At 40.8% G+C, this 72,089-nt stretch overlaps 4 protein-coding genes and 1 long non-coding RNA gene across 5 annotated transcripts in view; 4 read left to right on the top strand and 1 right to left on the bottom strand.

The window, feature by feature from the left end:
* Window positions 1-3,633, bottom strand: part of LOC128467651 (vomeronasal type-2 receptor 26-like) — a 7,676-nt gene extending 4,043 nt beyond the window's left edge. The window contains exons 1-2 of the mRNA XM_053449328.1: window positions 3,617-3,633; window positions 2,915-3,206 (exon numbers count right to left, since the gene is read on the bottom strand). Coding sequence (XP_053305303.1) covers window positions 2,915-3,206; window positions 3,617-3,633 — 309 coding nt within the window. The remainder of the gene's footprint in view (window positions 1-2,914; window positions 3,207-3,616) is intronic.
* Window positions 3,634-13,160: 9,527 nt separating this feature from the next.
* On the top strand, window positions 13,161-24,666 carry LOC128467642 (vomeronasal type-2 receptor 26-like). The gene is made up of 7 exons (XM_053449321.1): window positions 13,161-13,188; window positions 14,449-14,533; window positions 15,191-15,482; window positions 18,100-18,930; window positions 20,305-20,523; window positions 22,079-22,202; window positions 23,762-24,666. Exons 1-7 carry the CDS (start codon window positions 13,161-13,163, stop codon window positions 24,664-24,666), a joined length of 2,484 nt encoding a protein of 827 aa, XP_053305296.1.
* Window positions 24,667-30,849: 6,183 nt separating this feature from the next.
* On the top strand, window positions 30,850-31,209 carry LOC128477249 (uncharacterized). The gene is made up of 2 exons (XR_008348235.1): window positions 30,850-30,986; window positions 31,022-31,209. It is a non-coding gene; the product is annotated as an uncharacterized LOC128477249 (long non-coding RNA).
* An 8,273-nt stretch (window positions 31,210-39,482) lies between these two features.
* Window positions 39,483-51,780, top strand: LOC128467632 (vomeronasal type-2 receptor 26-like). Its single transcript, XM_053449311.1, has 6 exons — window positions 39,483-39,683; window positions 40,780-41,019; window positions 41,714-41,899; window positions 44,300-44,404; window positions 45,801-45,924; window positions 50,855-51,780. The coding sequence occupies exons 1-6, from the start codon at window positions 39,483-39,485 to the stop codon at window positions 51,778-51,780; spliced, it is 1,782 nt and encodes a 593-aa protein (XP_053305286.1).
* Window positions 51,781-58,054: 6,274 nt separating this feature from the next.
* Window positions 58,055-71,594, top strand: LOC128467622 (vomeronasal type-2 receptor 26-like). Its single transcript, XM_053449300.1, has 4 exons — window positions 58,055-58,098; window positions 64,866-65,157; window positions 68,840-68,963; window positions 70,690-71,594. Exons 1-4 carry the CDS (start codon window positions 58,055-58,057, stop codon window positions 71,592-71,594), a joined length of 1,365 nt encoding a protein of 454 aa, XP_053305275.1.
* Window positions 71,595-72,089: the final 495 nt, after the last annotated feature.

The following is a 72,089-nucleotide window of genomic DNA, read 5'->3' as shown; positions in this document are numbered from 1 at the left end:
ATAACATTACCCAAAAACACAGGGATCTTTTGCATATGTTTTTATCCTGCTGCTCCCAGGCTGCCTGTGTTATATTGTGATTTATATCTTATGGTTTGAATAGAAAAAGAGTGATTCTGGTCATTGTCCATTCCTCATCACAACTGAAATCCTCATTATCTCTCATCCTTCCCACAAATTATACAAAACTTCGCTATTCATAATAAACATCCAACACTGGCAGGTTTCTCAAGCAAGAAGGGCTGAGTTGGCCCTGTATAATGTATAATTCAGTGGGTGAGGACACTTAGGCAGGTCCAGCCAAGCTCTTCCTGCACTGAGGATGGTCCTTTATAATGTATAGTAGGGTCAAGGAGCTGAAACACAACTCTACTGCAATCTCTCCAGAAAGCTCTCCTTTTAGTGGAGAGACCTCAGAGCACCGAGAATCCGGAAAACATGACAGCTGCTAAATTTTGCTTATCCTAATTCTGTTCTTGATGGTTGTAAATACTCAAGGCTGCTGTGCTACAGTACTTCCAAAAAGAGTTTTTGGGGGGTTTTTTTGCAACGGCTGGTTAACTATGCATTACCAAATCCTCTTCACAATATCTCAAACCCCTTACCAGCATTTTTTCTTATATTGGTACCAAAAATGCCTGAAAAAAAATATTCTACTAAACATTTTATTTCTTTAAGTATAGAAAATAAAGTATTAGAATCTTCATCACAAAACTAGTAATAATCTGCATATATGATTTTATTTGGTAATAACAAAAATCTGTATTTATAGAAAAATCTTATTCTTTGCTTACCTTAAAGTTAGGTATATGAGATATTTCAGCACGTTTACCTATTTTCTTTGAAAAGTCTTGTTGGTATCTATCTAGAGCCACAGCCATGGCATAGACTGAGATGTACACGTGGTGTGTGGTCCGAAACCTAAAAGTGTCATACAACGCGTAGCCAAGTTTAGCGATACGGTCTGTCCTGGTGCAGTTCATAAATGATGCTTTATGGATTACTTTCATTAACTCATTCCAAAAGGGGTCTGAAGTTAAACAATTGAAATAATATAAATAGATGTCTTCCAGTAAAAGGTCATTGGGTCGAGTTAACATACTGACATTCTCTAATAAAGTCCGAAGATTTGGGATGGCCTTAATAGGATGTGTAAACATCAAACCACCATCAAATGGAGTCGTCATACCGTCTCCAAGAAAAAGAATGTTCCAACTCGCTGGGATAATGAAGGTCTTTTTGTGTATGTCACCACTGTCTTTACTAAACAAATACAAAGATGCCAATGAAACTGCCCCAGTGAGTACAATAACCTGCGAGGTTGAGTGGTTAATAATAAGCTTGTTTCTTTCTATCACTTGACTTATTTTATCATCAGTTTTTGAAGGTATCTTTAGTGTGAACTCAAAGCATATACCATGGTGTTCGCCCATGCTTGTCAGTTCCCGAGTCTGTCTCTCTCCAGCATCATCATCTGAAGCAAGGATACCAACCCAGTTCCACCCAAAATGTTTCAGAAGCTTTATAATGGCATCAAACTGGATCCGGTCATTTGGAATGGTTTGGAAAAAAGATGGGTACAATTTTTTGTTTGATAGAAGAAGATCTGTGGCTCCATAGCTGATCTAACCAAACAAAAACAGACAATTTTAATCACTAAATTAAGTTATGATAACAGTATTAGGGGTATTGCCAGCAGAGGAACCTCTCACACTGGTGCAACCATTCACACTCAGAGTGATCCTCACTGACCCCGATGTTAATGTAGAGCACAGCCCAGGTTAGATACAGGATGGGACAGATGAGATCCAGGGCCATCTCCTTACCAGATGTGGGCAACCATTAAACATTCTAGTTGAAGATGGGCAAAGGGAAAGTAGATTTAAAAAAGGGAGAGGAGCATGTAAAGAAATAAGAAAACCCCAGGCCACAAAGCGGGTCATGAACAAGCTATCAGCTCTGTTTTTCTTGGCTTCGGTTTTCTTTCTGAAACACGAAGCCAAGCAACGCCTCATTAAAGATAATTAAACAGCCCATCCTTTACAATCAGAAATGTGGCCGCAGAAGCAGAGACACGCAAGTTTATCTCCTGATATTGTAAGGGTTCCATGTGTGTGCACGTATATGAAAATGTCATATCATGTCATGGCCATTGTTACAGGGTCACCGTACCCAAGGCCGGGTCCCCCTGTTTGAGGGCTGAGGAATCACCAGTCAGTCCCTCATACGGAGCTCCTAGTATCCATGGATCAGTCAGACCACAATTTGTGCCGTAAAACAAGAACTTTATTTACAAACACATACAATTCTATCAGCTCAGGGAGTACACAGGCAATGGATAAAGTGAGGGGATTACAGGATACAATGGTTTTCCCCACCTGTGTTATCCCCCCTGTAGTGAGGCTGTCGTCAGGGCAAACAGGGCTGTGCTGGCTGATTAAGAGCTCCAGCCGGGTTACATGATTGTCCCTTTGAAGGGCTGGAGCTGCAGCCACATTCAGTCCGGCTATAACTTAAAAACATCCTATAAAATATTACCGGGCGATGGGATCAGAAATAGGACACAGACGCACTCCATGACCTGGCTAAACAGAACATGAATCCCCAGCAAAGACCTCCAAAACACCCTCACACAACGAAACACTTTGTGCAAACTGAGCCAGAGTTCTACGGAAATGTCTGTCTCTGCCCGGGGACAGGAGGTCTGGGGCAACTCCAGTAAGCCATTAGCTAAAAGCTTTATTAAATGTTAAAATGACTGCCTACCAAACAATTCTCATCCTGTAGCCAACTATCCTGGGAGAACAGTGAATCAATTATACTCCTTGTTCAGGTTATGATAGATGAAGTTATGGTTGATGCTGATGCCACGAAAGAAAAAGGGGATGTTGGCTCCTGTAGAGGTGTCTCCTACCTGTGGGTAATCGTACAGGCTCAGTATGGTGGCGATTTGTATGGATGTTTTTGAAGACAGATCTCCAATAACCCCAGCCAGTTGGCCGTGACCTCTACAGGAGTAATTGGGGACGGTCCTAGAGGGTCCGGATAATATCTGTAACACATTGTCTATGGCTTTATTCACATCTCCGCAGGAATCGAGTGCATGGTATCCCAGAGTCACATTGGGTAAAATATACGGATTACCGTTTATCTCATCGATGGCAAAAATAAAAGCCAAGAGATGCCTGTAGTACTGAGTAAATGGCCTGTGGGGAGGAAGTGAAGGATAAAAGATTGATAAATAAAACAGTATCTTAAAAAATAGTTTTTAAGTAAATATATATATATATAATGTAATCTATTTGAGTAGGAAAATGTATGTGAATAAGAACCAGTTACTCTGGCTAGAAGGCTTCAATGCTAAGACTGACTAATGTCGGGGAGGTCATCTTACTGGTTTTTAATGAAATAGTATAGGATAGTTGGTTGAAAAAAGACTTCAATCCATCAAGTTCAACCTTTCACACATACCTAGTTCTAGTGATGATCCAAAAGAAGGCAAAAAAAAACCCTACTTCGGACAATTTCCAATTATGCCACAACAGGGCCTTCTTGATTCTATAGCGGCAATCAGATTACTCCCTGGATCAACTTGCTGATACGACTGTCCTTTTACCAGTTGTAGTCCCTCATGTTATGCTGAACCAGAAAAGCATCCGGACCTTTCTTAAAACTATCCACAGAGTTACATAATACAACATCCTAAAGCAGAGAATTCCTAATTCTTACTGTTCTTATTGTGAAGAACCCTTTCCTCTGCTGATGCTGAAATCTCCTTTCCTTGAGTCTCAGCCGATGACCCCGTGTCTTTTGTAGAGATCTCTTGGTGAATAGATCACTAGAGAGCTGTTTATACAGACCCTGTATATATTTGTGCAGTGTGATCAGATCCCCTCTTAGACGTCTCTTTTCAAGTGAAAACAAGTTCCGTTTTTCTAGTCTTTCTTCATAACTAAAATTCTTCTTTCCTCTAATTAACTTTGTAATAAATATTTTATTTAATTCAAAATCTTCCATTGTGAGAAGAACAAAAAAAAAATTTCAGGAAAACATCACATTTACATATGTTACACATTGCATCTTCTTCTAAAACGTAAATGACGTGGACAGGAGGATCATGGAATGTTAAATAAAGCCCCTGATTTATGTTCAGGTTACCAACCCTCTGCTTGGTCTTCTGCAATGTTTCAGCTCCAGATATTAGAGATTTATCAGATACTCAGGTAGCCGACAATCTGTTTTTGATACAACTATAAGCAGGTTTCATACTGGGAAGGAGAGATTAGTACTTAATTCATAATCCCCAAACCTGAACCCTGTATAAAACACCTGTATAACTTCAATGGCAAAACCAGTCTTACATACATAACATATACATACATACAGATGGTCTTAGACAGTACATACATGATAAAATTAAGAGGAAATATTATAAACATCTTACGCCTCACAGAAAACAGCCGAGCCACGCATTCCTTGAATTAACCTCTCCTTCAAAATAAGCTTTACTGTGAATATCCCACCAATGATGATGTCTCCATCCTGGACATACTTGGGTTGAAATATAGCATTTTTAGAGATTAGATGGCAGCCTGGTCTCTGTCTTTGAAAATCTCCTCGTGCCAACAGAAAACACAGACAGGACATCAGTGTATTCAGAGCAGATCTGCCACCCATCAGAAAGCTCTGGTTCTTCACCGTGAAATAATCTTCTGCCAGGGAAGCTCGGCCCGAGTCTGTGTGATGTGTGAGGGTTCGTAGTCAGACCTGTTCATGTATTTTGCAAATGGATCTGATTTACCGAGCTGTAGATTTTTATATAATCTGGAAGGAGTCTGAAAACGCAAGGGACGTGTTTAAAAGAGCATCACGTACTGGGAATAGTATAATACCTTGTGTCTTTTTTTTTTTTTTGAGGTATCAAGCTCCATGGAATCCAGTAGTTAAAAAAAAATGTTTAGTTGGAGCTGAAAATAATGTGCTGTTTATTTCAATACAAAGTACGTGCTGTGTGTGACATTGTGACACTAGTATTATATCGCCTGTGCTTAGTTAAAGTGAAATCAACAGGTTCTCATGACCTTGGAGGAGAGAGATTCAGATGACCAGGACCACCTTACACTATGAATTTTGGTTGCTATATGGTATCCCAGAGTTCTTTGGTATATCCACCAAGCTTGGGACAGGTATCCATTTTACCAATATGTATAAGGCCTATAATTTTCTCATCGACATCATTACACGGCAGTAAACGTGTACATGTGTTCTCTAACCGCCACTACATAAAGAATAAGAGTTTGATCCACCATGTGAAAGTGGCTGTTCTCCTTCGCTTGGTTTCACCTTCCTTAAACGATTTCCTTCTGTTTCTCACACATGAAGGTCCAACTCAACTAATGCCTTCTTAGATGTTGAGAGCTTGATCTGAAGAACGGAATGTCTTTACTTTTATTGCACTGCAAGAGCTCTGTGTGTAGTAGGCTTGTAAAAAAACTCCTTGTAGGAAGGCCACACAGCATTTGCAATCACCAAAAAGCTTACGCACAATTAGCATAAACCCATTCACAATAATTTCCCAAAAGAGCATGCACAGTGACATGGAAGAGCTCTATAAAACTTAAAACACTGCTAGCGGGCTCCATGGTCCCTGCATTTGCGTGGCCACTGAAGAAACTTAGCCCTCTGTCCCTGAAACTGCCTATGACAGCTGGGACACGACAGCAGTCACAGAGTTAATTTATTTATTTATTTATTTATTTTTTTTAGTTAAGCCTCAATAAAAAGCCATGTGATCATTGACATGCCCAGACTTCCTGGACGTCGTCAGCAGCAGCTGTGCCCCCGCTAGTGTCATGGTTGTGGTGACGCAAGGGCAGTTGTTACCCTTGATATACCAGGTACATCACTGTTCCTATAAGGGCACTTTCCATTACATACCTGGTAAATCACAGGTCACAAAGGGGCTGCGGTTTGTCATTAGAAGAAAGTCTTGTTCTGTCATCTTTCTTGACCACATTCTCCTCTGAATCAGTTCCATGAACCAGGTCTCTTCAACAACATGGCCTCCGGGCAACCCTAGTCCAATTGGAGGAACAAGGGAAAGGCTGTCCCCATGGTGCTCACAGTTGCTCTGTCTTTTTGCGAAAGTACTCTGAGCTTCTCTTTCTCCGCAAATCTGTCTGCCCTTATAAAACGCCTGTTGCCATAGCACTAAATGTAAAAGGTATACAACCAGCACCACACACGGACATAAGAAGGACCGCCAACATCTCTCTCAGCACAATACATTGTCAAACTTATATGTACACTGTTGGATGCTAAGCTGGAAAAAATGGCCACATCTATTGATAATACTCAAAAAACTCACCTCCCAACATCACTGAATGACAGAGCTGGAAACAAAAGCTTCCGAAGTAGAAGATAACATCCTTAATACTACAATTCACACCTATGAAGAAACCATTATAGCTCTGCAGGATCGCTTGGAAGATTTAAAAAATTAGAGTCGCCAAAACAATTTGCAGATAATTGGCCTCCCAGAATCTGTAAAGACTTCTTCTCTTTTTGAGTTATTTTCTTATTTGCTTCTGCGGGCACTCAACATTCCACTCCCAAACAATAGCTTAGCATACCTGGGAACTTCTGGGGTCTGGCTACCTGGAGCCTTCTCTTGCAGGACGCGGCCAGGATTGCCCACTGATGTCATAGGGCGGTCCCGCGATGTCGGTGGGTGTTCCCACTGACATCAGTGGGATATCCCGCCATCGGTGGGAGTTCCTGCTGACAGCAGTAGGAAACACCCCCATTTAAAGAGAAAATGGGCAGGGAGCGGGGCGTGTCAAGACGCTGCTCCTGTGACCCGGAGGATTCGAGTCTTGACCCGGAGCACCGGTGCTTCACCCGGCAATCTCTGAGTCAAAACCAGAGAGTTCCCAGGTATGTAGATTAGTCATTGAAGGAGTTCACTGTGTTGGTTGCTGTCACAAGACTTGACTTGGGTGGCATCTGGAGGCTGCTTTTCCCATTATAGAAGGTGGACCCCTGGATTGCGTGACATGCTTCCAGCAGGCCACAGTGAACACTAATCGCAGTGCAATATTTGGTTCCTTTGCTTGGATTTATGTTTAAGTCACCCTGTACCTGATTAGGGATACAGGGTGGCAACAGTGAGAAAGCCAGAGTGCTCTAGATCCCAGTTAACCCCCTTTCCTCCTGCCTGTCTGACCAATACTTTTGATTCTGATGGCAGGATTGTGTAAGTTGGTCTGGTTTTATGTTAAACTAATTTGCATATGATCTGCATATTGTGTTTTACATATGGCGTGATGCATGCTGGTCTTAACTCACTGTCAGCCTATTGAAAGGCTCTTGGAGGCTGGCTCAATAAACACGGATCCTGTTTTATCTCATTAGGAGTTTTTTCTTGGTGTTGTTTCTCGGTCTTTTAGCTAAAATCAAGTGTTCTAGTGACAGAAGTTCTTAGACCGGAAATCCCATTGCAGGCAGAGTATGGCTCTCGGCCTCCGGGCATCGGCCCCTTAAGTGGAGTTCTAAGGCAGGTGCTGCTATTGGGGGTCCATCAGAGCCTTGCAATGAGAGCAAGAGGGGAACAGGATGTTGGAGAACTTTCGATACCACAGTCTAGATGGTTATTGATGAGAAGAGGAGACCAGAGATCAGGCTTCAGGAGATCCAGTTATCGATTTTGGAAGGAGATCTTGGGATTTCTTGGGAACAGTTTTTTGTATTCAGCCTTTTTTAAGAGAGGCCCTTCTTGTTTTTCTTATTGTAATAAGCAGAATGGGGGTGTTGGGGTGTTATTTCTTGGGCTTTTGTTTCAAATAATAAAGGTGGAAATTGAATTGGGGGAGCAATGGTGTTTTATTTTTTTGTATGGGGGTGTGTAGAAGGAAGAGAGTAGAATTATTTCAGACTTAAGTTTTTTTTTGCTTGGGAGAGAACAAGTCTTTTTTAGTGGGGGATTTCAATTGCATACTTTGGGTTACAGATAGAGTAGGTAAGAGGGGTTTGGGGTCTTTGTTAGATGTGTCTAGTAGGGAATTGTTGGGGTGGTGGAGGATATGGGTTTAACGGATTCAATTGTATTTCAAAAAGATAAGGCAGACTTTTTTTTAGTTTTTTTTAGTGAGAGTGGGCAGGTAAAATCACGTATTGATTTTTTTGTTTCTTTCGGCTGGGATTGTGGGCGAGGATTTGAATGGTGTAAGGATGGTTTTCACAGACCATGTGTGTGTTGTATGTAGAGTGCAAGTGAAGTTGAAGATTCAGATAGGCAGGGGGTTATGGAAATTGAATGTTAAATTGTTGGATGATGTAAGTGTCCAAAATCGTTTTAGGGAGTTGTATGGTAAGTGGAGAGATCGGAAGGATGGGTTTGGGTCTGTGTTTGAGTGGTGGGAATGGGTGAAGAAGGAGAGTTGGGTGAGAGCGAGTGTGAAGCGGGCTAATTGGAGGGTTTGGCAAGGTAGAGTGGATTATTTGAAGACTTTGCGGGGTGAGGGGTGGATGTGGGAGAGGATTTGGCAGAAGCTATAGATCGGATGAATAAGTGTGTGTAGGATAGGGGTCGACAAATCATGTTTCAAGCCGGTTTGGATGTGTTAGGTAAGGATGAAAAGTGTACTAGGTTTTTGAGAGAGCTTTTGGGGGTAGGAAGCTGATGGATTGTGTGATGGAGCTTTGGTTGAAGGGAGTGAATTGTTGCGAGTGGTTGCGTAATTTTATGATGGTTTGTATGCGGAAGATAGGAGGGATTTGATGATGGAAGACAGTATTCTGGATGAGTTAGAAGTTTAGGTGGGAAGGGAGGATCAAGATTGGTTGGTAAAGGAGGTATTTGAGAAGAAGGTTGAGTTCAAGCAAAAATAAGTCACCGGGTAGTGATGGTTTGTCGAGTGAATTTTATTGTACGATTTGGGATTTATTGGGGGGTGATTTTTTGGAAGTTTGTAGGGAGGTTTAGAGGAAAAAATGAGATATCACGGTCTATGAAGGATGGCGTGATAGTGTTATTGTTTAAGAAAGGGGAGTAGAAGGGTTTGAAGAACTGGAGACCAATTACGTTATTGAATGTTGATTATAAAATCATTGCGAAAGTTTTGGCTAATCGGTTAAGGGAGGTTGTTGGGTGTTTGGTGGGAGGGGAGCAAGTTTGTGCTGTACCAGTCCGACAAATTGGAGAAAGTTGGTGTTATTGCGAGATTTTTTGGTTGTATGTGTTTTTTTGGTTTATTTTAGGGATTTGAAATTTAGAGGGAAAAATGGATGCAGAAGGTGTGTGGAAGGCTAAAAAGTGGAAGGAATGGTGTAAGCGCGGGGAAGGGTCTTTTTTTAGTTGATATCGTATGTATGTAGTAAGTATTAGTCTCCTTTTTTGCATTATTTGAATTATTTTGCCATGAGGATGTTTTGACAAGCCGTTCTGGTGTGATAATGTGAGGAATGTGCACTATAGTTGTGAGTGTGTTTACATGAATAGCACGGAGGGCCTCGCTACAAGAGCACTCTTCACCGCTGCACCCTCTTGGGCTTTAGTGTGAATTTTTTTTTTCTTTTTATTCAGCCATATGGAAATGGCTGGACGCCTTTTTATTTCTATTTAATCATTTAGTGCACGTGTGCCTATCAACTTCTTACTGATTCACGTTTTGTTTTTAACACGGCAAGGATATGGCATTGTTTTGATGCCTTGTGGCTCCCTAAGTAGAAATCTTGGGCTTCAAACAAAAATAAAAAAAATAAAAAAATTGCGTCTCGGCCTTTTGGCTAAGGTGAAGGGAGTACCTAAGGGAGAGGGAAAGCTAGGTCCTCTGGCCTTAGGGCTGGGAAAGTATGAAGCCCCGAGGATGCGTTAGGTCCCCAGTCTTTGGTCCAGGACTGGGTGCTGTGCATAGGGTGAATGTGTGAGGTTAAGCGCACTTCACTTTTTACATGTCACGTGCTGTTAAGCGCCTTTTGCACCCCTCCATGCACTTTTTATTTTTGCATGCACTAGCCCCAGCCTTTTTTTTCTTTTATCACACCAGCCGTAAGGCTGGGGCTTCCTTGGGAAGCACTTTGTATATAGAGGAGCAGAGTGGCAGCATATCTGGGGGAGCAGAGTGACATATCTGGGGGCAAAGGGGCATATCTATAAGTAAGGTGCATTAAAATGGCTATTGGTTTTCTGTTTGTAGGTAACATATTTTGACTAACTGCATAATAGATACCAAAAATGTTAAAATACAGTGTGTTAGTTAGAATACTGTTTTACTATTTATTTTTTCTAAAAATCTAAATTTTTCTTTACAAAAGCACCTAGCTTTTAGGGTGCGGCCTATAATCAGGTGCGGCCTATAATCGAGCCAATAGAGCAGGGGCGTCCAACATGCGGCCCGCGGGCCAAATGCGGCCCGCGAGACCTCGAGGTGCGGCCCGCGTAAGATCGGCAGCCAGGGCAACCGATCTTACGTGAGCCGCACCTCAAGCCCTGCTACTTACTTGTGGGAGGGTCTTCTGGACTGCACAGAGGAAGGGGAGTTCACGTGACATCCTACTTCCTCTGTGCTTTAGCAGAGAAGGCAGAGGGAGGCCGCGCCCCCTGCTGAAGTCTGTAAGCGGCATCGAGGAGCTGCAGTGCAAGTAAGGGGGTGGGGAGGGAGTTTGAATGAGTGTGTGTGATTGAGGGAATGAATCTGTGAATGAATGATTATATGAATAAATGAGTGTGTGTGTGTGTGTGATAGCATGGATGTGTAAGTGCTGGAACCTAGGCATGATGGGACTGTGATTGCTGTTAGCAATCACACTGCTATCATGCCAAGTCAGCCAGTACATGCTAAAAACCTGGCCAGCTGCCCCCCTTGTGTATTGATGCTGCCAGCAGTATGGGGTCTGCACTTACAGCCACCCTGTACCAGCATGTACTGGCTGACTTGGCATGATAGGAGTGTGATTGCTAACAGCAATCACAGTCCCATAATGCCTAGGTTCCAGCATTTACTGGATGGATGTGTAAGTGCTTGGAACCTAGGCATGATGGGACTGTGATTGCAGTTAGCAATCATACTCCTATCATGCCAAGTCAGCCAGTACATGCTGAAACCTGGCTAACTGCCCCCCTTGTGTATTGATGCTGCCAGCAGTATGGGGTCTGCACATCACTTACAGCCACCCTGTACTAGCATGTACTGGCTGACTTGGCATGATAGGAGTGTGATTGCTAACAGCAATCACAGCGAGCACAGTCCCATCATGCCTAGGTACCAGCATTTACTGGTTGTCTGGGTTGCCAGCATTTACTGGTTGCCAAGTCATATTGCTAATTTTGTCCAGTTGTGTGTAACCTACTTTTATTAAAAATGTGAGTTTTTATTATTATTTTTAAAGGTGGGGCCATTTTCGGTTTTGGCTAAGTGAACCCTGAATGTTTTGGTCCAGAATTTTCATTTTATTTCATCCCTAGAATAAATCTAGGGAATCCTGAATTTGTAGTCGCAAAACTTTCTAGGCCCAGAAATCAGTGAGAGGAAGAGTAAAGGTTTTGTGTCATTTACTTTATTTTAATCTGCATCTTATTAAAGGCCATATTTTTTGTCACAGTGAAAAATGAGTGCGGCCCGCGCACGTATACAATTCTGATGAAGTGGCCCACTGCAGAAAAAACTTGGACACCCCTGCAATAGAGTATCTATGTGAGGTATGTCTGTAATCAGGTGATGTTGCGGTACATAAACTGTTTATCAGGGCCACCTACTGTGTAGAAGAAATTCTAAGCAAAATTGAAAAATATGTTTTTTTTTTATTTTAGTAAACTAGCCCTAAGAATTATTTTTTACTTCTTTCTTTGGTTATAAATGAAAGCCCTATTTTTTTATTTAAAAAAAGGGATGTATAATTTAGGAGGGGAGTCAAAACATGGAAAAGAGAAATTTTGATTAACCCAACAAATGGCAAAGATTAAAATTAAAAAAACAAAACATATGATAGGTAGGATGCTACAAAAATAATACATAATACAGCTTTGACACGATCGCGGTACTGAAGCAGTTAATCTTTACATGGCGGCTCTACAGCGCCAACATGAAGCGTACAGTCACATGAGAGCTGCAATAAAAGCAAAGCTCTTCCCTTCATGCAGGGCACTTTTTATTTGTGTCACTGAAGCTGATTATAACAGCTGAGACGCAACTCTATAGAGCAATCGCGCTGCTCAACATTATATAATCATTTATATTATAGAAATACACGCTCCAGGGGTCCACTTTGCCCACCACATATCACATATGACTGCAGGGCATGGCGTGTATGAGTGTAATGGCCACCTACAAGCTCCTGTCAGACAGCTCACCTTCTAAGCAAATATAGAGCACCCCCTCAGTAACAGCCAGCATGCGCAGGGCACAGCACTCACTTTGCGCAGGGTATTTCCCAAAAATTGCCTCTCTAAATGGGAGGCACTCAACTACAATCAGGGCTGGCCTTGGGCCTAGTCCTCAGCTCTGCTACCCTGGAGCTCCTTCCTGCTTCCCTCTCATATCCTGTCCTCCAGTCACTAACATCCTCTCTCAAAACCCAGGGAAAGGTACACTGTCACCTGATTGGTGAAGCCGATCACATGACCTGCCTGCAGGGGTGGGTGGGAGGAATAGCCAGCATCTCCATTTTGAGTCCTGGCAGGAGTTGGGCAACAAATGAGCAGCAGCAATAAATGTAATTGAGAAAGTGTAGGGGACTCCATACAGTATGTATTATTTCAGGAGAATACTATATAGGAGGTGCAACCACGGCAACAGCTATTTGCCACTAGTGGGATGCATTGTTTCCTAAAATGTTTGAACTTTTCAGGTTTAGAAATATATACTGAATATAAATATCTAAATGTGAATATCTCCATTTCCTCGGTGTTATATAAGGCCAACAACTGTGTAAGTTATAATATCAGCAAAGCACTAAAGGTTACAGAATGTAAGAGGGGACTCTCTGGGCTCTTGTTACATTTTGTCTACCAGCTGAAGACCACACATTTGTGGCTGAGAGGAGAGAGTGGTGGCTGAGAGGAGAGAGTGGTGGCTGAGATGAGAGAGTGGTGGCTGAGATGAGAGAGTGGTGGCTGAGAGGAGAGAGTGGTGCCCACGCTTCCATGTGTATGTATATTCAGCATGAATCACTTGGAGGAAGAAGAGAGAGGTAAGTATATATCAAAAGAGGCAAAAAGTATGAGCTAGGGGCCATAATCTAAAAACTAGAGGGTCTGAGGCTTAGATGGAAAGTTTTACTTTACTGAGTCATACTTGGTAGGTAAGTAGAACAGCCACACAGGTGAAGTGGTAAAAGTAAATAGCGTGAGGGAATGAAAGCATACATGGGATCCGTACATGGCTATCCGAAGCACAACACAAGACAAAGATTTGAGGCTAGGTTTCCAAATTCAATCTTTCCATGTTTTTCTTTATAGAAAAAATGTTGCAAAAATGATGTGTTTTGTTAAATCTTCATAAAAAACGCAATATAATGGAAAATTTAGCATTAAGATGTGTTTTTTCATCACAAATCTCTATAACATAATCTTATGTCCTTATTTTTCTTTATTTAACTTATTACCACCTGCTGCCGTGACACTGTGCGCGCTCGGTGCTCCGGTGGGATAGATCCTCAACAGACATCTGTGTGATTCATAGATTTTTATATCTCTCCCAATGGCCCCTCCGTATTTTCACTCTTTGTTTCTCGCACTAATTTGGCTTTCGGACTCGGAGTTACATTTAGATATAAAAGCAAGGAATATAAATCCTCGTAGCTCACCGCAAGCTGCCTTATGAGAACACGGACGTCTTCTGTGAGATGACAATAGGATGAAACATGCTCAGATCTCTCTAATAGGGGCCACATGCCCTCTGTATATTGTCTTCTTTCTGAGTATCCAGCTGGTGACGGAGGGCAACCTTCTGAGTTCTGGACCCCAATGCAGACTTGTGTTAAAAAACGCTTTCAATGCCCCCAGATACTTTCAGGACGGAGATTTAATCATTGGAGGAATATTCACAGTGAGATACTTATTGCATGAGCAGATCTATCACATGACATATAAGAGTTTTATTTATTGTACAGCGTATGTACCACTTACCACTTACCGAATGAATGAAACCGTTACCAAATGTGCGAATGTTCAATTGTTCTATCTTTTTCTTTGTGACATCAGTTAATGTGTTTTTCATTGGAAAGGGCTTCTGGGTTCTAAAGCTAGAGACGCCAGCACTTGGACAGCTCGATAGATGACTTAGTCAAACTCCTAATGGGTCGCTGTGTTTTCGTCATAGGGTTATGGAATATTCTTTTTTCTAATTTTTGAGGGCTTTTAGAAATGCATTTTCTAGGGGTAAAGATGTGGAGTGCGTAGAAAAGTGGTTTCGAGTTCATGGTTTCCAAAAGTGTTGGCTCCGTTCCTAGTGAGCGCAGGTATTCTGAGTTCTGATGTTTCAGCATCAGCACGGGTGAAGTTGGTCCACAATCTAGAAGGGATGAGATATTTCCGGTTTGGGGGCTATATCAGATTATATGGACATTTTTCCCTCTTCCATATTGATAGATATGGGTATGTAAAAGGGCAGAGTCACTTGACTTTACAAATTGCTTAAACTAACTATACAACTATGTACAAAATGAAACTATCATAGTGATTGAGACCTGTATATGACGATGCATAGGTATGTCAACATTTTAAATAATCATTTACAATTGGGGTATTAATGTACGATTTATATATATGAATTATAAAAACAGATAAATAATTTATCTTAACATATGATAGACTGTAATTTTGGTACAGAAACGTATTTTATGCCGAAATGTAATTATTTCTTCTAGTCCTTCAAGGTTCACCAAAATCTATACATTTTTGTTCTTTTTTTCCAGAAATACTTAAGTTTTTTTATTTAAGGTCAAAATTATGATGCAGTGAAGTGCTCCCTCTGCATACAAAAAAAAGGGGAAATTATTGAACCCGTTTTGTAAAATCAAAATAAGGAGATTGTATTAAAAATTCAAAATACTCTCATTTTTCCTGCGTACCCCCATTTTGTGTGACTACCGTCCTGTATATCTTGAGTATAAATCGAATGAATATATACACAGTATATTTATATTATCTGTATTACGATGTCTGTTATAATTACATATTATCGCCTTGCAGGCCCTTTCCTCGGTATTACAGGCATCTCTTGGCTTTTATTTTTGCCATTGATGAGATAAATAAGAACACTGATATCTTACCCAACCAGACTCTGGGGTACCACGCGCTGGACTCCTGCGGAGACGCCAACTTGGCCGTTAGTAACGTGATACAGATATTATCTGGAGCCACCGTCACCGTTCCAAATTACTCCTGCGGGCAACACGGACAGCTGGCCGGGGTGATTGGAGATCTGTCTTCACAAACATCGACACAAATAGCAAACGTATTAAGATCATTTGGATACCCACAGGTAGAACGCACTTTAACGTTGTTTGAACAACCTAAATATTAAGGAAATATATTCTATAAACCGTATACAGAAATGTGTAATGCAGAACGTGGGGACTCACAGGTAACAGCTGATATGATTCTATTATCTGAGTTACCCTTAATAATAAGAGGAATATACAGGTATGTGAGTGTTGTAAAAATAAAAACAAACATTTTATCTGAAAAAAAAGATCGCAGAGAAAGAAAAGCCAAAAAACATCAAGAACTGCATTTCAGACAAAATGAGCTGACAAAGGATAGGTTGTTGGACATCCAGTTGGTGGATCCTGGTTGCATGACCCCCAGTCACAGAATTCATTCCAAGCTCCTTCCTTCTTCTCAGTGCTACTAGGCCCGAGTCACATTTATAACTCACTAAGACATTTTTTGGCATCAGCGATTTTGACTTGCTTTGGACTTTCCTGTGATTTGTGTGAATCGTGGAAATGATTGTCTTTTAGAGAAACATGTTGAGAACCAAACTAAATCCGATCAGCAGGGCTGTCAGGGACCAGATTTCTTGTTCTGTGATGTATTACCCCATTTTAGTAAGTGACCCAAGATGACCATTATCATGTCATGGATATTTAAACGTCCAAAATCCTCTTGTCTTACATTTTTCATGTAAGAAATGAAGAAGTTGAAATGATTCAATTTATTTGCTAACTGAGAGTTTGGGTGCAAGATTTCAAGACCAAGTTACTACATTAATTCCTAATAAAATGGTATTTGTTCGTTAATGTAATTGCCCCACCTATTGGTTGTAAAGCGTATTGCAATGTGACATTTGGTGGTGCTGTTCTCATTCATATGCAAATTCAGTGATGTTATGAATGTGAGGCGGAGGTTGTGTTTATGTCACGTTCCCCAACTTTGCATGTAGTTTTTTTGCGTTAGATAAGTTAGAACAATTTTATTGTTGTTTCCCCATCCTGTTAAGTGTAGTTTGTGGGTGTTGTCTCGGGGCGCCAGAACCTATATGGTGGCTTAGGGGATCCACATCCTGAAATCAATTATGTTGAGATGCTTTTAGCACCGGAACTGTTACGAGTCCAGTGTTGAGCTATAATTACAGAAGGAAAAAGCTTCTTGGGCTTTTGGCTAAGATTAAGTGTAATATCTTATGGGAAGGGGGGAAGCACTTGATCCTCTGGCCTTAGGGCTGGGAAAGCATGGAGCCTGAGGTGTTAGATTGCCCTGGCAGAAATGCTGAAGTTACCGTGTGTAGTATTGCACGTTGCTGCACATGGTGAGCGCATGTTTTCTACTGGTGGCCTTCCTGCACATTCTTCTCCTTGTACCATCAGGTCTTGGAGTGAAGAACTTATTTTTGAACCTGGCTAGGCTAGGCCAGAAATGGCCTGCCCTTATTTATTTTTCCTTATTTAAGTTATACATCACTACGTTTTTACACGTGTGCCCATCAATTTTTTTTGATTTATTTTTGAAATTCACGGCGAGGACACGGTCACGATTTTGCTTTCCGATTTTTTGTACCCACGTTTTTCAAAAAGGAGTGAAGCCTAAAGGTTAAAGGGGTCTCACCCTTCGGGGTGAGACTTGAAGATCCGGCCCCCCCATGGGGGGGGATTTGTCTGGGTTCCCCTTGTGGGACCCCAGTATCGTATTCTGGGCTTCTGCTGCTAATGCACAGAACAGCACCTCGGGCTCCAAAAAAAATATATATATATATAATTACAGAAGACGTGTTGAGGGCTTATTGCTTGAAAGTCTACTGTTCTGGTTGGCTATGTACATGGGGACCCTGGATATCACGGATTAGGTCTGCCTGGTGGTCATAAAAGGCTAGCCGAGTGTAAATGGCTTGGTAAGTACATTTTTTGTAAAGCTGCAAACTGTGCTTTTGTAATTAATAACTAGTTTAAGCCTCGTTAACGCCTGAGGAAGGGGCTTACCAACTTGGTCTTGAAAGCTTGCAATCAAACTCTCAGCCAACAAATGGTATTATTTTAACTGTTTCCTGTTCTTCCGTGGCTACTACCCTTTTCAATACTCTATATCAACATTTTGTCAAGAAATATAAAAATTTGCACCCAAAGCTTTATGACAATCAGAATCAACAAAAAAGACCCTTAGGAACTCAATGTCTCAGATTCTAGTGATTTGGTTCAGTTTGGTTATGGTCAGCGTATAGAAATCAGACTGAAGGCGGTGAAAAAGATGTCCAAAAAGATTTTAATTATCCCAGCAAGTTGGACCCTTCACTTCCATGGTGATAATAGTTCTATATCTTTATCCGACATTTAACATATGGGTTACCTGTCTATAAAGTTTAGATTTTATACATAATTAAGCTGACAGTAGAAGGGCCTGTTAGATCTTTGAGATCCCGTGTAGAGGCACATACATTTTCCAGATATTTTTCCCACCAAACAGCACCAGAAACTCTTTTGGACCATAAAAAACACATAAATAAATATCTGCTGGTTCTGAAAAAAAAGCAAAACAAAAAATCACTCTGGTCCTTCCTCTAAAAACCATCATTTTTGGGTCGCCTGCTAAAACCATGATTGACTCCTCCTTCTGCATCCCGGGGGTTAATGTCTCTATTGATGAGATTTCTCATTTGTTTTTAGATCAGCTTTGGTGCAACAGACCCCATTCTGGCAAACAAACAGTTATATCCATCGTTTTTCCAGACTCTTTATAATGACCGCGTTCAGTGTCTCGCCATCATAAAGTTACTCAAACATTTTGGATGGACATGGGTCGGTATCCTTACGTCAGATGACGATAGCGGGGAGGCGCAGAGTCGAGAAATACAAAGACTAGCAAACGAAAATGGAATTTGCATTGAATTCATCCTGAAGTCCCAACCGAAGCAAAGCTTTAAAATAATCAAAACCAACAAACAGATCCTTAGGAACTCAACCTCTCAGATTCTTGTGATATGTGGTTCGGTTTCGTTGTGGTCAGCGTATATAGATGAGAGTGAAGGTGGCGATATGTACAAAAAGACTGTAATTATCCCAGCGAGTTGGACCCTTCACTTCCATGGTGATAATAGCTCCATATCCTTATCCACATTTAACGGCAGTCTCGTATTCACACGTTCCCATAAATCTATTCCCACCATGCAGGACTTCTTTGAGAATATAAATTTTATGTACCGTCCCACTGACACTTTACTAGAAGAGATCTGGGCTGCGTATTTCTCCTGCGAGACCTCAAACTCAGACTGGAACTGGATAATTGAGTATACGTACGGGACTCGCCTCCATAACTGCAGTATGAACAGAAATATGACAGAGTTTGCCAGTCACTTATACAACTCCAAGAGTTTTGGAACCCCATATCAGGTTTATAAAGCAGTTTATGCCATGGCTCATGCTCTGAATGACTTTAATATGTACATGGAGAGGCACTCCAAAAGAAATTCTACTTGGTCGCATAAACGAATGCGGGAGGTAAATCCGAAATTCAATCTATCTATATTCTAAATGTTTCGGAAATGAAAGGGATATTTCAATGATTAAAATAGTTAATACACTAAGGCAGAGTTTTGATACATACATACGCTATATGGCCAAAATTACGTGGACATCTGACCGTCACACCTATATGTGCCTATTGGACATCCCATTCCAAAACCATGGGCATTAATATGGCATCCCCCATCCCTCTTTGAGGCTATAACACCAGGGCCGGCCCGACAATGGAGCCGAGTGGGGCAACCGCTCCAGGCGGCACTTTTGAAGGGGCGGCACTTCGCCGCCCCAAGCCCTTTATTTATTTATTTATTTTTTTAATTAAAGCTAAAGAGAGAGAAAGGGGCGCCCCTCTCTCTCTCCTCTGCAGTGAGTCTCCCTGTTCGGTCTCGGTGCCGGCTTGTAATGCTGAGTGCCAGAAGATTTCCGGCGCTCAGCATTACAAACCGGCACCGAGACCGAACAGGGAGACTCGCCGCAGGGCTGCTGAAAGGTAAGTACAAGGGGGGGTAAGATAATTGGGGGGCGGCAGGGACGGAGGGAGAGGAAGGGTAGATAAGGGGGGGGGCATTATACAGGGCCGGCATTTTGCCTTGGGCCGGCTCTGTATAACACGCTCTAGTTCGTCTATGAAGGCTGTGCATAAGATCTTGGACTGTGTCCATTCAGCCAATAGAGCATTTGTGAGGTCAGGCGCTAACGTTGGATGAGAAGACCTGGCTCTCAGTGTTCCAATTAATTTCAGAGGAGTTCAGTGGGTTAAGGTCAGGGCTGGCCTGACAGCTCCAGCAGCAAATCTGATTTCCTGCTCGTTTATCACCTCTCACTTCCACCAAACCTCCAGCTTTCACCCTCCCGCTCAATATTCAAGAAAAATACCAACCCGCTTCTTCAGAGTCAATCACTGCAACTAGAACCTCTCTGCCACTGTAATACATATAAGGCCAACACAAACTTCATATAATTGGAAAACACATATATATGTGAATATGCGTCAAAAATAGGCAGAGTCACTTAGATGCCAAGGTAAAACATTTAATACAAACAAAAATGGAGGAAGAATATAAAAAAGTAGATAATAAAAATAATACCAAATAAGTCTTTACAGCCACTAATACAACCTCCACACCATGTCTTCCCTTTCTCTAAACCCTTTACCTAACGGATCGGTTTGTCATTCCCCTTGAATATACGTATTTTAAGAAGCGTCACGTAAATTATTGGTGCTATATAATGCAATGTGAGATGAAATGTTCCGACTTCTAGTCAGATTCTGCCGGGGTAACTGAAGAAGTATTTATTTCTTGTATTTATTGGAGTATTTATCACTCTAGACACTGTTGTTTATTGCAGTATTTTCTGAAAAGAGTTCGTTTTAAAGATCCCACCGGAGAAGATGTGTATTTCAATAAAAATGGGGAAATGACAAATGTTTACCATATTCAAAATTATGTTATTTCAAGAAATGGGGCCTACTTTGACCAACTTGTTGGGACTTTCAGCGTGTCCTCTGAAGGAGAGCGACTCACCATCAACGACAGTGAAATAATATGGAAATACGGCACTACTGAGGTTAGAAGATGTCTGGTTTTACCGTAATGTAAACATGGTGGTAGCTTGTGGTACACTTGCTGAAAAATGCAGGTGCCCAAATTGGGAGTCAACGAATAATGGGGTGCATGTACATAACGGAAAAATGAATTAATCATAAATAACAGTTTTTTAAAAATATTGCTTATTTCATTTCTTTTTCCCTTATGTACATGCGACCCCATTATTCGTTGATTACCAAACATCCAGAGGAGTGTTTTTTGGGAAAGTATTCTTTTCTATTTACACTGTTTTCACGTGAGATTTTGGAGTCCCTTTCGCCTCATATTCACCCAAATTGGGAGAACTGGTTAAATTCACTATTCAGTGGCTTATATCAGTTACCACAGGCTAAGTTCTATGGCTAAAGAACTTCAGACTTTGGATATATATATATATACTTTTTCTTCTATCTGGGTTTAGACTGGATGTTGTTACCTGCCCAATGTAGCTCCAAGTGTATAGACCGTTAAGTAAAGAGATATACATATCCATACCCTCTAACCATTCGGGTGTTCAAACTGGGAGAGCTGGGGTGGAGGGATGCAGAAATAAGTGGGGAAAGGCAGGGCCAGCACCAGAGGTGCATAGGGCTGGAGGTGTGGTCACCCGACCACCTGACCCAAATAGCCAACTCGCAACACTCAGTTTTATTGGATGTCTGTGGTGCTACACCATATACCTTCCCTGATTCTAGACCTCCGTGGCTCACTGATCAGAGGATCTCCTCAACTTGCAAATGATCACTACTGCCTACAAAAGTAGGACAGTCAAGCCCAAAACTTGGAGCTGAGCCATGAAACCTGGGAGTGTTGTGAGGAATACACATCGGTGTAACTGTGTGCAAGAATATCACAGAGTGAGCTGTAAACACATGGAAACAGGAGGCCCAATAATAATGAGGTTGGCGACCTCATATTCCTCATCTCACGTGTTTGTATATCCCTTCACCTCCATCCCCTATGTTCACAATGCAACTACAATACTGTCCTAAGCTCCATCATTTCATGATTTAACCCTGTGGGGAGCCGGATACAGATATTGGAATCATTCGCAGTCATTTCATTTGAAGTTCACTCTATTCTTCTCTTAGACGTGGCTGTGAATGAGTGAACTCCTGTTCGTACAGCTCAATTTATTGATCATTTTGCTGCATGACTTTCTGTACCCATTGATGATCCCTCTTTCTCTACTACCTCTAAACTGTCATCCTTCACCTCCTCCTTGGACTTTTTCACAGTAGACCACTTCGCCTACACGCTATAATGGACACCAAATTGAACTGGTTTTCACCCTCCACTTAACCGTCTCCCGATTTTCATGCACACCTTCTCTCTGACCTACAGCCCTGTTATACTTCCCCCTCCACCTAAAATATATCCACAAATATATAGAAACCTCCATGATCTAATACAACCAACAATCTAATACACCGCTGCCTCTCCTCTAAACGTGTATATCCCCCCCTGACTCAACGACATGACCACATATCACATAAATTCAATCTTTTTCTAAGTTCTTGTTGCACGGTTTATAGATTCCTCGTTCTCGATGTTCTGATGACTGTCCTCCTGGCCACAGAAGAGTTTTACGTAAAGGGAAACACACCTGCTGCTTCGACTGTGTGCTGTGCTCCGAAGGAGAGATATCGAATCAAACAGGTGCATCAAAATATCTTTCTCCTTATAATTTTGAATAATAGGAATATAAGAGGCAGAAAAAATAACTCCGTGTCCTGTTATCTACAAAATGTTAATGAAAACGATCACTCCCAACTCATGTTAACTATAGGGAGCGTTATATTCATAAAATATATACGAAAATGAAGCAAAACCTCATTTAAGACCAAATACGATAGTATCGGAATATGCCATCATTTAAAAAGCTTAATAATGCACTACAATACAAGTCATACAATAATAAATATAACACATTAAGTATAATATTGGGATAAACTCACTCTCAGCTTTGACCTATCATGTGCTTTATATAGTCATGTATTTTTTTCCTCCATCAAGTCATACATTTTTCCTGCTAACATTTATTCTGAAAAACATTTTAGTTACCCTTCTCTGAACTCTCAACATCTTTCTGGAGATTGGGACTCCAGAACTGCCCCCAAAACTATCAGAGGTCTGGCCAGAGATCTGTAAAATGGCAGAACCGCTGCCCTCTTTTGCCCTTTAGTTATACAACTCAACAACTTGCTTGTTTTCTGTCACACGATGTGGGTCCCAGTACTGAACCCAAATGTCGCTTACTAGTAACAAGACATTATTCTGAATATTCACCAATAACTACAACCTACCTGCTTTAACTTTCAAACCCAAATACTTCAATATACCATATTTGCTCGAATATAAGACAAGGTTTTTTTAAAAGAAAATACTCTGAAAAATACCCCTTGTCTGATATTCAAGGTCGTTTTATAATCTGACCTCAAGTAGAGGTCTTACTAAGAGGCTAAGATCCAGATCCCCCGCAGCGCTGCAGGGGACCTGGATCCTCATCTCTGGCAACCTGGGGAGCAGAGTGGCATATAGGGGATATATAGGTATATCTTTGGGGGCAGAGTGGCATATTTGGGGGAATGAGGCATATCTGGGGCAGTGTGTCATATAGGGGGTATAAGGCACATAAGGGGGGCAGAGTGACATATACGGTGGTATAAGGCATATCTGGGAGACAGAGTGGCATATAGGGTATAAGGCATATCTGGGGGGCAGAGCAGCATATAGGGGGTATAAGGCATTTCTGGGGGCAGAGTGGCAAGCCTGGGGGCAGATGTGCGTAACTGGGGGGCAGGTTGGCAAATAAAAGGAAATAAAAACAAAAAAATATTGTTCTCGATCATAGCTTTTATTAAAAAAAAAATAGTTTAGATGAATTAACATTTACTGGTAAAACTTTTTTCCTATAGGGTCGTCTTATATTCAGGCTTTTTCTTTTTTTCCCAAATTAATATTCAGATTTTGGGGGTCATCTTATAGTCAGGGTTGTCTTATATTCCAGCAAATACGGTATTTATTTGACCCTTCTATGAGAGTCAACAACAAATTACTTACTTAAATCCACATCAACAATGTTGATAATGTACAATTTTGATGGTTCTTTTTAGAATATAGGTAAATTGTTTTACTTTCCCTCTTGAATATCTATCTATTTATCTTTTATAGTGTTATAAATCATTTAATGTTTGAACTTTTTGTATACCTTACAGATGGAGGGTCATGCACAAAGTGCCCAGATGACCAATGGCCAAATGAGACAAAGGAAAAGTGTGTTGAGAAACCCACTGAATATTTATCGTACAAAACTGATTTAATAGCCATAGCCCTGTCTACTATTACTGTATTTTTGTTTGTCATATCCGCCAATATTTTGGGTATTTTTATTTTATATGGGGACACTCCCATTGTGAAGGCCAATAACCGGAATCTGAGCTTTATACTTCTTGTCTCCATTATGTTGAGTGACCTCTCTGTGCTGTTGTTTCCTGGTCATCCTACAGACGCAACCTGCATGCTGCGTCAAACCTCATTTGGAATCATCTTCTCGGTAGCTGTGTCTTCTCTGTTGGCCAAGACCATCATGGTCTGCATCGCTTTCAAAGCCACCAAACCCGGCAGCACCTGGAGAAAATGGATTGGTGTTAAAATACCCAACTGTGTGGTGTTTGTCTGCTCATTTATCCAAATTGTAATTAGCATCTGCTGGTTGTCAATTTCTCCTCCGTACCAGGAAATGAACACTCACTCCTACCCTGGAAAGATCATTATTCAGTGTAATGAGGGGTCAGTAGTTGCTTTTTACACTGTTCTGGGGTACATGGGCTTCCTGGCCGCTGTGAGTTTCGTTGTCGCTTTCCTGGCCAGAAAATTGCCGGACGGTTTCAATGAAACCAAATACATCACCTTCAGCATGCTGATCTTCTGTAACGTCTGGATCTCTTTTATCCCGGCTTATATGAGCGTCATGGGCAAAAACACAGTGATTGTAGAGATTTTTGCTATACTAGCATCAAGTTCTGGAATACTAGGTTGCATATTTTTCCCAAAGTGTTATATTATATTGTTTAGACCTAGTTTAAATAAAAAGGGTTATTTATTTAAAGTACCTCACTGACCTAGATATGTGCAGATAATTCCTTCTTACGACCGTTCTCTTTTTGTCGTATTGCCGGAGAAACATTTTTATACAAAAATAAAAATAAAGAAACTGGCTTGCTGTAATATATCTGGGCTATATTTAGTATTTAAAAAAAGAACTCTGATAAATTCCAGAATACATGAAATATGGGATGCATGACTGGCCAAGTAGATTAAGGATTCCAATCACATATCGATCCGCGATGACACTCTACCACCTCACAATTTCTCAAAACTAGTGTCTTTTTATGAGAAAAATGTAAAACAGATTTATAAGAATACACAATTCTATTATTTTCCCTTTTTTATTTATTATTTATAATTTTCACATGCTGCTTGCACATTAACAGCAGACTTTTGCCTTTTTAGAGATATGGTAATTAAAACAAATATGACATATGCTGGAATATTACATCATATTTCAAGTCTCTGTGATGTAGAGAGTTGAATATAGCAGGATTGTGAGGCCCAGGATAGCCCATAATCCAGTTCCAGTTTGACCTATTTGCTAAGTCCAGTGGTCAGATGAGTTAATGGTAAACTTGACTGACCGGACTCGACATAGGTCACATGCACTCTCATGCTAACCCTATCAAAACAAATCATATATATTCTAAAATGTCAGGATATGCAACTTTACATTTTGCAAGTTTCAGGCAAGGGCGTGCGAGTTAAATGAATGCTTACATGCCTTTGCCTGAAACTGGGAACATTTAGCATAATTGTTAACATCAGGCATCCACTAAATAGAGGTTCCAATTAACCCTATACATCCAAAAGGTAACGATGAATGCATGTGAGGTGTTTTTTTTTACTGAATGTAGCCAAGATGGCTGCCTCACCTTTTTACTGCTCCCAATCTTCTCCAAGAACATTCTAACTTACCCTCCATCCTGGCTTCAAAACCTCCGCAATATCTATGGATCATCTATCTTCCTGGCTTGCTGCACCCGTGGAACTGTTCAGTTTATTTCAGCGACGAGATACAAATTTCCAGTACCGAGTCCAAGTAAAGTCCCTCACAGAAGCAGAGTGATGATCAAGGTGCTGTGCAATTCTTGATAATTTGTGGCATCTCACTTTCAACCACCCAGAGACTGCATACTGCTGACCTACATACTGAACCCAACTTATCAATTTGTGAAATTCACATGTTCCACTATATTCATAGGGTCTATACAAATCCCTCAAATAATGAAAATATCCTATACATGGGCTTAAGTATTGGGAAAATCCTTTTGTGTTTCAGTTCTGCAGCCAATATGACCATTTTCCCGCTATCTCTATTTGAATCAAAACTTCAAAGGCCTTTCATGCCTTCTGCTGGGTTGATTTAACACAAAGCCAAGCCTGGATCCCAATACTATGCATATGTAATCAACTACCCCCCAGAGCCTGATCTCCACAACATTAACCCCTCCAGTGCCACGCTCTGCTACCCATCAAAACTCTGCACTTATTCTGTCTTCCACAGACAGCAGGGATCAATTCAAACCTGGCTTAAACCACTTGGCATCCATTGGAAAATTGGGAGGGGATCCAGTGGGGATGCAAAATTTAGGGGAGTTTAATATCTTTCCACGAGTAACCAACTGTGGGCCAGCCTTCACTGAGGGACACTTACCCAATATATAGTCCACAGCAGGAAATGACAGGTGTAAAAAAGTCAGACCAAAAAATAGCCGCTGCCTAATTCTGGTACCAAAGCATTTAACTACAAAGCCACAAGAAAATCTAAACTCCCCCAGACAGGTCTATCAGCGCTATCCTATATAATGTCAGATCCATCGGAAACAAGACTGCTGTTAAAATGCAGGCCGTACCTTGGAAGCAGCTGTGCCAAGCAATTATTCAGTGCACCATTATTCCAGAATCAAGAGAGGAAGAACAGCAGTCTTTTCATTCTAAGCCACTATCAATTAATGCACCAAAACACGTTGACTGCATAGCTGCCAGTATCTCCAAAGTGAAAGTGTTGAGGGTTCTATCAATATATTGGCCTCTTGGTGATGGGAAGGGATACATAGAGAAACCCTCAAAGCGTGTGACCAGATTAATCCTGGAACACCCAAGATGCTTAACTCTGGGGGACTTTAATGCCTGGGTTGATGGCACTCGTTCCCATCTTGGGCAAAACCTCCTCTGCATAATGAACACTCCTGGCTTCACACAAACTGTGAGCTCCGCCACTCACAAAAGAGGCCGCACACTCGATCTAGTGTTCCAACTTGGACCTGAAATTCCTTTTGTAAAAATAAACTCAGTTGTAGGGTCAGATCTTCACTGCATCCAATTCTCCATCTCCTCAGAATCAACTAAACTTCCCACTCCAAAGCTGGCCAAGAGTCACTCATTAAAGGGTGTGACTCCTCTAGACTTTTCATGAAATCCCTATTTAACAGAATAGCTGGACTCCTGCAGAGACCCCAATTTATTAGTTGAACGGTTTAATAAGAGGGTGAGTGATAACTTTGACAGCCTAGCCCCAATGTGCATATAACCCATAGAAAACATTCGCCATGCACCATGCTTTGATAACACCATCAGAATGTTGAAGGACAAAGGTCGCAAACTCGTAAGAAGATGGCGTAAAAAACACATAAATTGGATGATAAACTTATCTTAATCAAGTATATCACTGATTAGCTAACAATAGCTAAGAAAATAAATTGACATTCCTGTCAGTAGAAAGGCCCTGCAAGCCATCTTGCTTGCATGCATACCCCTACAAACCTTTCATGGTCTAAATGTGAGGATTTTGTAACCTTCTTCTCTGATATGATGGCCTCCATCTGGACCTCTATTGCAAGAGGAAAGCCAAGGACTTTGCAGAGTTCCAGGAGTGGTGGTCCAAATTACCCTGCCTTGCGAACAAGCTTTAACATCTTTCAAATAGTTTCTTTCATGTCTATCATGGAAAGCCTGCGGCCAACTACCTGTAACTTATATCCTGCAGCTACACATCTTCTCCCACCATGCACAAATGCAACTCGCCCAGTCATTACAAAAATAGCCCAGTCTTCTATGAAATGGAGAAATTTTTCAGACCTATCGAAAGAAGCAGAGGTGAGACCTCTTCTAAAAAAAGCCTTCCTTAGACCCAGACTGCATGTCAAACTTCAGGCCTGTCTCCAACATCCTTTTTCAGGGAAAAATAACTAAAACATGTCCTCAACTTGAGGCCCATCTCTCAAAGAACAACATATTTGACACTTTCCAATCAGAAAACCTCACAGCACTGCGACAGACCTGGTTTGTGTTCTAAACGATCTCTTGGTTTGAAGAGACAAGGGTTATAACTCAATACTAATTCTTCTAGATTGACACCATTGATCATCAGATTCTAACTGAGCATTTGCAAGATCTATGTGGCCTGGGAGGTACAGTTCTAATGTGGTTTAAATTATTCCTCACAAACAGATCACAGAGAGTATCATCAGGAATGTGTTCTTCAGCTCCCACACCACTAACGTGTGGAGTACCACAGGGATCTATTCTATCTCCCACTCTATTTGCCATATACATGCTGCCACCGGGGGGGGGCATAATCAGTCGTTATGGATCAAGATATCACAGCTATGCAGATAATACAGAAGTTTCCTTTGCACCAGGAACCAAGGATTCAATGCCTCTAATCAACAGATGCTTAGCAGATGTCCCGGAAACTAGCTGGTTAAAGCTGATAAGATCAGATCAAACGAATCTTGACAGCAGTTTGTCACTTAAAAAACAGATTTCTGTTGTGACAAAACCTGCCTTCTTTCATCTGAGGAACATAGCAAAGATAAACAAGGAGATTTCCTGAAAATCACAAAACCTCGGGAAAATAACAATTTAGATTTTTCTTTCCTAACTAAATATAACCATAATGCCTTCGCAATCAAAAAAGCTATAAAGAAATGTTGGCCTATCCTCAAACAGGATAATATATTAAAAGATCATCTACCCAAGCAACCTAAGATCATCTATAAAAAAACTGAAAATAAAAACACTGAAAACCTAAAACCCGTTCTGGCTCCTAGCGCCCTTCCAAAAATTCAGAAAGAACAAGAACATCACCACTTCTAACCTGATAAAACCCCAGGGTTCTATAAGTGTGGTAGATGTAAATTATGTAAATCATGTAGCCTACAGAAAAAGAAACACTGGAAAGGTACATGAGATTAGGCATTTCATACATTGCAGTACAACTAATGTTGTATACTAAATAGAATGCAAATGCGGGGCACCATATAGAGGACGGACCTCCAGAAAATGTAAAGTTAGAGGTCTGGAACACTTGGGAGGGATTAGAAATTTAAATCCGAAACATAGCCTTCCCAAACATTGTAACGACTGTCCCTCTTTTTCTTTCCCTGAATTTAAAACGATTGGAATAGATGTAATAAAACCACATTGGAGAGGAGGGAACGTCCAACATCTAGCCCAAAAAGAAACGGAATGGATATATACATTTAAAACACATTAAAAAGATGGTCTGAATAGTGAATTAGACATTCTAGCTTTCATGGACTAGACTAATAGTCATAACCATCTCCTTTCAAAACGTTATATATACAATACTGCCCTCTATTGACTAGATTAATAATAATAACCATCTCCTTTCAAAACTTTATATATACAATACTGCCCTCTATTGACTAGATTAATAATAATAACCATCTCCTTTCAAAACTTTATATATACAATACTGCCCTCTATTGACTAGATTAATAATAATAACCATCTCCTTTCAAAACTTTATATATACAATACTGCCATCTATTGACTAGATTAATAATAATAACCATCTCCTTTCAAAACTTTATATATACAATACTGCCCTCTATTGACTAGATTAATAATAATAACCATCTCCTTTCAAAACTTTATATATACAATACTGCCCTCTATTGACTAGATTAATAATAATAACCATCTCCTTTCAAAACTTTATATATACAATACTGCCCTCTATTGACTAGATTAATAATAATAACCATCTCCTTTCAAAACTTTATATATACAATACTGCCCTCTATTGACTAGATTAATAATAATAACCATCTCCTTTCAAAACTTTATATATACAATACTGCCATCTATTGACTAGATTAATAATAATAACCATCTCCTTTCAAAACTTTATATATACAATACTGCCCTCTATTGACTAGATTAATAATAATAATAACCATCTCCTTTCAAAACTTTATATATACAATACTGCCCTCTATTGACTAGATTAATAATAATAATAACCATCTCCTTTCAAAACGTTATATATACAATACTGCCATCTATTGACTAGATTAATAATAATAACCATCTCCTTTCAAAACGTTATATATACAATACTGCCATCTATTGACTAGATTAATAATAATAACCATCTCCTTTCAAAACTTTATATATACAATACTGCCCTCTATTGACTAGACTAATAATAATAACCATCTCCTTTCAAAACTTTATATATACAATACTGCCATCTATTGACTAGACTAATAATAATAACCATCTCCTTTCAAAACATTATATATACAATACTGCCATCTATTGACTAGATTAATAATAATAACCATCTCCTTTCAAAACTTTATATATACAATACTGCCATCTATTGACTAGATTAATAATAATAACCATCTCCTTTCAAAACTTTATATATACAATACTGCCATCTATTGACTAGATTAATCGTCACAACCATTCCACTCATTAACCCCTTCCGTACCGGGACGTACCTGGTACTTCCTGGTTAACAGTCACCGGTAGACCGGGACGTACCAGGTACGTCTCCTCCAAAAAACGCCCCCACATCACCACAATCGCGGTGATCGCGGGGGCGCTGCTGCTGCCGTCTGCCCAGGAGTCCTGGGCAGACAGCACAGCCTGTCTAAGCCCTCCCCCAAGCCTACGATCACTCCCACGGAGTGATTCTCTAGGCAGAAACAGCGATTGCAGAAAAATCTGCAATCGCTGTTTCAGCTGCCACAGGCAGCTTCAGGGAAGGGGTGGGGGTGTTGAATGGGTCCCCACACAAGTGTGGGGGCCTGATCCAACACCCCCCTGCTGCCTGATCGCTCCATGAGAGCATCAGTGCAGCGTTAACCCCTTCAATGCCGCGATCGCTGCATTCAATGCCGCGATCGCGGCATTGAAGGGGTTAATTCCCCAGAAGTCCTCTGATCAGCCCTGTAGGGCTGATCAGAGAGACTCCTCTCCCACAATCTCCAGTCCACTGGAGATTGTGTCCCAGCTGCCAGAGGCAGCTTCAGGGACAGGGAGACAGGGCTCTTTGGTCTCCACATTAGTGTGGAGACCAGCCCCCCCACCCCCACCCCCCATAGTTAACCCCTACCCCCCCCTCTTCCTCAATTAACCCCTTCAATGCTGCGATTGTTTATGACCCCCATCGCAGCATTGCAGGGGTTAATATTAGTCCCCACAAGCTTGTGGGGACTAAATATCAATCAATGCTGTGCTTCAATGGAGCATCAGCATTGAAAGAGTTAAAAAAAAAAAAATTAAAAAATAATTTTTTTTAAAAAAATACTAATAAAATAATAAATAAAAAAAAAAATAAAAAAATAATAAAAATAATAATAAAAAAAATACCAGCACTGACCTGAAAGTCCAGGGTGCTTCCAGGTCAAATGCTGGGCTGATCAGATCGCTCCTGGCCAATAGGAGTGATCGGATCATTATGGCAGCCCACGGATGACCCTGCTCTACAAAGAGAGAGGGGTCATCTAGGGTAATTATGAAAAAACACAAATTATTAATAAATGAAATAATCATAATTATTACCTGATCACTTGTCGGTGACATTTTAAGTCGCTGATTATTGATCGGTCTCCCTGATTGATGTCAGCGGCCTAAACCTGTCACTTACAAGCAATCTGATAAAAAAAAATATTTAAAAAAATGTAAATGCACATGTTCCAGTTTTGCCCTCATAGCTTCCTCAAAAAATGCATGAACCATGCATGTGAGGTCTTGTTGGAATCAGGGGATCTTGGTGAACAAAATGTGGTGTTTTCTTCCACTGTTGCACTTATGGTGTGCAAGAAATTCAGTGCAACATTGAAATGTATGCGTTAAAAACGCAATAAAATAATTTCCCTGTGAAGTTTGGCAGAAACGAGTGAAGAAATGGCTAGCTGAAAACTGTCAAAACTACCCTAGTTGAACACCTTGACTTGTCTACTGTTCATAAATATGTACTTTTATGGGGTAATTTACAGTGGGGGGCTTCCAAAATGTCCCAAATGGGATATGGGCCCAGGAAACCAATTTCTGAAAATTCCAAATGTGAAAACGAAAATGCGCATGTTCCAGTTTTGCCCTCATAGCTTCCTCAAAAAATGCATGAACCATGCATGTGAGGCCTTGTTGGAACCGGGGGATGTTGGTGAACACAATTTGGTGTTTTTTTCTGCAGTTGCACAAATTCTATACAAAATATAATATAAAATCTAAAGCAACATTGCAACATATGCAAAAAAACCCAAAAAAATATAAAAATACCTCAAAATTTGGCAGCAACTGGCGATAAAATCCCTGTTTGAAAAGTGTCAAAATGACCCTAGTTGTACACCTTGACTTATCTACTTTTCATAAACATATAATTTTGGGGGGATAATCAGTATCTGTGACAACTATTGCAGTTATTAGACTACCATGCCAAATTTGCAAAAAATTACATTTCAAAAACACGATGCATGCCTAGCAATATTTGCCCTATACTGGTCAAAATAGATGAAAATCCTGGCTATGTTGGGTGGTTTCCAAATCAGGACAACTCAATGAATATATTTGGGATAATTTTTTCCCATTGGTTCAATGTGTGTACAATTTGTATGTATACAAAACTGTAAAAAAATGCGTTTTTTTCATTTTTTCACCACTTTTTCCAGTTTATTTCAAACAAAACAATGTACTACCCAGCTTAATATGGTTTCAAATGAAAGCCCTACTTGTCCTAAAAAAAACAATATATGATTTGTGTGGGTGCACCAATTAATAAGAGAGAAATTACAGTTGAAGAAAGACATGGCAAAAACACAAAAACGGCTCCGGTCCTTTAGCGACACGTTAGTATCAAAATCCCGGTCCTGAAGGGGTTAAAACATATACACAACACTGCCATCTATTGGCGGATTTCAGTTTTGACCGGACATTAAAATATTTTAACAAATATGTAGAATACTGCCATCTATTGGTCGATTTAAATTCTTGCCGGATCACACTATATATAGAATTTGCTTTTTAACTTTTAATTTTTTACTATTTATTTTTAACTTTCAAGTCAACCTCTTTTACTTACCTTTTTATTTACCTTTGCATTTAACCAGCACTTAAACATGGTCCTAATCCCAGGGGTCACATTAGGCACCTTAAAACATTTCCTATTGAACTTTCATCCATATATAGAATGGACAATAACTCATTTCTAGGCACTCATTTTTTGTAATTATAAAAACACTTCTTTTTATGATTGTCCACACATTTATTGCAATAACAAAGTATATACATATTCATAACCGATATTCATTCATCTGCTCCTTCTGCCCATGGATGTTCTGTGATGGTGTGCTGCCCAATCGGGGTACATCAAGAGAATGACAAGTGAAGGCGGGACTATATGATGCAAATTTCAAGCCCGTGTTCTGTACACATGAAAAACGAATAAAGCTAGATGACACAGTGCACAATGACGTCAGAACCCCGGAAATAAATAATAAAAAGCCGACAAAACTCCACGGACATGCACAGACTTTTCTCCTGAGGAAGCCAATCGGCGAAACGCGTAGAGAACAAGTTTATTCAAACATTTAAACTTTTTTAAAATTCTTATACTTATCTTTATACCAGACCAGCAGTGGACTCTGTGAGGACCAAAAGACATTTTGCAACTGTTCTACAGGGTTATTGCCTTTGCGCTTAACCCAAATTGTAAGTGCATCTCTTTATTGTGTCTCCTATTACAGAGGTACTTTCACCATTGCGGTCTATATCACCATTTTAGATTTTTGTGAAGAATAAAAGAACCTTTTATAGAATCACCAGATGGGCCTGATATTTCTATTCAAAGTGTGAGTGGAACTTACACATTTTACACGTATAGTCACACATCTGACAATATCACACTATTTTGATTTTTCCTTTTTTCCTTTATGTTATTGCGCTCCCATTTTTGGATACATTTACATTATTGCACTCTGAGGAAGGGTGAAATTCGGGAAGCAGCAGACTGCGGGAAGTACTATTATTATATTTTGCACTTTTATATACGAGTTGGTGGGGATTACACCTTTTCTACATTGCTTAAAACTCATTAAGACTCTTTTCTCTCAAGCATTCAGTTAATTCACTTTTATTGTTCTACATTAATGACCAATTATATAACTACATTAACTCAATATATGTTTACCCCGTAATGCGCTTTGAGTCCCACTGGGAGAAAAGCGCTATAAAAATGTTGTGTCGATGCACTTTGTTAGACTGAGCGTGTGTTAGTGTACAAAGTCAGACTGTGTGAGGTGTCAGTGTACATTGCTGAAAATGGCTCGATGACTTGTAGATGACAGGCCGGTGCTGGACTCGAGAGCCCAGATCTGCAGGGCGTCACAAAATTTCAACACCCTCTACAACAGAATTTTTTTAAAAAAGGGTCCTCAGAACCCCCAATTAACCAAGAAGAGCTGACAATTATCCCCCTCCTCCGTCACTCCGCATGGTGAGGGGTAGTAAAAGAATCTTTATATTATATATACCCCTCTCCCCGATTCCCTACAGAACAGAATAGGTAAAATTTAAATAGTAAAAAATACCCTATGGGAAGCATAGACATTAAGCTGTGACCCTTCCTCCTGTTGCCAGTGGGATAGGGAGTAAGAAAGCAATATGTAGGAGGAAAAAATAAAATCTTACCTTTTAAGGCCTATCGAAAAATGCCCCCCCCCAGTGTTACAAACCCGTACTGCATCCTCCCTAGACTCCAATGGTATACATTGACATGAATGGAAATCAAACTAAAGTCACAGGTTAATGAATTTGGGAGTTGTCAGCTCTTTTAAGTCAGAAATTGATTAAAAAAGTTAAAAGGCAGAAACAGAAACCAGAAAGAAGGACAAAAAAAGCATATCTTTCGGAGACATTCTGCTGCAGCTCTGGAGATGCAGCTTCTCCTAAAGCTAAGCTCTAAAAGTTCTGAAAAATGCACCATAAAGTCCTCAAAAACTACTGTAATAATGCATTCTTTATTGGTGAGGCGGCCTGGGGCATTAGACCATTCTTTGAAAAGTTTTCCATTCAAGTTCCCCTAACCCTTTCTCCTATAAAGTCACAGAACATGGTGAGGTTAGTCTGACACAGTGTTGTCTTTTGGAGAACTGTGCTGGCGCCTTATAATGAAATTCATGTAGTAGTGTACTCCAGAATATTACATCTCAATAAAGTTCTATCATTTTACTGATATTTTATGTGTTGTTTTTTTATATATATGGCACTACCTCTGGTTTACACTAATCTTGAAATACCATTACATAAGTTATGGTGAGTAAAGGTGATGGAAACCCTTCCACTAAAATGTAAGGGTATGTAGAAGCATTATTAAACACTCATCTACAGACACCAGAGAAGCCAGAATGCTTGTTGTTCCCTCAGAAATCTCATGGTGAGGGGGAGAGTAAAGGGGGCCGAGGAGAATGGGGCTACTCTTCAGCCTCTAGACTGTCCTTGAGAGAGTAGTCTCTCAGCAGGCTGTGGATAAGCCTGCGGCAGTCACGGACTGTGACCTGCTCCCTCCTCAGCACCAGGCGGTTCCTGGTAAACCATAGAGCGTCCTTTACACAGCACATGAGGCGCCAAGCATCCTCAATGGCGCTCTCCGTGTGTGTCCCTGGGAAAAGTCCGTAAAGTACCGAATGGTAGGACAGGTACTTTCTCTCGATAGAGTCCTTGAGATCCAGCTCCAGGGCTCTGAACAAGGCCTGTGCAAACGGGCACTGCCAGAACAAGTGAAGGGAAGTCTCCTGCAGATGAAGTGGAAAACCGCTCGGTTGATGGCTCGGTGAATGGTGACCAGCAAGGGCCAGGCTTGAGCCACGTACTGCAGCACGGGAAGAATCTCGTTGCGCAGCACCAGCACTTTCCCTTCGATGGTAAGGTCTCTGAGGCTCCACAGCCCAAATTTCTGCTTTACTTTGTTGAGTCTCTCCTCCCAGCTTTTCAGGGCCGCGCCATCTCTGCCAAACCAGACTCTCAAAATCTTTAGGAAGTCGGTTTTGACGGGAAACGGGATCGGGTCAGAAGTCAGGTCCCACTGCCCGAACAGCATGGTCTCCGACTTCCCGCAGTTGACCTTTGCGTCTGAAGCTCGGCTGAAGTCCTCGCATGTCTGGACGAGCGCTCTCACCGACCGGTGATCTGCGCAGAAGATGGTCACGTTGTCCATGTAGAGCGAGCACTTTATCTCTTTCTTGTCTCTGCCCGGCGCGGTGATCCCTCTGATCTCTGGATTTCGTCTGATGCACTCGGCGAAGAGCTCTATAGAACAGACAAAAAGAAGAGGTGAGAGAGGGCAGCCTTGTCTGACCCCAGAGAGGATAGGAAAGGGGTCAGTCTTCCAGCCTTTCAACTGCACCGAGCTGCGGATATCAAGGTACATAAGGTTAGCATAAGAACAGAACATCTCCCCCAGCCCGAACCTCCGCAGTACCTGTTCCATAAAACCACGTCGATCAAATGCCTTCTCTTGGTCTAGGGTGACCAGAGCGGCACGGACGTTGCGGTCCTTGATGTAGTAGATCGTGTCCCTGATGAGGGCAAGGTTGTCTGTGATTTGGCGCCCTGGGATGCCGCAGGTCGAACAATCTGCACAATGACGTTCTTTAACCTGGTGGCTAGTACCTTGGCAAGGATCTTGCCAAGTCCACATTCAGGAGAGAGATGGGACGTCAATTTTTAAGGTCACATCTCTCCCCCTTCCGCTTATACAAGATCGTGATCATTCCCTCTCTCAGCGTGGAGGGCATCCTGACCTCCACCACCATCTCTTTATACAGGTCGATGAGGTCCGGGCCAATGAGGTCCCACAGCGTTATGTATAGCTCGGCTGGGAAACCATCATTGCCCGGTGTCCTGCCCTTCCTGAAGGATTTAGCGGCAGAGTGCAGCTCCTCCAGCATCAAGGGGGTGTCCATGGCTGCACAACCTGCGGGATCAATGGTGTTAGTGATACCTGACCACCACTCATGGACAGCTGTTTTGTCCTTAATGGGGCTCGTCAGCATGAAGTTGGGATACTGGCTTAATACTTGAGGCTTGGGGTAACCAAGAAATACCATTACATAAGTTATGGTGGGTAAAGGTGATGAAAGACCCTTCCACTAAAATTTAGGGGTATGTAGAAGCATTATTAAACACTCATCTACAGACACCAGACAAGCCAGAAGGCTTAACCTTATTTGCATGCACCTACCCAGAATCCCCTGTGGTTGTGGCAGCACCATGAGATTTCTGAGGGAACAACAAGCCTTCTAGCCAATTAGTTAAGACAAAATCCCTAATTATCTTCTAGATAATTTCTCTGGTCCCTTCCCCCATATAAGTCACTGCCTTTAGCCGATCTTAAGTCTTCCGTAATATAGCAGGGGTTCCACAAGGGAGAAAAAGCTAATAGTGTGAGAAAAATATATCTCTAGCGTACTAACCCAAAAAAATAATAGTGTGAGAAAAATAAATCCCTAACACCCTATCCAACACTTGTCATTCTGCCGAGATCCACCTCGGCTTCATCCGTGTGGGTGATCACTACGCAGAAAACCCAGCGTTGGCTCCAGGATTTTAAGGTCCGTAAGAGCGACTCTATTGGTTGCTGACAGAGGGCTCGTCTGGCATCAACCAGTGAACAGTCTGAGCAGCTGCCCTTTCCCATTCATAAACCACAGAGACACTGAAACAACTGAGCAGTGATTGCGTTTAAGGGATTTTATAAAAAGGCTTGGCATTGTAATGTATATTGATGTCATATGCGACATCCGAGTGTGTCTTAGGTAGAGGTATTAGAAAGATGTGAGTGCATACCATATGACATGTCATACTTGTGATGTTAACCATTTCCATCTGCAACTATGTGCAACACCCTGTGCATACTACCTTATAGCTAGGAGTAGCTAGGAAACCTCAGAACTATTCCAATCACATCAGTGGGTTAAGAATGTTGGACCAGACATTGACTGCCCAGGCTCAACTGAGGTAGCATGTCCTTCCTTACTAATACTTGCAATACAATGTGCATTTTCACTAAAATGTGAGCAATGTGCAAAGGCATGTGATTGCAACAAGGGAATGAAAATTATATTAAACCTTGCATGTTCTCACCAGAAGCAAGGAAAATCTGTCTCCATGACCCCTGGGAATATATATCAATTGAAAAGAGGCATCAATAAATATAAATATTCAGTAGTTTTAATAAGGTGAAGTTTACATTTCTTCTTTATTTCTTTGAGAACTATCCACCTAGACATCGAGCGGTCAGCTAAGATAAAGATTAACGTGACTGATGTTGCATGCCCTCTCATGCCTGCACTCTATACAGCTTGCAGTAAAATGCAAGTTGTTTGCGAGGCCATGCGAGGATGAGGAAATGCAAGGACATGAAGCCTTTCTAATGGGAAGAATTTAGTACTACTGAAAAGTTAATCTATACAACATTTATCCAAACCTCATGAGCATGTACAGAAAGCGCTCACATTGATTTCAGTGAGAACACTTTCCTGACACTTCATCAGTGGCCAAAATCTTTGGATCACGGAGGAGGAGGCCAGTTGCAGCTGTTGTGACTTTATTTTTTATTTTCATTTAGAAAAAAGCATATAAAAGTGCCCACAGAGGTTTAAGGTTACTCACAGGGTACTTACACATTCATTCTTCCTCTCTCAGTAGGGTGTCAGTTACATTAAACTGTCCTTTTAATCAATATCAAATATATATATGACATTTTAATACTTTATTATTCTAGAATGTGACCCCTGTGACTAGCTTAGCGCACCGACATTTTTTCTTTTCCCTGTTTGCACATATTTGAGGTTGTTGGCTCCTCATCAGTCTGGTTGCAGCTTGCTGTCCAGGGGTTAATAGGGAGGAGGTTTAATTGCACCTCCCCCAACACATTAATAAGGTTTTGGTAGCAGTATAAACTGCTTTGTGTGCCCACTATGTAGGAGGTGAGAGTAGGTTCTCACCCTATTGAGAGTGTGCCTTGACGTGGCGGGTGAGCTTAATTATGCTTTGGCCAATTCATATAACCAAAACCTCTCATTTATATTATGTTTAAATATTTGTTGCCAACTTTATTAGGGTAAGAAGCGCAGACAGTTTTTGTTTCTTATTCTAGAATGTACCAGATTCTTCCAAAACCATAAGTATATATTATTATAGGAAATGTCTCTATATCTATCGACGTCCATCTATCATCTATTTAGCTTGATAATCTTTTGTAAAAAGTATCCTTACAATATCTCATATTTTCCAAGTTACAAACATGTTTCAATAAGTGCTGTTCAGCTGAACCCGGCTAGGGACTGAGAAATGTAAGGTTACTGCATTTATCTGTGAAATACGCAGGAGGAATAGGACAGAATAGTTTTCCCAACCCACAGAGGCTACTATATCAGGAGCCAGCAAAATGTATCACACAGAACTGTATAAAAGAAGAGGAGATGGCTCACTCTCTTTACATTGACGCACGTGCAGAGGGTTTTGTTATTCTATGTGGTGCCTCGTCCTCTAAATCCTATGGCGATGCTCTTTACCGCGTTATGGAGGAGCACCGTGTCTATAGCTGCAGTGAAATCTGTTGTGCCTCTCTGCGTGATCCTCCTGTGTTTCTCTAGAATTGTGTTCCAGAGTCCGGCTCCGGCCTGTAGCCTCCAACTGGTGCAAGCATATGAGGACTATGACTATTTCCAGGATGGAGACATCATCATTGGGGCAGTGTTTACGGTAAATTCATACGTGGTAAGGGCTTATTATAAAAAGAAACCACCGAAAATACTCTTCTGTGCCAGGTAGGTCAGTTTTGGTTGAAAAAAGATACATTATTGTTGAAAAGAGAATTCATTCAGTTTTCTATTAAGCTATGGGTTATTTTCTTCTATTTATACAAAATAACAACATGGGGATGTATGTGCTATTAAATGTATCTTCTATTCCTCCTATTCATGGACAGAGTATATGTTGTTTTAAAGCAGTTATTGAAATTCTAGATTGCTACATTCTTGACTCTGATGGCTGATTATACAATAACATTTCTTTGTAAAGTTAGAGCAGGCGAAACGCGTGGGAGTCCGTCCAAGCATTTTTCTACTTACTAGATAACTTACTGAAATCTGCATATCTACATCTACAAGATTGTGTCGTGGGGTTTTCTTTACTTTTACATACCACGCTACTGTTTTTTCTTTATGTATTTTTCATGTTATTCCCGGATTTAAAATTCTGAAAAGGGTTGCATTGCAGAAGACCTGTATTTGTGAAAGGTTGTATTCCCTCTTTATATATATTTTTTCTATACCATTTGGTGGGGACTTTATAATTTTATATTTTTTTTAGCATACTTTTTTTTTCTGGTAATTTAGGGTTATTACGGTATTTGGCACTGCTCCACACTGAGTTACTACTTGGCTCAAGTCACTGAGAGAAACAAAATGGAAGAAAGCCATCAAGCAAAAATTGACAAATATCCAACATAAAAGTGAATTATTTTATTATCTATCGCTAAAGCGTTAATTATCAAATAATACTAGAAATTAGCAGTAAGGTTTACCAACATGACTTTTCACCCACATTTTTCCAGCTAGACATTCAAATTAAATATAAAATTCTGTCTGTAGTTGAAGTTGATACATTTTTATTCAGCCAACATAGAAAAATATATAAAGTTACATAAAATATATGTTACATAATATATATAATAAAACTATATATTATATATATCATAGCATGTATACTGTTTTTTTAATTCTTATTTTTTTACTTTTTTTGCAGGCCTAATCCCCGTGATTATATAAATATTCTACTTTTTCTTTTCTCCATTGAGCATGTGAACCTGGACCCAAATATTTTACCAAATATCACGCTGGGATACCATTTATACGACTCGTGTTTATACGCGGGTAAAGCTGTGAAAAGCATTATTCAGATATTATCTGGACCAAAGAAAACAATCCCTAATTATTCCTGTATGGATTCTAACAGGGTGGCCGGATTTATTGGGGATCAGCATGCGATAACAACAGTCCCCATAGCGCAGGTACTGGGGGTGTACGGATACGCTCAGGTGAGTCATTTCCAAAGGTCAATACGATTTTCAGAAATGGATTGGAAGACTTTCAGTTTTAATTGAGAGTATTTACATCCATTCATACGTAGTCCCCCCATATCCAGGGGCTCAAAAGTAATTGGATGATTGGGAGGCCGTTTCAGGAACTGGTAAGCTCATCCACACCAAAAAGCCAAAAACTGTAGTGGTTGATCGCAGAATTATCTCCTTGGTAAAGAAAGCCCCTTCACAACATCTTACCACATGAAAAACACTCTCCAGGAGTATCATAAAGTCTACAATCAAGAGAAGACTAAATACAATTAAATACAGAGGGTTCACATGCACTTTTTTCCCATAATTTAAATCTTTAAAGTGGGGGTGCGGCCTATAATCGGGGTTTAGCATTTTTACCTTCTCCAGGGTGTCTGGAAGGCCGGATCAGAAGACTGCAGAGTGCTTTCGGTGGTGCGGTCCGGCGAAAATGCGGTTCCCCCGGCAACACCAGCAGAAACTTTAGTTCCGCCCTGATTTTTTATTCCCAGCGTTGATGTAGATGAGGCAGACTGGTGCAGCATGTGGAGATCACGTCTGCTGCATCTACAGCAATGGCGCAAAAACTAAAGTTTACGTAAGGAGGGTGGGAGCCTCATACCATACATTAAATATAAAAAAAAAAATTAACGTGTACATTTTATGTCATGTTTTGTAGATTAGTTATGGAGCATCAGACTACGAGGTCGATAACAGACGTGTTCATTCACACTTCTTCCAGACATGGAAGAACAACCATATCCACCTCAAAGTTATATGTCAGCTTCTGAAGTACTTTGGATGGACTTGGGTGGGAATTCTGACTTCAGATGATGACAGCGGGGAAAAAGAGACACAGGAGCTCGTAAAATATATGGCCAGTCACGGGATCTGTGTGGCTTACACCGTAAAAATAAATTTATCAGATGGCATGCGTCATATTATTAAGAGGAAAATAGAAATTGTCCAAAAGTCATCTGCTGAAGTTATTATACTTTGTGGATCTTTCAGTCTGGCGATTCTTGATATTATCATTGGTTTTGCTAATATGTTTACTGATAAAACAATGATCCTTCCTCCATCCTGGGCCTCCAACTTTTATCTCACAGAATACTATATTGAAGCCCTGAACGGCACCTTGGCCGTAGACCTGCGTCCGGCACCGTTACCAGATACCGGAGATTTCTTTCCTAATATCCATCCTTCAAACTACCCAAAGGACAAACTCCTTGAAGATATCTGGATAACAGATTTTAACTGTTTGTCAGAAAATTCACAAAAGAATAAAATGTATTCAAAGCTCTATAAGATCTCTCTGCATAACTGCACTGGAGAAAAATATGCAATTTATGACAGAAATTATGTGCCTACAGCGGTATCATCTCATGTGTTTTATTCCGTACTCGCTATGGCTAACGCCTTACATTATTTGCACTTAAATCTCAAGGAGTATAGTTATAACCATCAGGTGAGTACGACACGATGGATGTTTAGTATTGATTTATATAGCGCCATCATATTCTGCAACTCTGTACAATGGATAAACAGGATTCGACAAGTAGTAAATAACATAACAATTTGACTTAAAGAAACAACAGGTGAAGATGGCCCTGACCTAAGGGGGTAATACACAAGAGGTTAAAGTGCCACTGTTTGAGATGGGCCAGCCACACTAGTATCAGTATTGAAGGAGGAGGACTAGGAAAGGTGAGCGAAGGAATGTGAGAGGAAGGGGGTTAACGTGTAAGGTTGTAGGAGTCCTTAAAAAAAAGTGGGTTTTGAGGGATTTTGTGAAAGACCAAAGGCAGAGTAAAAGATGGATGGGAAGGGGAGGGCATTCCAGAGGATAAGCAGAGAAACCATAGGGGAATGTATTTAGAGATGAGTGAGGAGATGTAAGTCGGGGAACCGCTTTGAAGGTAAGCTTTGGAATGAATCCTGAAGTGCACAGTCAGTGAAAAGACTGACAGAGGGGAGTGGTGTGAGTAAAGGGTGGGTGAGGAAGATAAATCTGGCTGCAGCGTTCATGTTGGATTGCAGAGGGGTGAGACGTTTAAGAGGGAGATTTGCTATGACAGCGTTACAGTTATCATGACGGGAGATAGCATATTGTGTTAGGAAGGGACGAATGCAGGCAATGTTTTTAAAAAGAGGAAGCAAGGTTAGGGCATGACATGTATGAGATTGGGAGAGGGAGTAATTGGATTGGGAATTTCTGATTGAGATTGAGAAAGTTTAGTTCTCATGTCAGACAGGGTTGTTGGGAAGAAATGGTCAGAGATGGGGGAAAGGAGAAATAGAGAAGTTGCTCAGAGGGCACATGCTAGAAAAAAATAAGGTCCAGTTCCATCATCATGAGTAGGGAAGTTAGTATGATGTGTAAGAGCAAAAGGTGGAGGTAACAGAATGAAACTCAAAGCCAGTGTTTTATACATTGGATCAGATTCAATCCTTAATAGGAAAGTGGAAGAATGAAAGAAGCCCAAGAGGTTACAAAACCTGAACGTATACTAAAGTTATTGGTGAAACTAAAATGTAAATTTAACAGTCTCAATGTAATTCAATGTTTTCCCTTACATTTTAACATGCATTGTCTCCATTAACGCAACACACACCTCTCAATATCATTCTCATCTCTTTCTTTATTCCCTCTCCCTCAAAACGTAGTTGCGTTTGTGTCTCTCTTTCATGGTGTTTGTGGGGTTTTTTTTACTTCTGTTACCCTTCTCACCTTCTCCATTCATGCTCAGTATCCTCTGAGCACACAAAGCAGTTTATACTGCTACTAAAACCAGATTAATGTGTCGGGGGAGGTGCAATTAAACCTTAAATGTTGGCTCCTCATCAGTCTGGTTGCAGCTCGCTGTCCAGGGGTTAATGGGGAGGAGGTTTAATTGCACCTCCCCCAACACATTAATAAGGTTTTGGTAGCCGTATAAACTGCTTTGTGTGCCCACTATGTAGGAGGTGAGAGTAGGTTCTCACCCTATTGAGAGTGTGCCTTGACGTGGCGGGTGAGCTTAATTATGCTTTGGCCAATTCATATAACCAAAACCTCTCATTTATATTATGTTTATATATTTGTTGCCAACTTTATTAGGGTGAGAAGCGCAGACAGTATTTTGTTTTTTGTATACATTGTACAGCCAATACACTGTATTTGCAGCGGCTCACACTGCTTGGTAGGCCTCATATTATACATTTGTATTATTTGAGCCTGAGACTAGCTTAGCGCACCGACATTTTTTCTTTTCCCTCTTTACAGATATTTCACTATATAAAAAAGGTCAAATATTTTTTGGAATCTGGTGGTTCATTTTTCAACGAGACGCTTAAAGAGTTTGGATTTCGTTTTAATATTGTTAACTGGGTAAGACTACCTAACATCTCCACCCTTATCAGAAACGTGGGGAGCTTCAGAGAGTTCGCACCGGACGGTCAGCGGCTGATTATAAATACAGAATCAATAACGTGGAGGAATAATAATAATCAGGTGAGATTTCTTTTTATTTATGTTTGATTTCTTAAGTATTTATGCAGAACAAATTAATATTTTAATTAATAATTAATATTTAGTTATAAAATAATACTAAAACTGCTTATATGGCCAAAGCAGGAGAACAGTAGAGGGAATGGAGTGCCAGAACTGCAGTTTCCTCCTTCATAATCTGAAATATGTCATGACATTAGCGTGAATAATAATATGAATATGTTTGTGCGTGTGTAGTCACATGACTTTGTGCCCTAGTTTACATGTCCATCTATATCATAGATAGAAGACAGCATCTCAAGCGCCAACAGAGCCTTTCTACCCTTCTTTACCCGGCACAAAGTTCATTATAATGCAAATACAATATATATGTTCACCCCATTTCTGCCCAGCTGTGCCACACTTTAGCAACTCCTGGCACCAAGAATACACAGAGAGATCAGGGTCGATGTCAGGATTCAGCCCCAGCCCTGGAAACTGCCAGGCATGGACGCCCCTTGAAAGGTCTGCCTGGAGATGAACTCTTCTCCACAGCTTGCTGTCTTGTTTATTTGTGTGTCTGTATTTTATGTACCTCTGCCCTCTTCTCCCTTATTCATCTGAGGATCTCCTCACTCCATCCCCTGTGTTCATTGCCTTGTTCCCTGTCCTTTGTGTGGCGTGCTGTACCATGTATGTCTTGTCTGGCTATGTATATAATCCATGTTCTGTGTATTTATGTTCAGCTGTGTTTGGTTATGCTATATCATTGCCTCCCTCACCTGAAGCCTATGCCATTCACACCTGACCTAATGAACAGTCTTTATTACCCCACCTCCCAGTAACAGAGTTGTGAGTTCATTAAATTATATTGGAGCTATAGTTCATGCCGGACTCGGCTTCTGTCTCTTGGATTTCCCCTTCATGCTCCCCAGCTGTCTGTATACATGATATGCCTCCTACCCTGCTACTTATGGTGAGATGTATCTGCTTTGTTTAATATACCTATATCCAAACATGCCGCTTTTGTCTCATTTGTGAAGTGTGTGAAGTCTATCACTGTATGCGTTCTTCCACTCCCGCGCCCTGCACTCCAACATCCAGTAAGGGCTGAGATATGATGAGTCTGACAGTCGAGACCAGGGCTCTGTGCGGCCGGTCAAGTTATATGTTTATTATATTGTTTAGTTTTTCTGTAAGCAGATATTATATGTGAACTACTAGAAAGGCAGGGGTATTGTGGTTTTTTTAATATAAATAATTATAATGATCACCTTTTTATTTTCCATTTTTATAGCCTCCAAGGTCTCAGTGTTCAGAGAACTGTTTGCCAGGATACAGAAAAGTCTTAAGACCAGGAACACAAACCTGTTGCTACGACTGTGTCCAGTGCTCGGAGGGAGAGATATCCAATATATCTGGTAACGCACAACCCATTCTATATCAGTAAAATCCTTATATCGAAAAAGGGGCGCATGAACATGTGGAGAAAAACAGATTACAATTTTTTGGATTTGAATTTTTTACACTATTGTTTCTTTTATTTATTTTTCTCCACATGTTCATGCGCCCCTTTTTCGATATATTGATTCTCTGAACACTTGTGAGGAGTGTTATTTGGGAGCAGAGGAACGTGTAGGGTATTTATAAACTTTTTTTATCACATTTTCACACATCAGTAAAATCCTTGGAATGTTTTAGGCAACACTTAAACGCATACGCACACTGATATGCTAATAGATAAGAGCCACAGTGATTCACACACTTTATTTAACATGGAGGATGTTAAATAAAGTTAAAAAAAAAAACAACAAAAAAAACCCTGATGTTTTAATTTAAGCCCTGTGCGGCCACACACCCCTAAGGCCGGCCCTGGTGGCGGACCCGCCCGGTCGCAGTTGCTGCAGGCTTAAGGGGCAGGTACCCCTTATGCCCTGCGTTAATGCGGCCGTAGAGGCCGCATAGGCCCAGTCAGTCCGGTGTGCCTGATGGCCAGTCCGGGCCTGCAAGTCTGGTCCCTCTAGTCCTATCCTTTTCAAAGTTAGTGTAACTCCTCACTTGAGGTACTTCAGTGCAGATCGGTTCCAGCGTGATTGAAACGAAGTAGAGAAAAGTTACACCTCGGGGGCTGGAGAATACGCATTTCAGGAGCAAGAAGTTTCATAAATGCTGTGGAGGATAGCAGGGCACTGGACAGCCTTTAGACTGCTATTTCCTTCTATGGTTCTACCTCCAATAACCGCAAATATATGGTCTCCCCCCCGAACAATAAGTAAACATACCTAGAAGGGTCAAAATACCATAAGGCACAATAGAAATCCAAGGTAAAAAGTCCACCAATAAAGTCCAAGGAGGGGTTCCCATTGTAATAGCAATCATATTAAATAATAAAATGTTTAAGAAAGCCTTGAATTCTTAATTATAAATTCACATTAGGTATGAGTGTAACATGAGTGACTATTCTGGAACCCCAGGGTCAGATGCCTGGATATGAATGTCAAATGCCAGGATATGAATAAGGTCAGATAGCTTAACTCGTCCACTATAAAATCTTCTGTATTTTCTTAGCTTTATTAGGAAAGTCACAGAAATAAAGGCACTTGTTGGTTGTATAATGTTGGAAAGGAGTTTCTCTAGAAGAAAGCGCTTTGGTGAGGGTGGAAGCGCTTCTGCAAGGGGAAGGTAAAAACGGATTGCCTTGCAAGGGAGTAGATAATGAGAACCTCTCCTCACAGAGGCTGCTGAGATAGAATGCCCAGGGGAACAGGAAAACACCCGGGACAAACCAACTACAGAAAAGATGCAGGGGAGGAGGAATAGCCCAATCTCAGCTATGAGAATTGGAAAGTTGCCAGGGCAACCAACCACTTAATGGGAGAAAGGGAAACAACATAATGAACAAACTTGTTCCATGACAGTGACACAAGCATGTGTTTTAACCTATGTGGACTGATGGAGGGGCTCTTTGACTGGTATGAGGTGACATTGCCACAAAATGTACACCCTTCATACAGACTAATTTAGAAAAAGCGTAAATAAACTTGTTGGGGGACATCGAACGATAGACCTCTATGACTACTCGCACTCTCCTCCCGAGAAGAACCTACAGGACTCAAGTTACATCATCTGGTCATTTGTCATGAATCGGTGTCTAATGTATAAGTGCTTTGCATTGTAAATTAACTTACTTGAGAAGTCTTAGAAGCTGTGGTTTTGAGTGCTCTTTGGTCACGGAAATGTTTAGATAATTACACAAAACAAACATCTTGCAAAATGAAAGATACAGAAATCATGCAAATTACAGGGCTGTTCATACCCTATACAGGGGTAAAATAGGGTAAGTAGTGGGTGGACCTGATCCTCTGATGAATGGCTCATTGTAAGTTTGCACAGTAGGATTTTGCACGACTTGCAATGATTTTGCCCAGGATTTAGGAATTACTTTATATACATTCTATTCTGGTAGTGAAAGGGTCTATCGATACTTGATAGCTAATAAATGATGTACTGCATTTCGAATTGAGTGAGCAGCTCATCATTAGAATTAATAAACCCCCCATGCATATTATAGTATGTTGTAGGTTCTTCTGAATGCACTTTTAAAACCTGTAAAAAAAAAACAAAAAAATACTTATCTTAGAAAGAAGCCGCAGCCCCAAAGTTGCAGCAGCATGTGCTCTTCCATGGTTGGTTGTTTCGACGAGCTACACGAAGCAGCCAATCAGAGGAAAGAAAAGAGGCCCCAGTAAAATCAAAGGGCGTGTTTTGTGTGCTTGCTTAGGATGTGAGGAGTCTTTGGAGTGCTTGCTAGTGCCAACTCACGGTAAGTGACAGATGATTATTCTGCCAAACCCATCTCCTACAAGTCAAATAGCCAGGTGGGGGAGGAAAATGCAAAGGTATATGGAGGGAATGAGAATCCCATGCATTTGCAATGAGAACATTGTACTATATGTTGGTCAACCATGAGTTCTTCTTCTAGACAGCAACTGCCGTAATTAGGCTTGGCATTTTTTTTTCAGATTTTCCAGTTTTTATGTTCTAGATTTTTTAACTCTTCTGTCTTAACGGGTTTGGGAGTAGGGAAGGTTGCCTTTAACGTTTTTGCACACTTTTTGAAGAAAGCATTAGTTTTTAATGTTTTTGAGGGTTTTTTTTGCAGTTATCAGTATGATACAGATAGAGATCAGTTTGCTTGATAGCCCAATAATGGTGTCCTGGCGCATGCTTGTTACATTCTGATCTCCCTGCCGCTGCAAAAAAAGACTAGTTGTACTGGTGCATCATAAGTGGCGTCTTGTCATCTGTTTTGTAGATCTACCGTTTCCTTTATAGGGACATGAAGGGGTTAAACAAGCTTAGGGCAAATCGTGCATCACAAAATAGGGTTTAGTGTAAAAACTCAAAAAAGTGTAACCGTCCCAATTCTTTCACATTAATCCCAAACCAAATGGCAAAAATGTTACCACCTCTTCTGCAATATATGCATATAAACCGTGGTAGGTCACAGTACACAACATATTGGAGCGCAGGCACACATAAAGGGGTTACATAACTGTGCTAATGAAACAAACTCTGGCTAGAAAATACGCACATCTACAGCTGCAACTATAAGTTTTAGGCCTAAAGCTCATCCGTCTATTTTTACTTTACACTACATAAAAGCCAATTTAGTTTTTATTGTATTTTTGTCATTATTTTATTGGAGTTAGGACATTTTTGAGTGAGGGGGTACCTATGATGTAACATCAGTGCATGACATAAGATTAGCTGATAGCATGCTTTGTCTTTTTTTCCTACTTGTTTCCGTGGTAGCAAGCAGCCGTTTTTGGCTGCCTGTCCCAAGGACCAATTGGCATACCTTCCTTGCATAATTCATTCAGTATAAGTAGTAAGAAATACGTTTTGGGGCTTTTATAGCGACCACCGGACCACCCACACTGAAGTCAGTGGGTGGTCCTGTGACGCTGGCGTTCCTGTTTAACCCCCCATTTAAAGGAAAAATGGGCGGGGAACGGGGCATGCAAGACCCTGCTCCCACGACCCGGAGGACTCAGGTCTTGACCCGGAGAAGCAATGCTCACCCAGCAATTCCCAGGTATGCCAACTGGTAATGATCCATAGTGATCACAAATAAACGTGCCGTAACATATGTTATGGCGAAATCCCTGGCCCTTTTTTCTAACCATGTACAAACCTTCTCACATGGACCCTGCTACACATATTTACACACAAACACTGAAATTCTGATTTTCTTCTTGCAAATCTATTTGCCCTGGCCCAATGATCTTAAATCTTGTAAAATAAAGAAAACAATCTGATGATAATCTTGTCAAGATTTTATCCAAATTTCTGTTTAAAATACTTTTTAATATATATATATATATATATATATATATATATATATATATTTTGTCCTTAATTTAATAAAGAACCAGAAATTAAGTAAAATTGCTTTGTCCAGAATAATTTAATTTTGTTCAGTTTTTGCTAGATTTTAACACTTTAGTGAGTTCATTTTGATGCCAACTTTTTATCCCTCACAAATCTTTTAACATTGCAAGATGCAGTTTGTTGGAAATCTGTAGGAGTGTTTAGTATAGAAGGCATCATTTATATATCATTTAATATCTGTGGAATGCAGGACATCACAACCCAAGTAAGCACCAAGGCAAGTGCAACACAAAGTAGCCTGAGTCAGGAGGGCAGCGAAAGCCAGGGTCAACAAGGATAGCCAGGGTCAGGAACATGGAGGTCAGCAGAGTCAAACAGAACAGCCAAGGTCTGGTACACGGATTACAGCAAGTCCAATAGAATAGCCGGGTCTGGTACACGGAATACAGCAAGTCCAATAGAATAGCCGGGTCTGGTACACGGAATACAGCAAGCAAAGCACACAGCATAAGCTAAAGGTTCAATACGGCACAATAACTGGGCACTGAGTAATACTCAGTGCTAGGTTTTAAACTATCCACTGGTGGATGCCCCGCCCTTGTGAGTGATGTCATCAGAGCGTGTTCCCGGCCGTTTCCTTTCGGGGATGAATAAAGTTTGGTGAGGGTGCACGCGTGCATGCCCAGAAGCAGCCATGCAGGAGGTGGGCAAGAAGGGAGCAGAGGGCGTGACGCGGACCTGGCACCCGTGGTTAGCGGGTACTCAGGTGAGTGGCTTCGTTGGGGTCTCAAACGGGAACCCTGACAATATCGAAGGCTTCAAAGATGACTTATCCCGAAGTTTTTCACCCCAAAAATGAATCTATCACAGGCCTGTTACCCAAAGCTATATACATATTTGCTTTCTCTCAACTCACAAAGATTACTTTTAATTTTTGCTTTTTTGTTTTTCCCCCAGATAGTGAAAAATGCATAAAATGTCCAGATATTGAATGGTCCAATGAAACAAAGGAAAAGTGTATTCCGAAAGTGGTGGAGTTTCTATCATACACCAATGATGCCATTTCTATTGTTTTATCATGTTCCTCGGTTCTTCTTTGTGTGTTAACACTTGTTATACTAATAATCTTCACAGTCTACAGAGACACACCTGTTGTGAAGGCCAATAACAAGAACCTCAGCTTCCTTCTCCTGGTTTCCCTCATGCTGAGCTTCCTCTGTGTGTTTCTGTTCCTTGGTCGTCCTGAGGATGTAACCTGCATGCTGCGCCAAACAGCTTTTGGAGTCCTCTTCTCATTAGCCGTGTCTTCTGTTCTGGGCAAAACAATAATGATCTATATTGTTTTCAAAGCCACCAAACCTGGCAGCCCCTGGGCAAACTGGGTCAGCACCAAGGTCTCTAATTCCATAGTATTGTTGTGCTCATCCATTCAATTGATAATTAATATTTGTTGGTTAGCTATTTCTCCTCCATTTCAAGAGCTGGACAAACATTCTTATCAGGGAAAGATCATCGTTCAGTGTAATGAGGGCTCGGTTATTGCCTTCTACTGTGTCCTGGGTTATATGGGGCTTCTGGCAGCTGTTAGCTTTATTATGGCTTTTTTAGCCAGGACATTACCGGACAGTTTTAATGAGGCCAAGTACATCACCTTCAGCATGCTGTTGTTCTGCAGCGTTTGGATTGCGATGATCCCGGCATACTTGAGTACCAAAGGCAAATACATGGTGGCCGTAGAGATTTTTGCCATATTGGCCTCAAACGCTGGACTTTTGATGTGTATATTTTTACCCAAATGTTACATAATTCTGTTAAGACCTAACATGAATACTAAATTATACTTGCTAGGGAGCAGAAATAAAAACCATCACCTAATAACATGACATATGGGTCTCTATGACCATGGTATTAATATACAGTCTCCTGAAAAAGAAAGCATTAATAGACAGTCTCTTGAAAAGCATTTGATTAGCATCGGTCTGCTACTTAGCATCTTAATTCCTACGGAAGCAGTAAAGGTGTACTTAGTTTCTCACGCATGGCTTCTCCATTTTGGCTTTATTTTTGTGGAATAAATCATGGCACAGTGTAATATGCCATGTGTTGTTCATCTGAGGCTCTATTTACCTTATTTTTAGACCTAAAGAACAGATGATTGTTATTATGTCCTGATATGTAAAACTCTAGAATTCAAAGAGGGTGTACCTTCTTTTTGACACGGCTGTGTGTTAGGCAGACCACATTTATACCTTCATTAAACTTACCTATGACAGCAATTACACTATCCCTAATATACCAAGCATATGTTGTGAGTTGGGATACGCTGTAATGGTGGCTATGATTTTTTATTTTTTTTACAGGAGATGTTCAGATATGCAGGTACCTCCTAAGGGGCATCAAGGTGTTAAATTATTTTTAACATATGTATAGAAAAATTCAATAATCAAGTGAAGTGCAAAGTGAAGTCCCATGAGTGCTCTTTGGGTTAATTTGTATATATATTAGACTTGTGTACATGGACCAAGAAAGAATCAGACACATTTTTAGTTTTTGGTCCATTTGTTTTCAATAAATTTAGTTTCTTGCCCTTTCATTTCATATAACATTTGGATAAATTGTTTCATTTGGAATTATATTTGTTGCCCCACACCCTCCCTCACTCTCTCTCATACTCAGTTATGCCTTTTCACATTCTCACATTCTCAATCACTCCCTCTCACACTCCCCTTCAATGCCTCCTTAGCGTCTCCAACAACCACTTCCGTGTCCTTGTTTCCTCCACACCTCCACTTATTTTCTTGCATCTTCTTGTCGTCTGTATTTCTCTTCTTCATCTGCTTCTCCCCAGTAAACTACCATCATTTTCCCTCCTTTTAACTGTTACACTCTTTTATTTGGTGAAGAATATAACCTGAAACATTCTTCTGGACTTTTGAGGAATAAAAATATCCTTTCAAATGCTTTCAAATACTGTTAATCCAATCCTGAAAAGCAGGCAGCAAGGTCCATAAACAGTAAATCAACCACGGGTCAGAACAGCCCTACTGAGGACAGACTAGGAAGAGGTGTTGCTACGGTCAAATTGATGATGCTGGGTCCCAATTCTGCTTGTGCCCCCTGCTCGTCAACCACTTCCGAGAGCTAAGTAAGGGTCCTGTTTGCGGACCTGACAATTATGCCCATACTGGACAGGCAGTGTGAATGGGGCATCTGGTAAAGCACAATGAGAGACATTTCAGGAAACCTAATATAAACAGTGGTTGGAGTATGAAATTGGTGAATGTCCGTTTTTGTGTGTAATTGTGTGTTAGCATGAATGTGTGTTGGCATGAACGTGCTAGTGTGTGTAGCATGTGAATGTAAATGTGTGTAAATATTTATGCCATTGTGTTTGTTAGAGGGAAAGGCAAAATGGCTGATGGGGCTACCTGGGCTTACCTGTCCCCTTGGCCACAAGGAACCAGTCCCCCATTCTAGCCATCATGTCTGCATTTTGTTCTTGCTATAAAAGCACCAAAAATTGTTTCTTACTAAGTATACTGAATTAATTATGCAATAATTTGTGTTTGTAAATAAAATGACCACGTGCTATCTTGGAGCTCCAAGATGGCTGCTGAGCATGTGAAGACACAAGCTAAGTTATTGGGAGCCAAATGCATTTGTAAACACCCCAAAACACTGATTGATTTTGTACAGCAAGTAAATTAATATTATAACATGTACCAAGTATTTTGCCAGCAAATATATTATACTAGCAGTTGACTACCCCCCAATTTGACAATCACTCAGCATAAACTGCTCACTACCAGTTCCCAGGACTTCTTTCTTAATATTTCACTAATCACATTTGTGAAAGTTGGGCTCCATTGACTTGCATGATTGACCCTGTAGAGTCAGTGACCATTCTCCGGAGCTGTTCTCCCCCAACACATTAAACCCCTTCAGTCCCCTATAGACATACCGGTGCCTCCATAAAACTCATCTCAAGAATACCCTATGGACGTACCGGTACGTCCATCCCTGCCGCTACACGGGAGATCAGGCTGTCAGCCTGGACTCCCCCCTGACAGCAGAAGCATTGCTTTCTGCTGCCCAATCTCCTGTAACAGCTTCTGGCGTGAGTGGACGGGGAGCGGGGTGTGTCAAGACCGCACTCCCGCGACCCAGAGGATTTGAGTCTTCACCCGGGGTACTGGAGAAGCGGTGCTTCACCCAGTAATCTCTGTGCAAACCCGGAGAGTTCCGAGGTATGCATATGGATCTTGTCATTATTTAACCCCTTGATGACAATTGACGGTCCGGGCACATCACGGAAAATCAAGTCGTTAACGACAATTGACGTGCCAGGACCGGCACGTCTTTAAACGGGTGCAGAAAGCGATCTATTTTCGCTTTCTACGCCTAAACGGCGTTGCTGTAATGCCTTGACCTCGAGGCATTCAGCAACGCCATGATCGGCACATCTCTGGACCCTCCCTGGGGCGTCAACATCCGCCATACTTTGTATGGGGGCGGACGCCCGTTTTAAAAGCATGTTTGGTGTCCAGCGACACCAAACACTTACCTTGGGATGGACTGTGACCGCTCCGGACAGCGGTCACAGCCGCAGCTGCCGGTGATCTTCGCCATCAGCAAGATGGCGGCGGCCCGGGAAAAAAAACAATAAAGACGAAAAAGTTCGCTAGATGGTCTCCAGACCCTCTAGAGAACTCTGGCTCCACTTGCAGGTTGAATACAGGTACTGCATTCAACCATTCAAGTCAATGGAGCCCAGCTTTCTTTTCACAGTGTGATTAGTAAAAAATAAAAATTAATAATAATTAGAAAAAAACAGCAAAATGTAAAAATAATAATAATAAACTGATGTCACTATCAGGGGAACCTTCAAGTTGAAAAAAAAATGTTAACATTTTTTTTTTTAAAAAAAAGGCAAAAGATAAAATAAAATATATATAGAAAAAATATATTTTTGTGAGCAAGTTCTAAAATTAGCATATTAGCTTAAAACAATTCTCGCATTGGAAAGAGTTAAAATACTGGCATATGAGGTGTCTACTTTTAAAAAAATTTATGATTTGATGGGGTAAATTGAATTGGCCAGGTTCAACAATGTCCCAATTAACACGGGGGGGAAGGATGGCCACACATCTAATTTCCAATTAGAAAAATGCACACGTACCAAATGTGGCCTTTTAGTTCCCCCAAAAAATGACAAACCCATGCATGTGGGGTATCACTGCACTCAGGAGATGTTGCTGAACACATATTGGGGTGTCGTGTGACAGCGGCATAAACCAGGAGCTGTAAATTCATACATAAAGTAGGTGTGTGGGGGGAAAATACACACAAAAAATACTACTGCAAACTTTGAAAAAATTCTGGTGGTTAAATGTGTGCATGCAAAGAGTTAAAATACCAGCATTTAAAATACCCTGGGGTGTCTAGTTTTCAAAAATATATGGTTTTGTTGGGCACACTGAAATGGACCGGCTCAAAGATGTACCAAATAGGGCATGGGCAGTGGATCCCCAAATGCCAAAGTTCAACATTGAAAAATGCGCATGCCCCAAATGTGGCCCTTTTGCCCCCAAACAGCCAGGCAAAATCATTCATGTGAGGTATCGCTGTACTCAGGAGATGTTGCTGAACACATATTGGGGTGTTTTGTGATAGTGACATAAACGAGAACATTTTAATTCATACCTGAAGTAAAATGTGTGTGAAAAAACAAATGCAAAAAAATGACTACCACAAAGTTTGACAAAGGCTGATGGTAGAATTAGTGCCTGGAAAGGGTTAAAATACTAGCATCTGGAATACCCTGGGCTGTCTAGTTTTCAAAAATATATGACTTGATGGGGTCAATTGCATTGGCCGGCTTCAAATATACCCAAAATGGCACATGGGGGGGAAGAATTACCTGATTTGGAAAAAATGGCTTTGAAATAGCAAAACACTATCTGTACTTATTGCCCCATAATGTGTAGAAAAAAGCAAAAAAACATAAGAACATTGGGTATTTCTAAACTCAGGACAAATAGTAGAATCTATTTAGCAGGTTTTTTCATTACCTTTTATAGATGAGTAAAAGATTTTTCAACTAAAAGTTAGATTTTTTCTAAATTTTTCACCATATTTTATACTTTTTTTAATAGTAAATAATATGATACAATCAAAACAATGTCATCTAAAGAAAGCCCTTCTTGTCCTGAAAAAAACAATATCTAATGTGTGTGGGTTCAGTAAACGGGAAAGAAGAAAATTACAGCTAAACACGAGCAGCGCAGAAATGTTAAAACGGCCATTGTCACGAAGGGTACAAAAAGTAAAATCAGCCTTTGTCACAAAGGGGTTAAAGATACACTTAATTGAGTCACCAGCCCTTACGAAAAATGAATGTAGTTTTTTCTGAAGTAATACTGTTTGTAGGAAACTGCAGTTTTTTTGGACATGAAAAAAAACTACAATACTGCACTTTTACTGTACTTTTTTTTATATTGCAAACCTACAGTTGTGCTTCAATGTACTGCAGCTTTATTGCATTTGTACTTCCTTACAAAAATAACTGCAGTAAAACTGCAGTACAGTGAAGTACAAATGCAGTAAAAGTGCAGTAAACGTGCAGTATTACTTCAGAAAAAACTGCAGTCATTTTTCATAAGGGAGGAATCAAGCAGGGATATCAACAAAGCAAACAGTAGGAAGCATTTTTTTTTACTTAAAATGAATTCCATAAAATTGCATCTCAGCAGTAATATAAAGGCCTTACCCGTTTCATGCCCCAAGTTCCAGAAGAAGAATATAGGGTTTAATGCATGAACCAATTAACACAACCCCATGCATTGTATTCTATGATGCATACTTAATGGCTGTCTCAAATGTATTATGTATTCATTTCAAACTGGAAAAAGTAAAAGGAGTTCTTTTCGCATCATACAAATAACTGGCATAGAGATCAGCAAAAATGTGAGTTAATGTAAACTTTCATGGTCACAGACAACAGAGATGTGTTTGTCCAAACGTATCTCCTGCGGGCCTAGGAGCTGGGGGGTGGGGAAGGAGCCAAATGTATGGGGGTAAATACTGCTACATCTGAATAGCAGTTATGTCCTGAGGGCATGTTTATATGAAAAGAATGATTAAAAAAAACCCAAAATATTTAAAAACGAGTAAACATCACTCTATCATCATTTTCAGTGACACTGATTCTCGGGACAGACGGGAGCTTCTGATGCAGAGAAATGTCAGCACCTAGTAAGAACCTTAACTCGTTCTTTTCTTTGGGATTGTTTGCTTAAATATCAGTGATAATAAGCCCATAGAGCTGGAGGTTACATTCGGACATTTAGTTATGTCATTTTCTATATGTTTTCTATATAATACACTTTTCCCCTCTTAGAAGCATAAAGTCAGCAGGTCGGCCCCATCCGGCCCCCGTCTAGTCGCCCGTTTCTCCTGCTGTAAAGACTCAAACCTTAATCAGCCGTTGATCTCGTCTTAGATTCAGGAGCCGTATGTCTATCCCATGCATGTTTAATACCCTCGCTGTATTTCCCTCTACCGCTTCTGCTGGGAGGCTGTTCCACTTATCCACCACCCTGTGAGTAAAATAAAACTTCCTTCCATCTCAGCCTCTGATCCTCTGATTGTGGTCTCTTGTAACTTTTTTTCCCTCCTTTGAAAATATTTTAATGTCTCAAATCCCTTCTCTCTTTTCTCTCACCCAAGACGGACATATTGAGATCCATCGGTCTTTCTCGATATTTTTTTCCTTGCAATTTGCCAGAACCTCTTCCCTATGGAGAAGGTGCTTTCTTTATTTGATTTCAGAGATTATTTTGTTTATGGTAGACAAAGATGATACGGTCCAAGCTGAGCCGCCAGCAAAACATCTCAGGGATAACTATATTCAAAGAGCAGCCGTTTTAGGGAAATTTCAAGGTGTCAGTAAAATTGCCTTCAGCCCTGATGGTTTGTCTGCGATACAGGACCTTTGCCTTCAGCGGGGCATGAGGACTGGTTATCTGATGCTACAAAAGTGGGCAAAACTGACTGGAATAAGGTTAAATTTCTCTTTTTCCATCCCATTGGGGAACTCAGTACGTAGTAACAAATGACGGGGAGTTTTACAAAGGTCCGGCTCCAGACAACGAATACATGTCCTGGCTTTTTGGAAGAGCCACCAAGATAGGAAACCGCAAGTGGGAAACATTTCAAACCATTTTCCTTCACCCAAATGAGATTTTGTATGCAGTGACCAGCGATAAAAAAAACTTGTGAAAAGGAGTCCACCAACGTCACCATCCGAAAATTGGCTTGCTACAAGCATAAAAATTGATAATGATGAAATATGGGGCTTATTCTCATATTTTATGTCCTCAGATGGAAAATTGAGGTTGGTTCAACATAATAATGGTCGTCTTTACTGTAAGAATCCACCAGCTCCAGGAGTTCAACATTTTTTTTATCTTCAGCATTGAAGTGGTTGAAGATAAAACATCCAAAATGAGCACAGTTCCATTAAAGCACACATTTAAGTAATTCATGATTTCTTCATTACACTGTTTACGTGTTTTAAGGGCGACACAAACTTTTCAAAGGTTAATATATATACATTATATAGATAAAAGTAGTGGGAAACCTGATCATTACACCAACAGGGACTTTGATGACATCACATTCTAAATACATAGACATTAATATGAAGGTGGTCTCCCCCCCCTTTTGCAGATATAACGGCTTCCGCTCTCCTGGGAAGGCTTTTCACGAGACTTTGGGGAGTTTCTGTGGGAATATTTGCCCGTTCATCCAGTAGAGCGTTTGTGAGGTCAGACACTAATGTTGGACGAGACACTCGGCTCACAATCTCCGTTCCAGTTCATCACAAAGGTGTGCGATGGGGTTGAGGTCAGGGCCTCTGTACAGCCGGTCGAGTTCTCCCAAGCCAAAACCATCCAACCATGTGTTTATGGAGCTTGCTGTGTGCGCTGGGGGGCAGTCATGCTGAAATAGAAAAGGGTCTTCCCCAAACTGTTGCATAGGCTTGCCCAAAATATGCTGAAGCATTAAGATTTCCCTTCATTGGAAGTAAGGGGCCCAAACGCTGTTTTCTATAATTAGTAATCAGTAATTCACCCACCAACATTCACCTTTTAAATGGGGTCTGAGATGACCTTTAACCCCTTCGTGATAATGGCTGATTTTATTTTTTCTACCCTTCGTGACAATGGCCGTTTTAACATTTCTGGGCTGCTCGTCTTTAGCTGTAATTTTCTTATTTCCCGTTTACTGAACCCACACACATTATATATTGGGGTTTTTTTCAGGACAAGAAGGGATTTCTTTAGATGTCATTGTTTTGATTTATCATATTATTTACTAGATTGGGATCATGAATCGGATTATTTCAATGAACGACTCAAAATGATCCGATTCACTTCCCGCCTAAAAAAAAAAAATAATGCTTTATAGGCTGATCCTTGCATTTATTAAATATTAGAAGTTGGAAAATAATTTTGGAAGATAATCAAACATTAATACATTCAAATAATGAATTATATGAAGGCTTCTCTATGGACGCTGGGATCGTGAGGGGCGGCTGCTAGTGACCGATGGGTTTCCCCAGCGATCCGTAGCAGCCACTCCACCACAATTCCGTGCACGGAATTAAAATATTTAAATAAAACTGCGGTCTTCAAGGGAAGACACTTTGGGTAATGAGAGAAGAGACATATGTGTGGATCGGAGGGGGCGAGCAGGGATGTAGGGTGTTAATAGCTCTTTCAGGTAACGGGGTCCCTGGTCCTTTAGGGCTTTAAATGACAACACACCTATCTTAAAGTGAATTCTCCATTTGATAGGAAGCCAATGGAGTGACCGTAAAATAGGCGTAATATGGCAAGAGCGGGGTTGCTTTGTTAATCGTCTGGCTGCTGCGTTCTGAGCCAACTGCAGTTTGTAAAGTTTTTTTCTGGGAGGCCTACATACAGAGCATCGCAATAATCCAGACGAGATTCACAAATGCATGGATTAGGGCGCCGTATCCTCCGGTGGGATTAGGTGCTTTATCCTGGCTATATTCCTCAAGTGGAAGAAGGCAGATTTTGTTGCAGCAGAGATTTGACGTTTAAGTGACAAACCCCCGTCACGGAGTACTCTGAGATTTCGCACTTCACTTGACCTGAGTAGCTCTAAACCCACGCATTCTATGCCAGTTTGGGTAGTATTTCCTAGGATCGGTGCAGTTATCTTTTGTCCTGTGATCAACAGGGCTTCAGTTTTATCATGATTTACCTTTAACCAGCTGGCCTGCATCCATTCTAAGAGATCTGCTAAGCATCTGTTGAAAAGAGATGTTGGATCCTTAGTTCCTGGTGTAACGGAGAGGTAGAGCTGCGTGTCATCTGCATAGCAGTGGTGTCTTAATCCATGTTGTCTGATGATGTCCCCCAGTGGCAGCAGGTATAGGGCAAATAGAGTGGGAGATAGAATGGATCCTTGTGGTACTCCACATGGTGGTGTGGGAGCTGAGGAACACATTCCTGATGACACCCTCAGTGACCTGTTTGTGAGGATTTAAACCATGTTAGAACTGTGCCTCCCGGCCCACATAGGTCTGGCAGCCACTCAATAAGAATCTTATGATCAATGGTGCCCAATGCTGCTGATAGATCTAGAAGAATTAGGATTGAATGATAGCTCTTGTATCTTGGCATCAGGAGGTCATTCAGAACACGAACCAGGGCAGTTTCATCGCTATGACTTTTTCTGAAGCCTGATTGGAAAGAATCAAAGATATTATTACATGACAGATGGCTAGGTTTGGAGGGGGGTAGTTTGGTTAGCTCTGAGGAGATGGAGAGGTTTAGGCAGTGATGGCCTGACCTTACTACTGGGTTTACTTTTACAGCAGGGATTTCAAGTTCACGTTGGAATACCAGGTCGAGTATGTGGCCTCTTTTATGAGTGGCAGACGTGACAGCTTGTGTGAAGCCAAGACTACTCATCATGATTAGGAGATCCTGCCCAAGGTGGGAAGCTGTGTCATCAGTCCAGGCATTGGAGTCCCCCAGGATTAGTCATTTTGGGTATTCCAGGATTAGCCCTGTCACAAGGTCTGCAAGTTCCTCTATGAATCCCTTCCCATCACCAGGTGGCTTGTATATCAGTAGAATCCTGAACCCTTTCACAGTGGAGATGCTGGTAGCTCTGCATTCAAAATGCTTTGTTGTATTAACTGAGAGTGGCCTATGACTTAAAGAGGATTTTGCAGTCTAGTGTAGGACAGTGGTGCACTGAATAATTGCTTGGGACTGCTGAGTCGGGGCAATACGAAAAAGGGGTATAACATAAAAACTGGATACAAAGGGGCTCCACGGACAACAGATGGTTCCAACACTACACAGAATGTATATAGGAAATGTTAATTAATATTTTTCCTTCCCGACTAAGTTCACCGGTAATAGCTGTCTGGACAGGCCGGAAGTGAACAGGTGGTTGGTTGGGCCGGTATAATATCCACAGCGATGTACCTGCAAGGACCAGTCTGTCACAGAGGGGATTCTTTACCTAGGCGGTTGGCCATGAGACAGGCATCCACTCCACCTTGTAGTTCCTGTGGCCACTCATGCACTGGATAGACCATAGAGGAGGAGCATTTGACTCATAGTACTGCCCTAGAATTGAATGTGTGCCAGGGTTGTGCATATCCCTGGGGTGGCTAATTATATTGCCAATGCTTTGTCCTGACAGTAGTGGGCACAGTCCTGGCAGTTGGCCCCAAGGGCCGAGGATTAGGGTCATCATAGCCTGATGTGGTTATGGAAATTCTGGGATGATAAGTGCTAGCGCTCCTGAAGAGGTCTTTGGCTTACACAACCTGCTTGGGCACAATTTAACTTCATAATCCGACCTGCAAACTAAAGTTTACATATTTAAGGTTATAGGCTAACGCGGTGCATACTCATGTTCGGTTTAGTAAAGCTGTGGCCTGTTTTGTATCCTAGGAATTTGTTGTCTGTTTTATTGATGGGTTTCTAGTTATAGGGGGTAAACAGGTAGGGTATTTTAAGGTTCAGCATGGTCCTCACTACCTTCATACAAGGCACTAGTTGAGTTGGACCTCCATGTGTTAGTAGCAGGAGGAAATCACTGTTTGGTTGGTTCCCCATTTCTTACTCCCAGAAATGAACAGCCACTTTCACATGGTGAATAAAACTTATTTCTTATGCAGTAGTGATGGGAGAACACAGGGACGCATCTGTTATGTTACTGCGGTGTAAAGATGTTGATGAGAGAAGTCCCTCCTCTAAGGTCAGGTCATAAAAACCTGTCAATTTCACTTAAAAAAAAAGCTGGCCAAGCAATATTATACCAGTTTCAAAGGTCACATACTTTATCTACTCTGCATTGAAATAAACAGCACATTATTTTCAGCTTCAATTAAACAATTTTTTTAACTACTGGATTCCGTAGAGCTTGATACCTAAAAAAAAATGACTTGAGGTATTAAGCTATTCCCAGTACGTGATGCTCTTTTAAACACGTCCCCTAAGTATCCAGAACTCCTTCCAGATTATATAAAAATCTACAGCTCAGTAAATCAGATTCATTTGCAAAATACATGAACAGGTCTGACTACGAACCCTCACACATCACACAGACTCGGGCCGAGCTTCCCTGGCAGAAGATTATTTCACGGTGAAGAACCAGAGCTTTCTGATGGGTGGCAGATCTGCTCTGAATACACTGATGTCCTGTCTGTGTTTTCTGTTGGCACGAGGAGATTTTCAAAGACAGAGACCAGGCTGCCATCTAATCTCTAAAAATGCTATATTTCAACCCAAGTATGTCCAGGATGGAGACATCATCATTGGTGGGATATTCACAGTAAAGCTTATTTTGAAGGAGAGATCAATTCAAGGAATGCGTGGCTCGGCCGTTTTCTGTGAGGTGTAAGATGTTTATAACATTTCCTCTTAATTTTATCATGTATGTACTGTCTAAGACCATCTGTATGTATGTATATGTTATGTATGTAAGACGGGTTTTGCCATTGACAGGTGTTTTATACAGGTTCAGGTTTGGGGATTATGAATGAAGTACTAATCTCTCCTTCCCAGTATAAACTGGTTGTTTCTTAAACAAATTGTTGGCTACCTGAGTATCTGATATTTCTCTAGAATCTAGGACCAAGCAGAGTGTGGGTAACCTGAACATAAATCAGGGGCTTTTACTAACCTACCTACTGTCCACAACATTTAGGTATTAGGAAAGATATCCAGTGCTTTGTACAACAGTAAGATGAAGTGGTTCCATTAAAGGTGATTGGTGCCTAATGTGTAGAGGACACTTTATGGTTTGCCAGGAACCGTCTTGTGTGGAGGAGACAGCAGGTTTCAGTCCAAGATTTTCTTTTGGACAGTCTAGAAGAGGAGGTCTAGTCCCACTCCTCTCCTGGCCCATTCTTCTCAACTCGCTTTACTAATCCCCCCCACACACCTTGCCCCAAGCCCATAACGCATTCATAGTACTCCTATCACAACACCCCCTATACCCCCAGATCTGTTTTTACTTTGTGAAACCATACACTAACTCTAGAAATGTACTTGTACTCAGCTATTACTGTATTCCACGTGTTGCATTGCAGTCTTTACGATACTACGTAAATGTTATGTTTTCCTAAAAAATGTTTCCATTCTTCTCGCAATGGAAGGTTTTGAATTAAATAAAATATTTATTACAGAGTTAATTAGAGGAAAGAAGAATTTTTATTATGAAGAAAGACTAGAAAAACTGAACTTGTTTCACTTTAAAGAGATGTCTAAGAGGGGATCTGATCAGACTGCACAAATATATACAGGGCCGGCCGAAGACTTAACGCCGCCTGGGGCGAAGTTTAAAATGCCGCCCCCCCCGCCGACGCCGACGGGGGGCGGCATTTTAAACTTCGTCGACGCCATAATCTACCCCCCCTCCCCTCCTCCCGGTACTTACCTTTAAACAGTCCTACGGCGAGTCTCCCTGCTCTGCCACGGTGCCGGCTTGTAATGCTGAGCGCCGGAAACTGACGTCACTTCCGGCGCTCTGCATTACAAGCCGGCACTGAGACTGAACAGGGAGACTCGCCGCAGAGGAGAGAGAGAGAGAGAGGGGCGCCGAGCGGGTAAGCGAAAACCACTCGGTGCCCCTCTCTCTCTCTCCTCCGCTTCAAAAAAAAAAAAACGCTTGGGGCGGCAAAGTGCCGCCCCTTCTAAAGTGCCGCCTGGGGCAATTGCCCCAGTCGGCTCCATTGTAGGGCCGGCCCTGAATATATACAGGGTCAGTATAAACAGCTCTCTAGTGATCTATTCACCAAGAGATCTCTACAAAAGACACGGGGTCATCGGCTGAGACTCAAGGAAAGGAGATTTCAGCATCAGCAGAGGAAAGGGTTCTTCACAATAAGAACAGTAAGAATTAGGAATTCTCTGCTTTAGGATGTTGTATTATGTAACTCTGTGGATAGTTTTAAGAAAGGTCCGGATGCTTTTCTGGTTCAGCATAACATGAAGGAATACAACTGATAAAAGGACAGTCGTATCAGCAAGTTGGTCCAGGGGGTAATCTGATTGCCGCTATAGAATCAAGAAGGAATTTTTTCCCTGTTGTGGCATAATTGGTAATTGCCCCAAGTAGAGTTTTTTTGCCTTCTTTTGGATCAGCATTAGAACTAGGTATGTGTGAAAAGTTGAACTTGATGGATTGAAGTCTTTTTTTTCAACCTACTATCCTATACTATTTCATAAAAAACAGTAAGATGACCTCCCCACCGTCCTGTTCATCCTGTGTCTGAATTGGAAAGATTAGTCAGTTCTCAGCATTGAAGCCTTCTAGCCAGAGTAACTGGTTCTTATTCACATACATTTTCCTACTCAAATAGATTATAACTATACTTAACACTATTTTATCCTTCACTTCTTTCCCACAGGCCATGCACTCACTACTACAGGCATCTCTTGGCTTTCATCTTTGCCATCGATGAGATAAACAGTAATCCGGATCTTTTACCCAATGTGACTCTGGGATACCATGCGCTCGATTCCTGCGGAGATGTGAATAAAGCCATAGACAATGTGTTACAGATATTATCCGGACCCTCTAGGACTGTCCCCAATTACTCCTGTAGAGGTCACAGCCAACTGGCTGGGGTTATTGGAGATCTGTCTTCAAAAACATCCTTACAAATCGCCACTATACTGAGCCTGTACGGCTACCCACAGGTAGGAGACTCTACAGGAGCCAACATCCCCTTTTCTTTCGTGGCATCAGCATCAACCATAACTTCATTCATCATCACCTGAGCCAAGAGTTTAATTGATTCACTGTTCACCTAGGATAGTTGGGCTACAAGATGACAATTTTTGGGTAGGCAGTCATTTTAACATTTTAATAAAGCTTTTAGTTGATGGCCACGGCGTTGCTTGGCTTCGTGTTTAAGAAAGAAAACCCAACAGAGCTGATAGCTTGTTCATGACCCGCTTTGTGGCCTGGGGTTTTCTTATTTCTTTTACATGCTCCTCTCCCTTTTTTAATTTTACTTTCCCTTTGCCCATCTTCAACTAGAATATTTAATGGTTGCCCACATCTGGTAAGGAGGTGGCTCTGGATCTCATCTGTCCCATCCTGTGTCTAACCTGGGCTGTGTTCTACATTAACTTTGGGTTCAGCGAGGATCACTCTGAGTGTGAATGGTTGCACCAGTGTGAAAAGTTCCTCTCCCGACAATACCCCTTATAATGGTATATATTTTCTGTTATCATAACTTAATTTTATTTTATTAATTAATTAATTTTTAATTAATAAAAAAAAATATTTTATTAAGTAAAAATATCTTCATTCAAATATTGTCTTTTTTTTAGATCAGCTATGGAGCCACAGATCTTCTTCTATCAAACAAAAAATTGTACCCATCTTTTTTCCAAACCCTTCCAAATGACCGGATCCAGTTTGATGCCATTATAAAGCTTCTAAAACATTTTGGGTGGAACTGGGTTGGTATCCTTGCTTCAGATGATGATGCCGGAGAGAGACAGACTCGGGAACTGACAAGCATGGGCGAACACCATGGTATATGCTTTGAGTTCACACTAAAGATACCTTCAAAAACTGATAAAAGACATCAAGCGATAGAAAGAAACAAGCTTATTATTAACCACTCAACCTCGCAGGTTATTGTACTCACTGGGGCAGTTTCATTGGCATCTTTGTATTTGTTTAGTAAAGACAGTGGTGACATACACAAAAAGACCTTCATTATCCCAGCGAGTTGGAACATTCTCTTTCTTAGTGCAGACTATGGCACGACTCCATTTGATGGTGGTTTGGTGTTTACACGTCCTATAATATTCAACCATAATCTTCATAACTTATTAGAGAATGTCAATATGTTAACTCGACCCAATGACCCTTTACTGGAAGACATCTATTTATTTCATTTCAATTGTTTAACTTCAGACCCCTTTTGGAATGAGTTAATGAAAGTAATCCATAATACATCATATTTCAACTGCACCAGGACAGACCGTATCGCTAAACTTGGCTACGCGTTGTATGACACTTTTGGGTTTCGGACCACACACCACGTGTACATCTCAGTCTATGCCATGGCTGTGGCTCTAGATAGATACCAACAAGACTTTTCAAAGAAAATAGGTAAACGTGCTGAAATATCTCATATACCTAACTTTAAGGTAAGCAAAGTAAAAATATTTTTCTATGAATATAGATTTTTGTTATTGCCAAAAAAAATATATATATTGCTATTCAGACTTTATCATGGAATTAGTGCGCACTAGATGCGGATTATTACTAGTTTTGTGATGGAGATTCTAATGCTTTATATACTATACTTTGAGGAATACAAAGTAGAACCTTGTTTCAGGAGTTTTTGGTACCAATATCAGAAAAAATGCTGCTAAAAGCTTTGAGGTATAATGAAGAGGATTTAGTAATAAATAGTTCCCCAGCCGCTGCAGAAAAAATGAATTTTTTTGGAACTACTGTACCATCAAAGGAAGGGATTCTTTACAGTGAGGGCAGTAAAGGTATGGAATTCACTTCCAAGGGAGGTGGTTATCAAATACATCAGATGCCTTCAAAAGGGGTCTGGATATTTTCTTAGAAAGGCAGGACATACAGGGATATAAATAGAATAACACTCATATTTTACAGCTTCTTGATCCAAGGAGAAGTCCGATCGCCTCTTGGAGTCAAGAAGGAATTTTGTCCCCTGATGGCAGAATTCGAAGTCGCTTCATTAGAGTTTTTTTGCCTTCTTTTGGATCAGGAATAGGAAGGTTGGGTAGAAGGGTTGAACTTGATGGACTTAGGTCTTTTTTCAACCTTATGAACTATATGTAACTATATGAACAGCAAAATTTAACAATTAGTAGATGACAACATTTAGGAAACTGTCATGTTTTCTGGATTCTCAGTGCTCTGAGGTCTCTCCGCTAAAAGGAGAACCTTCAGAAGAGATTGCATTAGAGAGGTGTGTTTAGGTCATTGACCCTACTATACATTATAAAGGACCATCCTCAGTGCAGGAAGAACTTGGCTGGACCTGTCTAAGTTACCAATGAGGTTGCTTCATTCTGCTCACCCACTGAATTATACATTATACAGGGCCAGCTCAGGCCTCCATGCTTAAGAAACCTGCCAGTGTTGGACGTTTATTATGAATAGCGAAGTTTTCTATGATTTGTGGGAAGGATGAGACATAATGAGGATTTCAGTTGTGATGAGGAATGGACAATGACCAGAATCACTCTTTTTCTGATCAAACCATAAGATATAAATCACAATATAACACAGGCTGCCTGGGAGCAGCACAGCGACTGGGATAAAAACATATGCAAAAGATCCCTGTGTTTTTGGGTAATGTTATGACATTTTTAAATGAAATGAAGCGGAGAAAACCTCTAATATGTGCACGTTTAATTTATTACAGAACTTTTTCAGAAGACTTAATTTCAAAGACCCCAGTGGAAAGGACATTTTCTTTAACGAGAATGGAGATAACGCTTTTGTCTATCACATTAGGAATTATGTTTTGTTTTCCAATAAAAGTTATTTAGAAAAACATGTCGGGATGTTCAAAGTGTCCGCTCCAGAAGGAGAACAACTTGCCATCAATAAAAGCAACATAACATGGAAATACAACTCCAGGGAGGTCAGTGGGACTTAAGTGACTTATTGTCCTGACATAAAATTAATCAGATAAAAAGATGAGAAGTAATCAGGTAATATGTATCTACTCTTTGACATATTCCGCACGCATATTATTTAATTTGAATTTAAGATGTAGGAAGGCCTGGTATACTTGTCATGTTACATTGCGTATATAGCAGCCTATCTGGGGTGTATTCGCTAACCCGGGAGATCCCAGGAACTTGGTCCAGCTGAGCTGAGACTGTTTGGTGGGAAGATACAACTGCAACTCTCCCAACTGCCAGGTTAGAGAAGGCCCTTTGTCTTCTGAAAGATAGAGAGATACACAGAGAACTTGCTTGTTCTTGTTGTGTTTTTCTGTATCTTTCCTGTATTTAGTCGGTTGCTCCGGTTATTTTTCCTGGTGCCTCTAGCAGATAAGCTCATGCCCCCCCCCTATGAAATTATTATTTATTTATTATGTGCCAATAAATTACACAGCGCTGTACAGGTTTGGTCTTTTTTGTGCATTTTAGCATTATAGTGTATGTGCTTACCTGGGAAACCTTCAGCAGTCTCCAGATAAAGTTATATTTCCCCAAATCAGTTTCATCTCTCGATGAAGAGGGGAGCTCTGGATAGCCTTCTAAGGGATGTTAATGGGGGGGTCATTGATCAGATGGTTAAACATAGATCACGCCGCTTTATGATTTGTTCTGATATTCCTTTTACTAACGACTGCTTGGTTTTAAGATTCCTCGTTCTCGATGTTCTGAAGATTGTCCTCCTGGCTACAGGCGAGTTTTGCACAAAGGGAAACACAACTGCTGCTTTGACTGCGTCCCGTGCTCAGAAGGAGAGATCTCCAACACAACAGGTGCATATCAAATATTATCAATTAATCCGATGAGATTACATTAAACCCAGATATAAAATCAGCAATGTGGGTTAGAGAACACTGTTAATTTTGGGACTCTATGGGGAAACCTGCGTTCAGTTTATTCAGATGAAATTCACATTTAGTCATTGAATGTGAAGCTTAACATCTTCTTCACCATGTACAAAGTAACATGAATTATTAACGAAGAGAGAGCAGACGGAAGTGATACGTCCTCACTTACTAACACTTGTTAAACAACTCATTTACACAACCCTTGTTTGCAAGTGTCTGCTGCTTTTGATTTGCGGCTGCAAACTTACTTTGTTTTATCAACTCTCCAGCACTCACAGCTTGGTGGACAGACCACAGGGAGACTGAACCTGGTCAGATAACAAAGGAGGAAGGAAGAGATTAAACAATTAGGTCCCTATAATAATGTGGTATCGTCCTGCAGCTTGCAGTCTCTTGCATCATGTTTAGTTGATGAATGAGTATGCGTGATTGAAGGAATGAATTTGTGAATGAATGAATTAGTGTGTGTGTGATGTGATATCATGGATGTGTAAGTGCTGGAACCTAGGCATGATGGGACTGTGATTGCTGTTAGCAATCACACTCCTATCATGCTAAGTCAGCCAGTACATGCTGAAACCTGGCTAGCTGCCCCCCTTGTGTATTGATGCTGCCAGCAGTATGGGGTCTGCACATACAGCAACCCTGTACCAGCATGTACTGGCTCACTTGGCATGATAGGAGTGTGATTGCTAATAGCAATCACAGTCCCATCATGCCTAGGTTCCAGCATTTACTGGTTGCCTGGGTATAAAAGGAGTGTGATTGCTAACAGCAATCATGCCAAGTCATATTGTCATTATTGAATTTTTTTGTCCAATTGTGGTGTGTTACTTACTTTTAATAAACGAGTGGTTAACACACCAAAATTGGACAAAAAAATACAATAACAATATTAATTTACATATGATTGTTGACAGCCATCACACTCCTATCATGCCCATCCAACCAGTACATGCTGGAATCTGGGTATGCCTGAGATTGCTATTAACAATCATAATAAAAAAAAAATAAATATATATATATATATATATATATATAACATTGTTATTAAATTTTTTGTACAATTTTGGTGTGTAACTTACTTTTATTAAAAGTGTGGGATTTTTTAATTATTTTTAAAGGTGGGGTGTCGTTTTGGGTTTCGGCTAAGTGAACCCTGAATTTTCGGTTTTGGTCCAGAATTTTCATTTCGGTGTATCCCTAGGATAAATAGAACTATTTCATTTTTACTTATCCAGAATCCTGAATTTGTAGTCACAAAACTTTCTAGGCCCAGAAATCAGTGAGAGGAAAAGTAAAGGTTTTGTGTCATTTACTTTATTTTAATCTGCATATTTTATTAAAGGCCATATTTTCTCACAGTGAAAAATGAGTGCGGCCCTCGCAGGTATACAATTCTGATGAAGTGGCCCACTGCAGAAAAAACTTGGACACCCCTGATTTATATGGATACTGAAGATACATTTGTATCAAACATGTAGGGAGTTCCTCACCATTATACTCACTGTGTTACATGAGTGTCAGTCCATATTTAGTACTTTGTCGCTCTGGGTTAAGTTGAACTCCATCGAACTTTATTGCTCTGCATTATTTATATTGAGTAGTGCTCTGTAATATACATTTTATATCATTATGATACTTCTTCTAGATGGAGAGTCTTGCCAAAAGTGCCCAGAAAACCAGTGGCCAAATGAGAAGAAGGATACTTGTGTTCCGAAACCCACTGAATTTTTATCCTTCAAAGACAATTTGATTGCATTGGTTTTTAGCATTATATCAGTTTTTATGTCTGTCATAACCTCCATTATCTTGGTTATATTTATTTTCTACCGAGACACCCCCATTGTCAGAGCTAATAATAGAAATCTCAGTTTCGTCCTCCTGGTGTCCATCATCCTGAGTTTCCTCTGTGTGTTTCTGTTCCTCGGTCGTCCTGTGGATATAACCTGCAGACTACGACAAACTGCTTTTGGGATCCTCTTCTCGTTAGCTGTGTCTTCTCTGTTGGCCAAGACCATCATGGTCTGCATCGCTTTCAAAGCCACCAAACCCGGCAGCAAGTGGAGAAAATGTATTGGAGTCAAAATACCCAATTTTGTTGTGTTTATCTGTTCATTTATTCAGGTTTTAATTAGCATCTGCTGGTTGTCTATTTCCCCTCCGTACCAGGAAATGAACACTCACTCCTACCCTGGAAAGATCGTTATTCAGTGTAATGAGGGGTCAGCAGTTGCCTTTTACACTGTTCTGGGGTACATGGGCTTCCTGGCCGCTGTGAGTTTTGTTGTCGCTTTCCTGGCCAGGAAATTACCGGACAGTTTTAATGAAACCAAGTACATCACCTTCAGCATGCTGATCTTCTGTAACGTCTGGATCTCTTTTATCCCGGCTTATATGAGCGTTATGGGCAAAAACACAGTGATTGTAGAGATTTTTGCTATATTAGCTTCTAGCACTGGAATTCTGGGCTCTATATTTTTCCCAAAATGTTTTATCATTTTGGTGAATCCCAGCATGAACACAAAGAGACGACTGCTAAATGCAGGATTTTAAGATGTGCCACTTGTTTATAAATCCTGCGCCTTCGCTCTTTTCTGGGAGATTGGGGAGCCAGAGATCAGCAGCATCTTCACCTAGCTGGCTGTCTAATGGGCATGTGTCCAGCTAGGACAATGATTTTCTACAGATATGTTGCTATGAACTGAATGGTGACAACACACAGTTGTAGCAACACAATATAAACTCAGACCCCTGATTATAACCACCCAGAGGAGATGTATTCCTATCCTAAGGAATCCACACTTTGGACAGGACATACCCAAAAGTCCCCTAGGGTAACGGTGTGGTGCCCTTTATATCTGCATTCAGAGGCAACGGTGGGACTTGCTACCTTCTCTTACTCATACCTTTACATGCTCTCTCACGCTCTCTCATTTTCTCCCTCATGTCCCATCTTATTTTCCACTGCTCTGCTTCTTCCCTTGCCTCTTGTTCTATCTTCTTTCTTCTGCCTTCTTTCTTCATTTCTCCCTGGTATCGGCTCTCTTT

Source organism: Spea bombifrons, chromosome 1 (genome assembly GCF_027358695.1).
Source record: "Spea bombifrons isolate aSpeBom1 chromosome 1, aSpeBom1.2.pri, whole genome shotgun sequence".
NCBI classification, from domain to species: Eukaryota; Metazoa; Chordata; class Amphibia; order Anura; family Pelobatidae; genus Spea; species Spea bombifrons.
Note: the sequence above shows the minus strand (reverse complement) of the source record. Positions and strands in the feature narration are given on the sequence as shown.

Bases quoted from the DNA above. Each gene is read 5' to 3' on its own strand.
- LOC128467642 (XM_053449321.1), top strand. From the start codon at position 13,161: ATGAATCACTTGGAGGAAGAAGAGAGAG. The intron at 18,931-20,304 runs GTAAATCCGAAA...TGTTTATTGCAG, and splicing joins CGCATAAACGAATGCGGGAG to TATTTTCTGAAAAGAGTTCG. The intron at 22,203-23,761 runs GTGCATCAAAAT...TATACCTTACAG, and splicing joins AGAGATATCGAATCAAACAG to ATGGAGGGTCATGCACAAAG.
- LOC128467632 (XM_053449311.1), top strand. From the start codon at position 39,483: ATGCTCTTTACCGCGTTATGGAGGAGCACCGTGTCTATAGCTGCAGTG. The intron at 39,684-40,779 runs GTAAATTCATAC...TTCTCCATTGAG, and splicing joins TCATTGGGGCAGTGTTTACG to CATGTGAACCTGGACCCAAA. The intron at 41,900-44,299 runs GTAAAATATATG...CCCTCTTTACAG, and splicing joins AAAAAGAGACACAGGAGCTC to ATATTTCACTATATAAAAAA.
- LOC128467622 (XM_053449300.1), top strand. From the start codon at position 58,055: ATGTCCTGGCTTTTTGGAAGAGCCACCAAGATAGGAAACCGCAA. The intron at 65,158-68,839 runs GTAGGAGACTCT...CTTGGTTTTAAG, and splicing joins GCCTGTACGGCTACCCACAG to ATTCCTCGTTCTCGATGTTC. The intron at 68,964-70,689 runs GTGCATATCAAA...TACTTCTTCTAG, and splicing joins AGAGATCTCCAACACAACAG to ATGGAGAGTCTTGCCAAAAG.